Source organism: Glycine soja, chromosome 10, assembly GCF_004193775.1.
Source record: "Glycine soja cultivar W05 chromosome 10, ASM419377v2, whole genome shotgun sequence".
Classification (NCBI taxonomy): Eukaryota; Viridiplantae; Streptophyta; class Magnoliopsida; order Fabales; family Fabaceae; genus Glycine; species Glycine soja.
Window position 1 is genome coordinate 9721141 of NC_041011.1, and position 72089 is coordinate 9793229.

At 32.9% G+C, this 72089-nt stretch overlaps 5 protein-coding genes across 5 annotated transcripts; 4 read left to right on the forward strand and 1 right to left on the reverse strand.

The window, feature by feature from the left end:
- Positions 1-2116: 2116 nt before the first annotated feature.
- Positions 2117-4863, forward strand: LOC114369661 (ribosome biogenesis protein NSA2 homolog). The gene is made up of 9 exons (XM_028326901.1): positions 2117-2280; positions 2379-2498; positions 2595-2662; positions 3019-3127; positions 3206-3274; positions 3428-3485; positions 3845-4080; positions 4257-4308; positions 4398-4863. Exons 1-9 carry the CDS (start codon positions 2278-2280, stop codon positions 4463-4465), a joined length of 783 nt encoding a protein of 260 aa, XP_028182702.1. The 5' UTR covers positions 2117-2277; the 3' UTR covers positions 4466-4863.
- A 29228-nt stretch (positions 4864-34091) lies between these two features.
- LOC114371340 lies at positions 34092-36578 on the forward strand. Its single transcript, XM_028328806.1, has 2 exons — positions 34092-34578; positions 36532-36578. Exons 1-2 carry the CDS (start codon positions 34092-34094, stop codon positions 36576-36578), a joined length of 534 nt encoding a protein of 177 aa, XP_028184607.1.
- Positions 36579-38312: 1734 nt separating this feature from the next.
- LOC114372490 lies at positions 38313-41748 on the reverse strand. The gene is made up of 3 exons (XM_028330065.1): positions 41479-41748; positions 41263-41336; positions 38313-39162 (listed from the first exon to the last, which is right to left on the reverse strand). Exons 1-3 carry the CDS (start codon positions 41496-41498, stop codon positions 38477-38479), a joined length of 780 nt encoding a protein of 259 aa, XP_028185866.1. The 5' UTR covers positions 41499-41748; the 3' UTR covers positions 38313-38476.
- A 1681-nt stretch (positions 41749-43429) lies between these two features.
- On the forward strand, positions 43430-44360 carry LOC114371341 (protein MAIN-LIKE 1-like). Its single transcript, XM_028328807.1, has 3 exons — positions 43430-43636; positions 43890-44120; positions 44223-44360. The coding sequence occupies exons 1-3, from the start codon at positions 43430-43432 to the stop codon at positions 44358-44360; spliced, it is 576 nt and encodes a 191-aa protein (XP_028184608.1).
- Positions 43823-45062, forward strand: LOC114371342. The gene is made up of 2 exons (XM_028328808.1): positions 43823-44387; positions 44472-45062. Exon 2 carries the CDS (start codon positions 44577-44579, stop codon positions 45060-45062), a length of 486 nt encoding a protein of 161 aa, XP_028184609.1. The 5' UTR covers positions 43823-44387; positions 44472-44576.
- The last annotated feature ends 27027 nt before the right edge of the window (positions 45063-72089 follow it).

A 72089-nucleotide genomic window follows, 5' to 3' on the forward strand; every position in this document is an offset into this window, starting at 1 on the left:
GGCTAGGCTAGGTCAAATTAGACCATAAATTGGTGATCTAAAAAAAAAATTAGGCCAATTTATCCAATCCAACAAATTAAAACAAGTTAGGTCAAACTTGTGCATTCTTAGTTTGAACACCCATGACTATTTGGGCTGATATTATTTTATTATTTGTATTTTTTCTTTTTTTCCTTTTAATCTTAATATAATTCAAACAAAAATTAAAATGGATCAATTTAGATTGACTCAATTGGTCAAGAAAACATGATCCATGAAAAATTCAGATTAGGCCAGGTCGATCTATTTTCACAATTTGATCTGTCGAGTCATATCGAATTGAGTTAAATGGATTTATTTTAAAGTTAGTTGAAAAAATTATTATATGGTATTATTATCATCTGGTTATGATCCTCGACTAAAATTCTTAAACTCTAAACCTAACTAATAGGAGAACAACCAATAACACTTAATTATGTGTTATGTAAAGATTAATTGAGAACATAAACATAATAATGGTCTAAAACCACTTAATAAGTTCTCATAATAGTGTTCATAGGTAGTTTTCGAAGTTCATTTGTTGACCTCAGATCCGTAACAATATTAAAACAAATTCACAACATATATGATAAGATAAAATGCCCCTTTTTTTTATCAAAGCCAAATGACAAAGATCCGTGCATTTTATAACATAATAAAGGGATGAGATAACCCCAAACAAAATCAAATGGTACAAGTCTCGCGGAATATAAACATTGGGTCATGAGAACTGTGAAGTGAGGAGAGTAACATGCTAAGAGTCTTGTACATGTGACCACACATGACCATTATTTGAATAGACAAGTCTCGTACCTCCAGTTAATTATTCTCGGTATTACGTCTCTTTCATATGCCCAAAGAATTAATGACTTAGAGGCCAATGAAAACGTGAGATACCCTCTCTTGCAGTTCCGATCAACAAACAAAAACTAGATACTTTGATCCCTTTTTCTTGTGGGTTCGGTGGTCTTATATTATTATGAAAAACATGTTCTCATTCTCATCAATATACTAAAGGAAGGCCACTCTCTAGGCATATATCACAAACATTTGCACATGAACAAAACCAAAAACAATTATTTGGTTCATTTTTACCTTGTACGGACTTGGGGGATGGGAATTTACTTGGACTCTAGATTCTTATTATAACTTTTTTTTTACAAATGTGTAGCGAGTGGAATATGCTATTCACATCGGGTGAATGATTAGAACCGACAAGTTTTAGAATTTGGATATGTATGGACCTCTTCCGTGCAGTGGTTTTTTTTTTTTTTTTGAAAATAGCGTGCGTGCAATGGTTACATAGATAAGGAATCTTTTTATTTTATTAATACCTGTAGAAAGAGATTATTACGTGTCTGGTGGTCCATATTTTATTTTAAAATTTTCAAAATGTAAATTTGTTCTTTTTAATAATTTTTATCTTATAGCAGTTTGATATGATTAATTTGACATGAGAAATTGAAATAAAATAGTATATGGTTTAGAAAGTAATTAAAAAATAAATCAGTCTAATAAAATGTGGAGACAAAAAAATTTTCCTTTATTATCATTATACATTATAGATTATATAGATATTGTTGAGCAATAAAATATATTTTGTGGGTTAAAGTGAAGGAAAAGGGGAGATATGAGATAAATCGTGGGTTCAAATATCTACTAACAATAACAAACAACTAATTGATGAAATTAAAAAAAAACAAGAATAAATAACAAGTTAATTGGTTTTTTAAGATATTTAATTGAAATCTTAGTGCTAGGAAGATGTAATTTTGATCCCAATTCAACTAGCAAGGTAAGTTTTCCACCTTATTATTTTATTTTATTTTTGAAAATTTATATTTCTCTCACATAAATCCAAGTTATTCAAACCTTATTTTATAATTTATTTAATTTAACTGGGTAAATTATCTTATAATTTAATAAATTGATAATGATATTTTAGAAACTTATCCAAAATTCCAGAATCTATTTTCCTAGAGGCTAGTTTGGATAAACAAATTTAAAAGCAGAGCGCATTAGCAAAAAACGGGTACTGGAGATAGTAATTGCCTTTTTCTTCGCGACGAATGATGTTGCCCAATAAGAGAAATAGCCCAACTCAATTGGGCCCCACTCAAACCCATTGAGCTCATCGCTTATTCCTGCTCCAGCAGTGGCTTACCTCGTAAACCTTCACCGTCTCAGCTTAGGGTTTTACCGTTAAACGATTCTCTTCGTCTTTCTCTGTTCTGAAACCACTACCGTTTCGTCGTCACCATGGTTCGCTCTTCAACTTCGATTTCGCACTCTTTTGGTTCAACATTCTTAACATTTTTTTTTTGGTTCTTATGTTGTTGTCTTCTGTTGTGTAATTGCAGCCGCAAGGGGATTACATAGAGCGTCACAGAAGAGACTATGGCTACCGTCTTGATCACTTCGAGCGGAAGCGCAAGAAAGAGGCGCGTCAAGTTCACAAACGTTCTTCAATTGCCCAGAAGGTTTAAATCAAAGTTTTAGTTTTTAATTGCTTTTTTTTAACCTAGTTGTATTGTCTTAATTCTAATCATTGATTTTTGTTAATTTTAATGGAACAGGCTCTGGGTATTAAGGGCAAAATGATTGCCAAGAAAAATTATGCTGAAAAGGCACAGATGAAGAAGACGTGAGTTATTTTATTTTATTTATTTATTTCCCTTTTTTAATTTTTAGGTTTTTTTTTCTCCTTATATGTTGTGTGTTGATCGTTTTTTCTGTATTTATCATATTATGATATAGCTTAGTTAATGGGTGCTGAACTGCTGATGCAGGACGCATCATTTTTTCATTGTTGATATTTTGTATTTTTTATGCCAAAAAGTATTTGTGGTTGATTTCTTGAATCTGGATATTTTTGAATGATGTGTTTTGTTTAAATTATTGGTAATCAGCTAGTAGCTTTTCTTCTCTATGGATTTGAATTATCTATGCGATGTGAAATTTGAGATAGTTATAAGTTACGGCACTGTTCTGTGTGAACAGTTTGGCTATGCATGAAGAATCAACGTCTAGGCGCAAGACTGATGATAATGTTCAGGATGGAGCTGTTCCTGCTTATCTCCTTGATCGTGATAACACAACCAGAGCAAAGGCATGTTCATGTCTTGAAAGATGGTTGTGTGTGTGTTTTTGCAGACTTGTAAGTAATCTGATGGCTTTCTACTTTTAGGTTCTTAGCAACACAATTAAGCAAAAGAGGAAGGAGAAGGCGGGAAAATGGGATGTTCCTCTACCTAAGGTGAAATTACGTTCAATACTTTGTGCATTATGTTAAATGATATCTTTTGCAATGTGTATCTTATTGCTATTTCATGTTTGTTTTATGTTTCCCTGTGAATGGAAGGGAGCGAACTTGGTAATTAAATGAATGTATGCTTTCTCATTTCTTCAGGTACGTCCAGTGGCTGAAGATGAAATGTTCAAAGTGGTCCGTACTGGTAAAAGAAAGAGTAAGTAACTGAGTAATATATTTCATCTTCCTTGGTTATTCATAGATTTATCTGTCCAATGTTAATTATTGGCTTCAGTTTTTAAACTTATGGTTAGTGATGTTAATTGGTGCTACAAGATCAAAACGGTATAAAAAATGTTATTTTCAAGTACTAGCTACATTACACCCACCTTCCCTTCTTAGCTTGTTTATGGACAAATATCATCAATCTGTATTTCTTTGCTTGAATAGGTTGTGGTATTTGTATTATGGGTGTGTCTAATTCAAAACACCAACTCTTAAATCATGGTGGTCTTGTGATTTCATTACATTATTATCTGATGATTTTCTAATAGTATGTTGCTAACCATTTTTCAGCCAAGCAATGGAAGAGGATGGTTACAAAAGCTACATTTGTTGGGCCTGGTTTTACCAGAAAGCCTCCAAAGTATGAGCGATTCATTCGTCCTACAGGATTGCGATTCACTAAAGCTCATGTCACTCACCCAGAACTTAAATGCACATTCAATCTAGAATTAATTGGAGTGAAGAAAAACCCCAATGGCCCCATGTACACCTCTCTTGGTGTCATTACCAGGGGAACTATAATTGAGGTATTTCTGCTGTTTACTCTTCTAAATTCTAATTGATGGTTATTTCCACTCTCACAATTTAAGGCATTTGAGTTGATATGCACTGATTTATAATGTTGCTGATATGCACTGATGTATATGTAGCTGTAATATTATCAAAAATGTGTTGCTTATTTCTTTGCATACTGCAATTTCAGGTGAATGTCAGTGAACTTGGTCTTGTCACACCTGCTGGGAAAGTTGTGTGGGGTAAGATTATTTGTTCCATGTGTTTTACTTACCATTGACTGAAATTTTCTGAAATTGATGTGTTGGAATTTTGTTTGCCGTGAATGCAGGTAAATACGCTCAGGTCACAAATAACCCAGAAAATGATGGTTGTATAAATGCCGTTTTGCTTGTTTAAGGTCATAGCAAGCATCAGGGTTCCAGCTTGATTTCAAAGGCAGTGGTCAAGTCCCTCTCCTATGATTTTTGTGGTCTTCAATCCCAATCTTGTAGGGAAAATCTTACAAACTTTGTTGCTACCAGAGAGAAGATTGTCTGAGAAAATAGTGAAGCATTTTTGTTTCTTGTTTGGATAGTCAATACTCAATGCAATGATCTGATCTAGCACTTGACATTTAAGATAACTATTGTACAAGAGTTAAGACAAACAAGTCTCATAAATTTATGTAGTTCATTTGCAAGATAGCATTTTGAGTTGCTTTTTGTTTTTTTTTTTTTTTTTATGGTTGGGATATTATGTACTGCCAAATTTTAATGAAACCCCGGGTACATTTCTTAATACAGGTTTAAAAAAAATCATTATGAGCAATTTGGGCTTTTTATGAGTTTTCAAGTCGTAACAAACATTTGGACTCTACCAAAAATGAATTGATGTTTAGCTATATAGATTAAAGTAGTGTTTGGCCTAGCTTTTTTCTTGCTTATAAGCTACTTTTTAAGAAAAGCTGTAGAAAATGGTCGGGTGTTCATTTCATTGGATAATGGTGGCATATTTCATGGCCTTGTACACTACATTATTTTGTGGCAAAGAAGGTTAAAAGTGCTGTGCTAAACTTGTGAACGCATTGTGTCCTCGCTTACATTTATAGGTTCATGGTTTGGCTGACGGGCACCCATAACCATTTTTTTTTTTTTTTTTATCTTAGAAGATGGGTTTGTTTGATTTCGTTTGTTACTACCATTGTTATTAGTATAAATGTTTGTATTATTATTATTATTATTGTTATTGCTACAATTTCTTTGATTATTTATTGTCATCCTATCACTTTTTAATAATATAAAATTCTCTTTAAGACTTGTTCTTAAGATAATTTTTTCGGAAAATTATTTCAATGGGCGTGCCAATTTGTTAATCATGAAAATTGTATTTATTCTTCTAAAATAGTCTATTACTATAAGAGTAATTTTAACTAATGATTCTATTAACAAATAAATATTTAAAGATGAGACATAACATTCATTTTCGATTGTATATTCTTTTTAATCAAATAAACAATTTATACTTTTCAACTTATTTGAAAATTGTCTAATATTTAATACATATAATGATAGTGATTTCAATAAGGATACCTGTAAGTAATTATAGTTGTGCTATACAATGATTTGTAAAATAATCCCTAAGTAGATTTTTATAATAGTGTTTTCGATACTTGGTTTATAATAGGATTTTGATAATAATTATAAGAAAAAAAGATTGAAATATTAAAGGTTTTGAGAAGAAATGAAAAATGAAAAAAGTAAAAGATCTAGAAAGATGAAGTCAAATAAAGAAACAAGAATTATTAAAAGTGGGAATGAATACATACACAAACCAATAGCCAATTTTGATATGGGACGTTGTCAATGTTTAAGAATTTAAGTGATAATGGTTCAATACACAAAAAATGAAAATCAAATATCTTATTTATAAACTGCTAATACGAACGGTCGAATCCTATAATTTTGACATGTATACAACAATATTTTTGAATACACATATTTAATGTTATTTGATGACTTCATGTAACTTCTTCCATTAACTGCTCCAACTGATATTTCAAAATTCGAAATAATCCTGCTTTTGAGCGCTTTCAAATCCACACGTGATTTAATAGAGTCGTTGAAAACATCAATCTTTATCGAAATAAATTTCTTCAATGGCAAACACAACTTCTTGAATTTTAATCTATACGTTGATCACTCTTTAATGCACTCTTCTTTTTCCTTCAAAAAACAAGTTCCATCAAAATCTTATAAGGTTCATAACTTAGACAAATTTTATATAACAAAAGTAACAAATACTTCCCAAAAATAGTGTGTTCGAGTATTAACTCTCAAGAACATAGTATTTGTGTATCAAATATTTTTTAGGCTACTTGAGTCTTTTGTCTAATTAAAGCACCGCATGCCATTAAATGTCTTGGAGAACGCAATCCAATCATGGTTGCGATTTTCACGCTAACTAATATAGGCATGAATACCTCTATTACAACTATAATTGCCTATCCTTATTAATGTGTCAAATTAACATCATATCATTGGTTTAAAATATATTTGGTTATTCAATTTTTGAATTTTCTTTTACCTCAAAAATCTTATATATATAAACCAAATGTCTCAACTACACTCTTACTTCTTCTCTACATAATCCCTAACTCACAACTTTTGTTCTCTCTATGCTTGAGCAATCTTCTCCACACTCATCTTAGTTTCATCAATGACGGCCTCCTCTCAACACAATATATCAACAAAGCAAGACGCCTCTACTAACACTGAGAGAAGCATGTCATTGCCAACCCCAACAATGACGACAACGACCAAAAAGGCTTTGAACTGATTCTTATTTTAGGGCATGAAGAAAAATGCAAGAAGGTGTTTGAAACCCAGGTATTACTTCCAGCCTCCTTTAACTATCAAAACATTTGCTTTGCAGGTCCTTACTTCCATACTTTAGATTATGAAGCTATTAGTATTTGGTTTCCTACTTATGAGAATGAACACCCTATAATCCACAAAGAAACTATTAGAAATGATTTTTTGAAAGAAAAAGTGGAATCATTAGAGCCTCTCCCCCTAAAGATAGAAAGGCATTTTTTAGTTGGCTTGCTCGTGTAGAAGCTAAAAAATCTCAACATTGGAAGAACATAGGCATTTACAACTTGGTCCAACTGAGTAAGTATGACATTGTTAGTTTAGACATGCCCATGTTAATGGCTTTCTTTTTGTTCTGGAATCGAAGTGTACATGCTTTGTGTGACACCCTCTACCCCACACATATATGTACTAATAATAAAATAAATAATTAAAAAAAAATTAAACTTAATTCAAGTTTTTAAAACATATTTAAATACAAGCCTTTCAAGAGGGTAGCAGGCTCACATTCACCTTTCTAACATCATCATAAAACTTTTCTAAATAAATAATAAATTCACTTTGGCTCAAACAAGGCCGTCTATAAAATCCTATACCCCAATGTCACATCCTATCAGAGCGTTGTGTCCCGACGTCCTTCAGCACATGGTTCCTTAAAGTAATTCACCTAGTTATCTGCTCCCCCGAACACAAAGTTCAAGATCATCACAGGATCCAAACACAAACAACACACGGGGAGTGAGTTATCACATTCCTAACTAATAGAGAAACAAGACAACTAGATATAAATATCATATAAACCAAATAAAACTTAGTTACACATAATTCACGTAATTCCACCACTTTGTCATTCAAAGTTCACTTTTCAATCATCAATCACATTACACAAGAATCACACGCTCTGATCAAGACATAATAACACATCAATTTCATAATAAACAATTAGCAAGCGCATGAGACAGTTATGCTAAGACTCAAGCCTATATGCAATGTGGTACCATGTAAGTGAAAAACCACCCTGGGGCGCTTAGGAGTACATAACAAGACACACCACACAATGGGTTTGTCAGGTCACTCTCACTAAGTAAGATCATAGGGAGACCAGTCAGGGTCACGATGTTTTGCGAGAATGCTCCAACCATATGGGATCAGCATAGGTTTAAAGGAGCACTCAAACCCGGTGATCCCCAAGGCCTACACTCCGAAGAGTCTGTCAGGACCTCTCCCTCCTGATTCAGGTCCAACCCCTAAAATCATTTTAGCACACAGACACTACTCGTGAATTATACAATACCCATGACCTCACACTCGTGTGTTAAACACGTACAACATATTGCGCTACAATTTAACACTGGTTTCTAAATAGGAAACCTACACTTTCTCTTTAACACTGCGCATTTACACTTTTCTCAATATAACACTGGTCGGATTATTGTACAATTCACAGCTTACAACACAAATAATGTCACATCAAGAGTTAATCACACACTTATTTACAACCAAAACTCATTCACAATTTCACATCTCATAATGTCACAATCCACCATCACATGTTTTCACGTATCTCACAATTCAACACATGTTCTACTTTACACTTTTACTCAATCTGAATAACAATATTATAATCTCAAGGCAACATATTATTCCATAATTCATCACATATTTAATTTATAAATACTGCTCATGAATTATACAATACCACGACCTCACACTCATGTTTCAAACATGTTTAACACAATTACGCTACAATTTAACACTGGTTCCTAACTAGGAACTTACACTTTCTCTTTAACACTGCGCATAAACACTGGTTGGGTTATTGTATAATTCATAGCTCACAATATAATTAATGTAACATCAAGTGTTAAACACATCCACTTATTCACAATCGAATATCATGTCCACACTTTAACATCTCATAACATCACATCAACCATCTCATAACATTCCTAATGATATTCATAAGGTACAACACACACATGTTCATCAAATTTAACCATAATATTCTCAAACTCCAACACTTAATAATTTTTGGAATCATACTATAACACTCTACAATATTATTTACATAAATTATTAATATAAATAACTACCTCTATATATATAAGCTAGTATACATCATATTGAATCACAAATATCAAGGTAAGCTTTCAATGCACAAATTCTAAATAATTATATGAACATTTTGGTCAATTTCAATTATGATATTAATTTTTTAAAATTATATATAAAAACCTAAAAAAAAAACAAGAAAAAGAGAAAATACAAAATCAATATCTTTCTCTAATTTTTTCCTTACTTTATTTCATCAATTCATATTAATTAGAAAAATGCTCGATTTATAGGGTTCACGCTCAACACAATAGCATATCAATTTCACAACAATTGGTCTGTCAAACATATATAATTCACTGTAATAATTATAAGGATAAAATGAAAATTGCAAAAACACCCAAAAACTCATTCCAATTGATATCTCTAAGGATCCCTACACATGTTCTCACTAATCCCCAATTGTGAATAACTCATCCCTTACCTCTGAGCGGACTCACGTGTCTTCAGCCAGCGATATCAGCATCTCTAGTGGTTCCCTGAGATTCCTTCAGTTATTCCTCCGACTGCTCCGATAGAATTTCCAAACGTCAGAGAGACGGAGAAGAGATTGAAACCTCCACTTGTATTGTCTTCATGCGATTCCTTTTTCTCCCTCCATGAAAATTATCTCGCAAATCCCAGCGGTAGAAGTGTGCGCAATTGAATTTGAAACAACATATCCAAATTTCATAAAACTCCAACGGTTAACGAAACCAGGATCATAGTTTTACCGAGACGGTTTTGGGTTTCTGGGGAAAATTAAAAGGCTAAAATGAGAAGAGTTTTCCTATAAGCTCAGACATGATTTTGAAATTACCAACGGTGAGAATTCTCGGAATTGGGTTTTGAACCTGGTGTTTAAATTTCACGACGATCCAACGGTGAATGAGTCTGAGATCGTCGTTTTAATGAGATAGGTTTAGTGAGCTGCGGGAAAAAGAAAGGGTTTTGAGAGGAGAAGGGAAAAAACGAAAATGAGAGGCAGAGGAGGCTGAGGAGTCAGTCTGAAAAACCTAGCATGTTGCTATTTATAGCTAGGGGCATTTACGATCTATTATTTACTCTATTTATTTATTTTTATTATTTTTACTAAAAAACTTTTTAATTTTATTTATAAAAAAATGGGATGTTACACTTTGGAACTTCCCTTTGGTCCATTACTTTAACATGAATGGACATAGCTGCTATTATTGGCCTCAAACCATTGGGCAAAACCTATGCTTTGGGTTTAATTGAAGATCAAATTGAAAGGACCGAAGTAGATATAGGCTTTACTGCTAAGTCTTATGGAGCTTTTATAAAAAATAATGCAAAGGATACTCAAGAGGTTTCTGACGAAGAACACATAAATTTTTTAATGTATTTGGTGTCTTCACATGTTCTCTTCAAATTCCTATGTACAGATACAACTTGGCTTAAGCCTTTCACTTCAGGGAAGACATTTGTCTTAACAAATTTCTATTAGCTTCAGTCTATAAAGTAATTGGCGAGGCTGTCAAAATTATGGATACTCTTGGTAAGATGAAGCACATAGCAAGAACCTTATGGATTGTGCAACTATGGCTGAATGCCATTCTAGCCAATCACATAACTCCTGAAAAGGATATTCTTGATGATCTCAATTTGAAAATCGAAGGAGCACGATTGACATTCTTGACTCCGAGTAAAGAGTTCTGTACATATGAATGATACACTAAGTATATAAAGGCTTTTCTCAATTTCGATCATTTAAACAACAACTTAGCACCATTTTTTATTACAAACTCCCAGTCAACAGTCAAACTTAGTCGAAATTTGGAGTAATTTTTTTACTTGAGATATTATTTTTGCTAGAACCACTTCGAAAGACATAAGGTTTTACCCTTATTAACCTCAAATTTTTGTAGGAAATTTGGTCAATGTCAACATCCTCTAGTGCCACTATATCAGAAAAAGATTACACCTTCTCGAATTTCCGGAGATGAATCTTTGATTCCTAGTTATCAAAAATGGCATCCCTAAAGTGAAGTTACAATTCTAGTTATACCCTTTCGAGAATTGTCTCCTAAGGAAAAAAGATTTTGAATTATGATGGACAAAGTATTATTCTCATAGACCTATATTTGTCATGACTTGCTTAGAGAAATTAATCAAATCTCGTGGTTCTATGCATGACACAAGCAAAAGAAGTAAAGGTAAAGACAAATTATCTGTTGAAATTACTTGCTTCGAAAATTTCAATCATATTTGTTTTCAATAAATTCACTTTAGAGCCACTTTTCGAGAAGCAGTATTAGCCCTTAGAGAAAAAATAGAGAAAAACAAAGCCAATGATAGAGTCATTAACCCAAAAGGAAACACCACATTTTGTCGACATGACCCAAAAAACCTTATTCTCTTACCAAAAGCTTGTTTTGGTTTAAGTAAAAGTCTTCAAAATCCTCCTTGGGTGTTAGAACTATTACCATTTTCAGTCATGTATAAACTTGAAAACACTCATTTTTCTCGAAAAGCTACTTTTGCCAAAATTTACCTTGGAGACTACCCTCACTATCCAAAAGGAATAATCCCACAAGAATGTGTAGAAATAAAAACCAAAGAAATAAATGGTAAATTTCATTTTTGTCTTATTAAAGTTTTGAAAATAATCCTAACTGAATATTTTAATGTTTTCAATTTCAATTTCAGCTATCCTTTTCCAAATCCCCCACCAAGGAGAAAATGAAGATACGGAGGATCATGACCAATGGAGTTTGAAAAAAATCTAATCGAAAGAGAGAAGCTCATTCTTCTAGTAGCACAAGAAATATGGTATTTCAAATTTCTTAATTTTATTTTGTTGATATTGATTTTGCTATTAATACAATTAATTCTATAATAAGGATTGAAGAAAACCACTAGTACCAAGAATGATCATCAAGTCAAACTTCGACCAAAACCAATAAAATTCCAACAAACATCCAAGGTTTGACTTATTCGATTTTGATATATCTCATTTTTGAATTTGCATAATCTAACGAATTTTCTAATATTTAAGTTTATTGCCTCTCTGCCCAAAAAGAATAAAATTTCAAAGGGAGCAAATTGTAACATCCCAATTTTTCGTAAATAAATTTAAAAAGCTTTTTAGTAAAAATAAATAAATAAATAAATATAAAGCAAATAATAGGCTGAGTACCCTAGGTATAAATAGTTATGTTAAGTCAGCTGCCTCCTTTTTGGCCTCATTTTCGTTTTTCCCCTTCTTCTCTCAAAACCCTTTCTTTTTCCCGCATTCCATCAAACCAGTCTCAGAAAAATGACGATCTCGAAGCCGTTCACCGTTGGATCGTCGTGAAATTTGAGTATCATGTTCGCAACACAATTCCGAGCATTCTCACCGTTGGGAATTTCAATATCATGTCTGAACTGAGAGAAACACCCTTCGCATTGTAGCCTTTTTCTTTCCCGCAGAAACCCAGAGCTGTCTTGGTAAAACTACGATCCCGGTTTCGTTAACCGTTGGATTATTGTGACATTTGGATATGTTGTTCGAAATTTAATTACGAACGCTTCCACCGTTGGGATTTGCGAGACAATATTCGTGGAGGGAGAAAATGGAATCGCATGAAGACAGTACAAGTGGAGGTTTCAATCTCTTCTCCGTCTCTCTGACGTTTGGGAATTCTATCGGAGCAGTCGGATGAATAATTGAAAGAATTTCAGGGAACCGCTAGAGATGTTGCTATCGCTGGCTGAAGACACGTGAGTCCGCTCAAAGGTAAGGGATGAGTTATTCACAGTTGAGGATTAGTGAGAACATGTGTAGGGATCCTTAGAGGATTAAATTGGGGTTTTATTTTGAGATGTTTATTAAATTGCAATTTTTCCTTTATGATTATAAATAAAATATTGATGTCCTAATGAAAATTACTTGATAAATTGTGCTCTTGATATTTGTATATTTCGACCTATGATTTTGATATAATTGTGTAATATTAGTTAAGAGGTTTTAGTCCTAATGTTGTGATAGTGTTTTATATAAATTGTTATATTGAGGATATGAAATGATGATTCAAATTGTGAGTATGTGATGAATTGTAGAAGAATATGTTGCTTTGAGATTATAATATTGTTATTGAGATTGAGTATAAGTGTAAAGTTGAACATGTGTTAATTTGTGAGATACATGTAAACATGTGATGGTGGATTGTCACACTATGAGAAGTGAAATTGTGAATGAGTTCTAGTTGTGGATAAGTGTGTAGTTAACACTTGATGTGAAATTACTTGTGTTGTAAGCTATGAATTGTACAATAACCCGACCAGTGTTATCTTGAGAAAAGCGTTGATGCGCAGTGTTAAAAAGAAAATGTAGGTTTCCTATTTAGGAGCCAGTGTTAAATCATAATGCGATTGTGTTGAACGTGTTTAAAACACGAGTGTAAGGTCGTGGGTATTGTATAATTCATGAGCAGTGTCTGCATGCAAAAATTATTTTAGGGGTTGGACCTGAATCAGGAGGGAGAGGCCCTGACGGACTCTTCGGAGTGTAGGCCTTGGGGGTCACCGGGTTTGAGTGCTCCTTTAAGCCTATGCTGATCTCATATGGTTGGAGCATTCTCGCAAAACATCGTGACCCTGACTGGTCTCCCTATGATCTTACTTAGTGAGAGTGACCTGACAAACCCATTGTGTGGTGTGTCTTGTTATGTACTCCTAAGCGCCCCAGGGTGGTTTTTCACTGACATGGTACCACATTGCATATAGGATTGAGTCTTAACATAACTATTGCATATGCTTGCTAATTGATGTGTTATTATATCTTGATCGAAGTGTGGGATTCTTGTGTAATGTGATTGATAATTGAAAAGTGAATTTTGAATGACGAAGTGGTGAAGTTACGTGAGCTATGTTTAAGCAAGTGGTATCTCATTTATATAATATATATATTTAATTGTCTTGTTTCTCTATTAGCTAGGAATGTGATAACTCACTCCCTGTGTGTTGTTGTGTTTGGATCCTGTGATGATCTTGAACTTGTGTTCGGGGGAGCAGATGAATAGGTGGATGACTATGAAGAACCTCATGCTAGAGGACACGGGAACACCACGCTCTGATAGGATGTGACATTAGGATATAGGTTATATATTAATTGTATGAGACTTATATGACTTTCTTTGAGTCGAGATGACTTTATTATTTATTTGGACAAGTTTGAATATGATGTAGAAGAAAGTGAATGTGAGCCTTTTACCCATTTGAAAAGCTTGTATTTTAAAAATATTTTAAAAATACTTTTAATTAATATTTGAATTTTTATTCCTTTATTAATATATATGTGAGGGGTAGAGGGTGTCACACAAATGAGTCTGATGAAGACATGCCCATCAGTTCTTCATTTAAACCAACCCCTTCACAAAAGACCAAGAAAAAGGTATTTGGTTTTCGATCTCTTTATAACTTTCATTTTTCAGATAACAAGATTTTAAAACAATATAAGTTATTATTTTGAAAACCACAAACAATACTTTTCCAAGAATCTTTAAGGAAAACTTGTTTCGCATGTTCTAGATCTAGAAAACTTCTTAAGATACATCTTTCAAATAAAATTTTGAAGGATAAGTCTTCGCTCTCTTAATTGCTAGATGAGGATATAATGGATCTCTCTTCTTCTCAAGGTCCTTCTCATCTAGGTGATGACAAAGTTAGTTTCTAAAGATTTATAAATTCTCTTTTTTCTTACACTATTTTGATTTATAATCAATTGTTACATTTTGGTAGGGAGAAGAAACTCAAGACACTTATGCCGTTAGTTCTAACACAAAGAGGGTGAATAAAGAACCAATGAGTAAATATTTTGACATCTTGATCATTTTCACTATTTTAGTTTCATTATTAAGAATCAATTTTAAATAGATATTTTTTATTTCAACGAGCACATTCAAACATACCGATTTAGACAATGGATGTAAGGAATGTTGCAGTGGAAGATGACTTAGAGGAGAAGGAAGATGCTCAAAGTCATAGCGAAACATCTCCATCAAAACAACTATCACTTCTAGAACCAATGGTTGAAGAATATATTGTTTGGGTGGATTTAAATCTTGACATTCCTTTAAACCATGAAATTGCTCAACATACTTCTCCTGAAGAAGAACACCCATCTGTAGACCCTTCTGCTATTTTTATTCCTATTCTGACTGTCGAAACAAACAAGCCAATTGTTGATCAAGTTACGTAAATAAAACTATCACTCAATTATTCTTTGTTCGAATATCGAATCTAATTTTATTTTAATTTTTATTATAGTTGTCGTTGAAAATTCTCCAACTAAGAATGCCGAACATTTTCAAGGAGAAATAGATCCAATAAACGCTGACCCTTTCGCCTTCATTGATGTCTAGTCTTTTGATTTGATGCCATTGAAAGCTTTAGAATCCTGCCATAACAAACCATTTACACATTTTGATGAAGTTGTGGCAAAGTTTTGAAGACTTCCTTTCAATCAAAAGCTTGAAGACTCTTTCTTTAATCTAGACTACATACCTCAGCTTCAACAATCAATCAATGAGGTCTTCAAATTTAACAACTTAATGATTGATGAGCTTCAAAAGGAAATATAATCTTTCCTTAATATATTCAACAATGCTTTCAAACCTCATCAATTACATGGTTAACATAGTCCATACATTTTTGAAATAGAGTCTTCGATAAAGCAAGATTGAAACAAATTAATTTAGGATTGAGAGGGATTTCAAAAGGCCAAAAAGCACCTCATGATGATCCAAGGAGCAATAAAAAAACTAACAAATCTAAAGAAGCCTTGGTCAAGAAAGAAGAGGATCTCTTGGCGAAACTCAAGCCCATTCAAGATGAATTTCGCTCTGGTCGTCTCAAGCTTTTAGAACTTTGATCTAACAAAGAAGCAAATGAGAAGAATGAGGACCTTCTTTATTCTTCTACTTAAGAAATAGGCAGGAACTGAAAGGACTTTTTGAGAAGCAAAGACAACTAGAGTTTGCTCAAAAGGAGTCAATGAATGTTTTATCCACCAGGATTGAAGCCTTCAAGGAACAAAAAAGGAGTCACTTTATTTGATATGCCAAATCCTCATCACTTGTGGATTCTTGAACAATATTTTATAATTTTTTGATATTTTAATAATTCATATAATCTCCTTTCGAACAAATTGCACTTTAAATTTCTCTGTTATGAGAATATTTATTTTAGTTATTGTAGGTCTATATGTTTTTAAGTACTTTCCATATATTGAACCAATATATCTGTCAGTATTTACTTATCAAATCGCATAGGTATTCCGGGAAAAAACCTTTTTGATAACATATGGTCCATCCAAGTTAGCCGACCAGTAACTGAGAACTTTGGATTTTTTTTATCCATTGGTAATATAACCTTCCAAATTAAATCTCCTACTCAAAAAGATTTTATTCTAACCTGTATATTGTAATGTTTAGCGACTTTTTCTTTTTGACGTATAATGTTTTCTAAAGCAATTAAGCGTCCCTCGTCTAAGATATTTAACTCATCATACATCATATCCCAATAGTCTTGAACATGAATTTTGTTTTTTCTTTGAATTCAAATTGAATTTAGATTTAATTCAATAGGCAAAAATAGCTTTGTGTCCATAAACCAACTTAAAAGGAGTAATACCAGTGGCTCCTTTTGGTGAATTTCGATAAGCCCAAAGAACTTGATCTAAACTTTAATGTCAATTTCTAGGTTTCTGACCAACATGTTTCTTAATTAAACTTATCAAAATCTTATTTATGATTTTGAATTGGCCATTTGCTTGTTCATAATAAGGAGTAGAAGTTAATAACTGTATATTTCGAGAATTAGCATACTAAACTACTTTTCTACCAATGAAAATGATGCCTTGATCCATTGTAAGTCTTTCAGGAATACCAAATCAAAAAATAATATTTTGTTTTATGAAAATAATTATATCTCCTTGATCAACATTTTTCAAGGGAATGACTTCTATCCACATAGTAAAATAATCAACTGCAACCAAGATATACTTATGTTCTTTCAAGGAAGGTGGATGAATTTGGCATGTCAAGTCTAAAACTCATCCTTGAAAAGGCCAATGTTTCGTTATTGAATGTAACTCACTTGCTGAAAATTGTTGTATGGGACCATGTTTTTGGAATTCTTCACATGATTTGACATAGTTTACGCAATACTTCAAAATAGTTGACCAATAATAGCCTTGTCGAAATAACATTCACTTCATCTTTTTCCCAGCTTGGTGAGAGCCATAAATTCCTCCATGAGTTTCTGCTAAAGCAATATAAGCTTTTGATTCTCCCTAAAATTTTAATAGGACTTCATCTATATCTTTTTATACAACTCATCTCCAATAATAATATAATTTATAGCTGCATACTTTATCTTTTGATCCACATATAAATTAGGATTTTGAAGATAATAGACTAAAGGCTTTCTCCTATCAAGAGTTGTTAACACATTTATATTCAAAATTTCTACTTTCTCATGTAATTTTTCTTTAATAGTAATCAAGGATTCAAAATTCTGTTTACTTAACTTATAACCAGAAGCAATTTAAGCCAAATCATTAGCTTCTTTGTTTTGTTCTCGAAACACATGCTCAAACTCAACTTCATCAAATCTACTTAACAACTTGGATGCACATGAAAATTATTTTAGCAAATTATTTTTAATGCACTTAAATTTTAGAGTTAATTGATTGATAACTAATTCAGAATCTCCTCTAATTAATACATGTTTTGCACCTAGTATCAATAATGTTTCTAAAGTAATTGTTAAAGCCTCATATTTTGCTTCATTATTGGAACATAAAGGTTTGATTTCAAAAAAGATCTTCAAAAGTGTATTATTTGGAGAAATTAAAAAAAAACACTAATTTTAGAACCATCTACATGTTTCAAACCATCGAAATAAGGTACCCAAGGTCTAATCATTATATAACATTCCAATATTTCTATGTTTGAATGATTAGCCAAAAAATCCGCTATAATTTGGCCTTTAATAGCTTTCAAAGGTACAAAGGTAAGTGAAAATTTTGTCAATGCAAGGGTCCACTTCCTTATTCTATTAGGCAAAATAGACTTAGATATCATAAACTTGATAACATTATTGTGAGACAATACTTGAACATTGAAAGACTTCATATAATATTTAAGTTTAGTACACAAGTAATACAGACACAATTTTTCTACAGCACTATATCTAATTTTAGCATCATTGAGAATTTGACTAAGATAATAAATAACACATTCTATCCCATTATCATCTTCTTGCACCAGCATGCTTGCAATGGTCAAATTTGATGCTAAAATATACAACTTTAAGTTTCTTCTTTTCACAGGGGGCATTAGAATTGGCAAATTAGTAAGATATCTATTGATGTCATCGAATAATTCTTGGTGTTCCCTTTCCCATTGAAATTCAACTTCATCTTTCAATATGGGTAAAGGGAAAACACTTTAGTTTTTCCTGACAAATTAGAAATGAATATTCTAAGAAAATTGACTTTACCTAAAAATGACTGCAGTTGCTTCTTATTCTTTGGAGGGAAAGTCTCCAAAATGACTTTTGATTTATTCTTATCTATTTCAATTCCCTTATGGTTGATAATGAAACCCAAGAATTCACCGACAGAAATACCAAAAGCATATTTTATGGATTCATTTTCAATCTATGTTTTCTCATCTTTCAAATGATAACCTTAAATGTTCTAGATGATTATCTTTCGATTCAGATTTCACAACCACATCATCTATATACACTTGCATAAATCTCCTAATTAAGTCATGAAAAATAAGATTCATTTCTCTTTAATATGTTGCACCAACATTTTTTAAACCAAATGACATTACCAACCATTCATATGTTCCCAATGCCTCCAGGCATCAAAAAAAAGTTTTAGGTACATCATTTTCAGCAATATATATTTGATTATATCTTGAATAAACATCTGATAAACTTAAAATTCCATTGTTTGTTGTTGAATCGATTGACATATCAGCAACTGGCATGGGATATTCATCGTTAGGTGTTGATGCATTTAAGTCCCTAAAATCTATACATACATACATTTTTCCATTCTTTTTAATTATAGGAACTATGTTTGAAATTCATTCAACATAACTTGTAGTTCAAATGAAATTGACATTCAATAGCTTTTCTATCTTTGCTTTGATGGCCTCCATGGCATTATGAGCAAATCTCCATGGTGCTTGCTTCACTAGTTTTTTCCCTTCATAGATAACCAATCTATGCTCCATCAATTCTCTACTGATAGACATATCTTCATAGTCCCATGCGAAACAATCCTTGAACTCTTGCAAGAGAGAAACTATATTTTTTCAAAGCCTAGTGTCCAATAGTTTGCTAACATATGTAGCCTTTCAAATTTCTTTAGTTCTAAGGTTAATTTCTTCTAAAGGATCTTGTGATTCCATCTTTTTTAATTTTAAGGAGATTGGTTTCTCAAAGCCTAAAGGTGAATTGTCATAAATACAATCCAATCTTGATTCTTCACCTTTTTGCTCAAAAAATACTTTCTTTGATTTTTGTTTTCGAATCAATATGTTCTTTTCATTTTCGATGGTCTCAGTATCCATCTTTCTTTTTAACTCAACACTTCTTTTGATGGCTTTAGTATCCATCATTTTCCTTTCTTCAGCCACAGTAGTTGTTTTTTTTTCTTTTCTTCACATAATTCTTCGATTGCCATACTATCCATCTTTATCTTTCCTTTGGCCACAGTAGGCGTACCTTTGATTTCGACGATCGCAATAGCCATGTCTTAGATTGTGACGACATTTGTTGATGGATTGGCAAGTGTACTAATTTATCCCAAATAGTAAAGTTAAAATGCAAGTCCAAGTGTTGAATCCACATATACTTTGTTTGTACTTAGGTAGATAAATATTTTATTAATAAAAGAAGTTGAAGAAAATTGACTTGAAAAGGTTATGAGAAAAACAATAATTTAAATTGGCAGAAAATTAAATCAAACAAGAGAAAAAATTAAACAAGAATTTAAATTGATTAATTAAAGATGAAAAAATTAGAGAACCCAATAATATTGTAGAAGTAAATTCAGAAGATGAGAATTTTGGGAACTTTAGAACTTAGCCTACCTTAGCTACTAATTGATGTAATGTTAATGGTTTTTCTCTATTTATAATTATTCCAATTTACACTTGCATCTACTAGTATACTCTGACTTTGGTCCCTCACATGAAAGAGCCTAATTATCTATTTTCTCTCCCAAATCCCTTTGTAGAACTAAAATAGTAAATTATATTAAGAATAGAGATGTATAATAGGCTAAACACATACCAACTTATCCCTAGTGATGACTTTATTTAGATATTTTTCTCAGTTCTATTAGAAAATAACATCTCCCAACGTTACCCCTAAAACTTACCATGCAAATGGGTGATCAAGCCATAAGCAATAATATTAAGCACAAGAAAAGATAATGCAAATGTAATATTCATAAATAGAGAAATTACACAAAGAGTAGTTGGCTGTCAAGTTCCCAACAAAAGGGATTTAGCCTCTCATAGTCATAGGAGGGTTTACAATTGCAAGAGAGAAATATTTAGTGAAGGGGAATAAGATAAGAAAAGGGAATGGAAGGAAGGAATGACTCCTAATGATTACTTTTCATTCTTCTAGCCTTTGCCTTCTATAAGGAATTGTATTCTCTTAGACTTTCTAAGAGTTTTTTCCTTCTTCTCTCTTCTTCTTTTATAGGTGTAGATTAGCTTAGCTAAACAGACTTCTCACGCTAAACCTGCCTTTACTTTCCTGAATTAGTCTGTTTTCCTTAATTAATCATTATTTCCTTAATTATCCTTGCTTTCATTAATTATCCTTGCTTTCCTGAAATATCCCGCTTTTTTGGGCTTTATTTCACTCACTAAGCATAATAAATTAATCACTTTTAATATTTTCTGCACAAAAAACTTAATGATGTTAATTTAACAATTATTTGGTCAAAAAGGAGGAATTATGAGAGAAAATTATAAATTCCTATATAATTTAACTCCAAAATATACTCATAATTAGCAATTATCAACCATAATAGTTGTCTTTTTTTTTTTATTTCAGTGACCACAATAGCCGCTTGATTCATATTATTAGCTATGTAAGCCGAAACTCGAGCCATAAAGCTCGAATACGCTTTTGAGGAAGTCATAACTCTTCAACAGTGGTCTTTTTTTTTACAACCATAGTTGAATCCAACAAAAGAACTTGTCTTTATCTTCACCTGGCTTATTGTTTACATAAAATGAATCATCAATGTTGAAAGGAGCAGTAGCAGCCAATGCTTGGTTGCTTTCTTCTGCAAATGCAGTGTAGATTCCATATGATGATTGGTTTGCTTCCACCATTTCATGTTTTCCATATTCATTTCAAAAGAAAAGCTTCTAATGAACCGTTGATGGAACTGCTCCTATCCCATGTATCCATTCTCTCCCTAACAGCATGTTAAAGGTGGCTTGTGATGAAACCACTAAGAACATTGTAGGTCTTCTCTTGTTACCCACAGAGATGTCTAAACAAATAACTCCTTTAGAATCTGAAGGCTTTCCACAGAAATCATATACCATTATATTGTTAGGTATCAAATCTTCTAAACTCTTATCAAACCGTTGCGACATGGATTTTGGTAAGATGTTGAATGCAACTACTCCATCTACCAATATCTTATTAATGATTTGGTCTTCCACCATAGCTGTTAAATAGTATGGCTTCATGTGATTCTCATGGAATCAATAGAAGGATCAAAGACTACAACATTCTAATGAGGAGTAAAGCAAAAAACTTGAGTGACCCCATACTACTTTTGGACTTAAAGAAAGATCTTCGATGTAGTCTTCATTTGCATTGTTTCTTTTGCATTGCTTCTAAAGAATCCTTGAAACTAGACTCAAAGAAGTTTGTTATCACTTCCTTATCCTCTTGTTCCTTGCTTAACACTTTCTTGTCGAAACCTGGGGGTGGACCTTTGGTTATTCTGTCAAAAAATGAAGGTCTAACATCATTCCCTTGTTGCATCTCTAGTATTGCATCCCTTTTCATCCTCTAATGCCTTATCCACTAGGTTTTTGACTTGTTCTTATTCACCCATGGAGGATTTTGATTCTTGTAGTATCTTTCTTGGAACTTTCAATAGTTCCTCCTTTTGATTCCCTTATGAGTGGGAAAGTTGATTCCTCTTCTTTTTTAAATTCTTCTAAAGACTGGTTAACCTCCTTTTCAAATAAGGAGGTATTCACCTTTGGTGACCCTGTGACACCCTCTACCCCTCACATATATATTAATAAAGGAATAAAAATTCAAATATTAATTAAAAGTATTTTTAAAACATTTTTAAATACAAGCTTTTCAAATGGATAAAAGGCTCACATTCACTTTCTTCTACATCATATTCAAACTTGTCCAAATAAATAATAAAGTCATCTCGACTCAAAGAAAATCATATAAGTCTCATACAATTAATATAGAACCTATATCCTAATGTCACATCCTATCAGAGCGTGGTGTTCCCGTGTCCTCTAGCATGAGGTTCTTCATAGTCATCCACCTATTCATCTGCTCCCCCGAACACAAGTTCAAGATCATCACAGGATCCAAACATAACAACACACAGGGAGTGAGTTATCACATTCCTAGCTAATAGAGAAACAAGACAATCAAATATACATATTATATAAATGAGATACCACTTGCTTAAACATAGCTCACGTAACTTCACCACTTCATCATTCAAAATTCACTTTTTAATTATCAATCACATTACACAAGAATCCCACACTTCGATCAAAATATAATAACACATCAATTAGCAAGCATATGCAATAGTTATGCTAAGACTCAATTCTATATGCAATGTGGTACCATGTCAGTGAAAAACCACCCTGGGGCGCTTAGGAGTACATAACAAGACACACCACACAATGGGTTTGTCAGGTCACTCTCACTAAGTAAGATCATAGGGAGACCAGTCAGGGTCACGATGTTTTGCGAGAATGCTCCAACCATATGAGATCAGCATAGGCTTAAAGGAGCACTCAAACCCGGTGACCCCCAAGGCCTACACTCCGAAGAGTCCGTCAGGGCCTCTCCCTCCTGATTCAGGTCCAACCCCTAAAATAATTTTTGCATGCAGACACTGCTCATGAATTATACAATATCCACGACCTTACACTCGTGTTTTAAACACGTTCAACACAATCGCACTATGATTTAACACTGGCTCCTAAATAGGAAACCTACATTTTCTCTTTAACACTGCGCATCAACGCTTTTCTCAAGATAACACTGGTCGGGTTATTGTACAATTCATAGCTTACAACACAAGTAATTTCACATCAAGTGTTAACTACACACTTATCCACAACTAGAACTCATTCACAATTTCACTTCTCATAGTGTGATAATCCACCATCACATGTTTACACGTATCTCACAAATTAACACATGTTCAACTTTACACTTATACTCAATCTCAATAACAATATTATAATCTCAAAGCAACATATTCATCTACAATTCATCACATACTCACAATTTGAACCATCATTTCATATCCTCAATATAACAATTTATATAAAACACTATCACAACATTAGGACTAAAACCCCTTAACTAATATTACACAATTATATCAAAATCATAGGTCGAAATATACAAATATCAAGAGCACAATTTATCAAGCAATTTTCATTAGGACATCAATATTTTATTTATAATCATAAAGGAAAAATTGCAATTTAATAAACATCTCAAAATAAAACCCCAATTTAATCCTCTAAGGATCCCTACACATGTTCTCACTAATCCCCAACTGTGAATAACTCATCCCTTACCTCTAAGCGGGCTCACGTGTCTTCAGCCAGCGATAGCAACATCTCTAGCGGTTCCCGGAAATTCTTTCAATTATTCATCCGACTGCTCCGATAGAATTCCCAAACGTCAGAGAGACGGAGAAGAGATTGAAACCTCCACTTGTGCTGTCTTCATGCGATTCCTTTTTCTCCCTCCACGAATATTATCTCGCAAATCCCAACGGTGGAAGCGTGCGGAATTGAATTTCGAACAACATATCCAAATTTCACAATAATCCAACGGTTAACGAAACCGGGATCGTAGTTTTACCAAGACAGCTCTGGGTTTCTGCGGGAAAGAAAAAAGCTACAATGCGAAGGGTGTTTCTCTCAGGTCAGACATGATATCAAAATTCCCAACGGTGAGAATGCTCGGAATTGTGTTGCGAACATGATACTCAAATTTCACTACGATCCAACGGTGAACGGGTTCGAGATCGTCGTTTTTCTGAGACTGGTTTGATGGGCTGCGGGAAAAAGAAAGGGTTTTGAGAGGAGAAGGGGAAAAACGAAAATGAGGCCAAAAGAAGCTAGCTGACTTAACATAACTATTTATACCTAGGGTACTCAGCCTATTATTTGCTCTATATTTATTTATTTATTTATTTTTTTCTAAAAAGCTTTTTAAATTTATTTACGAAAAATTGGGATGTTACAGACCCTATCAAGGCTCCCATCAACATGATATGCTTAGGTTCAATATAATTAGCCTAGATCTAGAATGGATCATTATCCACTTTCATTGGTTTCTCTTCGAATTCTAGTCTTCCTTCGTCTATTGCCTTTAGAACCATATATCTGAAATGCAAACAAATTTTAGTCCAATGTCCAAAACATTGTGAACTTTATAACATCTTTTCCCTTTTATTTGCTAAAAAGAAGGAATTTTATGATCATCACTAAAGGTCATTTGTTTATCTTTCAAGAGTAGATTAAATATTTTATCTGCCTTAGTAACATTTAAACTATATTTTGAATTAGAAAATTTATGTTTTCCCTCTAATTTTAACATTTGACAAGTATAGAGAGGTCCTGGTTGTAATTCTGCCATACATATTTCATCTTTTTCTTTATTGAAATCTAAATCTTGATACTTTATAGCATTATCATTATCTTTGTATGTTTCTACATATGCTATTTTGTCCCTTTTATTCTTATCAAATTTCCTATTTCTTTCTTTCTTATATTTTATTTGCTCAATTCTTCTTACTCTATCTACTAACAGTGTCATATCCTAACTTGTTGTTTCACCAATTTCTTGCGAATAGAAAAACATCAAAGCAAACAATCGCCATTCTCACTAAATCATGTTTAGGAATTTGAGTATAGCAACAAGACTTCATTTTTCAAAACCTATTTAAATATTCTTCAATTGTTTCACTATTGAAACGCCTCATAGTTGTCAAACCTATGAGACTAACCTTAGTTTTTTCTCTAAAGAAATGTTCATGAAAACGTCTTTCAAGTTATGCCCAAGTATATATTGAATTTGGTGGTATAATAGTGAACCAAGTAAAAACATTTTTTGTTAAAGAACTAGGAAAATATTTCATTTTGAGAAATTTGTCAATGGCCAAATCACCACATTCTATTTGAAAACATGTCACATGTTCTATAGTAGATTCTTTTAATTCTCCTGCAAATTTTGAGAATTTAGGAACCTTATAACCCTTGGTAGTTCAAATTGTAAAACATAGTCAGAGAATGCATAAACAAAATAAGGTAGTCAAGGAATGCATAAACAAAATACGGTGATTGTGTGTTTCCTGTTTCGAAACCATGTCTATTCAAAGCTTGTTTGATCATCTGATTAATCTCGAGATTTTGAATTGCATCGAGGCCTAAACCTCTATTTTGGCCATTTGGCCTTCAAAGAATCTGATTTTGTTGCATGTTAATCATGACTTCATCTGCATTTTGATTTATATTTATGAAAACAGGGTTTGGTTGTTCCCTCTCATTTATTAACCTTATTGGGACATTGGCCTCATTTTCGCGATTATTATTATTATTATTATTATTATTACTATTATTATTATTATCATCATCATTAATTGGTCATTCTTGCATTGGTATTTCCTGAATTACAGGTCTAACCTCAGGTTGGTTTCTGGGAATAACCAAAGCATCCCCTATTTGATTTAGGATCCCATTCATTTGTTGATAAATTTCATTGGTAGTTCTCAATAAAGGATTTAAAATTGAAGCCATGTGATTTGTCAAAGTATTAACCATTTCATGATTACTATGATCTATTTGTTGCCCAAAAACTTCTAATGTTTCGTTAGAAACTCCTATTGAGACCATGCTACTATCTTCCATAATAGGGACTCCCATATTTCTTAATTGGACAACACCATAAGAATGGTTGGTGCCCCAAGTTCTAGATGCCTATTGGTTTTCCTACTAACTACAATAGGCAGTACAATATTTTGATTTTGAGGCATGGGTAAACTTAATTGTGGCATGTTCATTTCATTAGATAATGGTGGCATACCCCATGACCTTGTAGTAGAAAGTGGCGGGGTGTTTGTAGTTGACACTATATTATTTTGTGTCAAATAAGTTTCAACAATAGTTGTCTAAACTTGTGAACCCATCACCTTCTCACTACGTACATTTATAGGCTTGTTGTTTGGCCAACTAGCACCCATAACCATTTTGTTATTTATCCCAATAGATGGATTTGTATGATTTTGTCCATCACTACCATTGTTATTAGTAGAAGTGTTTGTAACATTATTTTTGTTGTTGTTGTTGTTATTGCTACAATTCCTTTGACTATTTGTTGTCATCCTACCACTTCTTAATAACATAGAATTCTCCTTAAAATTTGTTCTTACGGTCAAGTTTTTCTGGTAAACTATCCACCGAGAATGGCAATTTGGTAATCATGAAAATTGTATTTATTCTTTTAAAATAGTCTATTATTGTAAAAGAGTAATTTTCACTAAATGATTATATTAACAAATAAATAATTAAAAATGAGATATAGAATTCATTCTTGATTGTAAGTTTTTTATTATTATAAAACAAGCAATTCATAGTTTTCAATTTATCAAAGAATTGTCTAATATTTAATACATACAGTGATAGTGATTTCAATAGGGATATCCGTAAGTAATTATAGTTGTGTTATACGATGATTTGTAAAATAATCCCTAAGTAAATTTTTATAATAGTGTTTTTGATATGAAAATTGATTTTGATACTTGGTTTATAATTAGATTTGGATAATAATTATAAGAAACAAAGATTGGAATAGTAACGATTTCGAGAAGAAATCAAGATTAAAAAAAATAAAGGGTTTAAAAAGATGCAGTAAAATAAAGAAACAAGAATCCATTAAAAGTGAGGATGAATACATACACGATAACCTCTTGAATAAGTAGCCAATTTCAATGTGTGATGTTGTTGGTGTTCAAGGATTTAAGTGATAATGATTCAATCCATTAAAAAATGATAGTCAAAAGTCTTATTTATAAACTTCTAATACTAACAGTCGAATCCTAAGATTTCGTCACTATACAACAGTATTCCTAAATATATATATCTAATGTTATTTGATGACTTCATGTAACTTCTTTCATGAATTGCTTCAATTGATATTTCGAAATCCTAAATGGTACTACTTCTGAGTGCTTTCAAACTCACGCGTGCTTGAATAGAGTCGTTGTAACAGCCGTAATTGTTAATAAATAAATAATACAGTAATAAGTTAATAAATAAATAAAATATAATTAGGTCATAAATCTCCACTATATAAACCAAATGTTAACCTAGAGCAGCTTTTACAAAACACTTCTGTCCCTTTTTCTTTTCTGACCCACAAGAACCCTAATAGAGCAACCAGAGGAGGAGCTCTAGAGAGCACCAGAGACACCACCATTGCTAACAGAGAACATTTAAGCGACTACCTCGAGGTAAGGGATGAGTTACTCACGCTTGGGAATTAGAATGAACATGTGTAGGGATCCCTAGAGGGTCAATTTTTGGGTTATTTTGGGGTGTTTATGAATTTAATTATGTTTTCATGTTTAATCGCGGATTGAGTGTGTTTGATGAACCAATTGATGTTCTGTTGCGAGTTTGTTGTAAGATTGATGTGTTCGTGTGTTAGGTGTGTATCTTAGGAATTAGAATTCTTTATAATTAGCATAAAAATTGTGTGGTTGTGATTTTGTTTATACTAGATATGTTGGCCTTTCAATCTTGTTCTTTTTATTTTTTTTAATTTATTTTTTTCACACCGTAGTGTATACGTGTACATATATATCGATACTGTTTTCTTTTTACAAACTTTATATTTTATTTCACGTGGGTGATTTCTCGTCATGAAATTCATATGTGTAGGGATTGTTGGGTAATTGAATTGGCTAAAATCATTTAAAGAAATTAACTAAAGTTGTATTCACATTGTAATTAGGCATTTTCTTGATGTTGGTAACTTAGTTGAAATATATTTAGAATATATGTATACATGTTGTTCATAGAAATCAATATGAGTATATATATTTTATTGTTATATATAATTTGTATTTACTTAATGATATATTTGATATTATTGTGACTATTTTATATTAATATATATTTAATATTTTTTATATGTTATATATATATATATATATATATATATATATATATATATATTGAATATAATATACTTATATATATATTTTATGTGTATTTTATAGTTATTTGTTTATAAGCCTTGAAGTTAAATATTGTATGTTATTATTATTATGATACATTGTTATTTAATTGTTGAGTATATTTTGTAATTAGTTAAAGTGTGAAATGTTAAACTTTAGACATGAAATATGGTTGTGAATGAGTGTATGATTGATATTTGTAGTGATATTACTTGTCATGTGAGTTATGAGTTATACACTAACCCGACCAGTGTTTACCTTGAGAGAACTTTTATGCGCAGTGTTAAAGGAAATTGTAGGATTCCTAGTTAGCATCCTGAAGGGTTAAACTATAGCGCAATTTGTTAAATATGTTTGAAATATAAGAGTGAGGTCGTGGGTATTATATAACTCATAAACGGTGTCTGCGTGTAAAAAAAAATATTTTAGGGGTTGGACCTGAATCAGGAAGGTGAGGCCCAAACGGATTCTTCGGAGTCTAGGCCTTGGGGGTAAAGATACTCGGTTTGAGTGCTCCTTTAAGCCCATGTTGATCCCATGTGATTGGGGCATTCTCACAAAATAGAGTAACCCTGACTGGTCACCTTATGATGTTACTTAGTGAGAGTGACCGAGTATACCCATTGTGTGGTGTGCTTTGTCATGTACTCCTAAGCGCCCCAATGTTGTTTTTCACTGACATGGTACCACATTGCATATAGGCTTGAGTCTTAGTATAATTGTTGCATAACGCTTGTGTTTGAATTTCATTGAGTTAACAATTGTGGTTGATGTTATTTTATGGAGTGTATAAACTTGAATGAGTGTGAATAATGTGTGCGATTTTGTGCAGTAATGTTATATATATACATTTAGCTTTAAGTATTATATGTTTCACATGCTCTAATGTTTTATTATATACGAATGTGATAACTCACTCCCGGTGTGTGTTTGTGTTTGGGCTGATTGCCACTTTGTTTTAGGTGAGGCTTCATATGATGAGTCACATGCTAGAGATGGAGAGACTTAGTCTGTGATAGGGATATGCTCTGATAAGTGTGACATTGGGGCATAGGATTTTACTTCGCATATTATGATTTTCACATGTTATGATTTACTGAATGATATAATTGTGTTATACTTTTCTACTTTAGTTTCTTTCTATTATTTATTTAGAGTGAACGACCTTGTTTTGAGCCGGGATAATCTTACCTTTTATTAAAAAAATAAATTCTATTATGTTTTCACTAAGTGGATGTGAACCTTTATCCTTTTGAATTGATTTAAATTAAATGTGTTTAAAAAGAAAAAATATTAATTAATTTTGCATGTTTTTTTCCTTCTTTTATTATTATGTGTTTATAATCTTTTAATTAAATTTTGTATGATTTATTTAATTAGTTAGTTATAATTGTAAGGGTAGAGGGTGTCACATTTAGTAGTATCAGAGTCAGGTTGAACCTTTCGGCCATGTGTGTTATGAGCTTTCTATGTTTCCTTGTGTACTCTGATGTGTTGTATTTGTTTTGTTTGATTAGAGGTGTACTCTATTGTGTTGGTATATTTTTTTTTTCAAAGTTTTGTTTCTTGCGTGACATAGGAAGTAATGGCTGCGAGAAATGAGAGAGAACGACTTCTTACCGAGGCCTTGAACAACTTGGCGCAAGTTATGGCCAATCAGGGAGGCGGTGGAGGAGCAACTATGTACCATGGATTAGATCGCTTTCAGAGTAACAACCCACCTACTTTCAAAGGGGGTTATGATCCTGAGGGTGCTGAGGCTTGGCTGAGGGAGATTGAGAATATCTTTCGGGTGATGGAGTGTCAGGACCATCAGAAGGTGTTGTTTGCTACTCACATGCTAGCAGATGAGGCAGAGTACTGGTGGGAGAACACTCGCCCACGTTTAGAGGGAGCAGGTGGTGTTGTTGTCCAATGGGAGACTTTCAGACAAACTTTTCTGGAGAAGTATTTTCCAGAAGATGTGAAGAATAGGAAGGAGATGGAGTTCCTCGAGCTGAAACAGGAAAGTATGACGGTGGCAGAGTATGCAGCGAGGTTTGAGAACCTTGTAAGGTATTTTCCTCATTATCAGGGGGAAGCAGGGGAGAGGTCCAAATGCGTGAAATTTTTCAATGGCCTTCGACCAAAAGTAAAGATGATGGTAAATTATCAAGGTATTCATAACTTTGCACAGTTGACCAATATGTGTAGAATCTTTGATGAAGATCAGCGGGAGAAGACTACTTTTTACAGGAATGCCAATGCTAGTCATGGGAAAGAGAAGAAGCCTGTGACTCACATTCGTGCTAAGCCATATTCTGCCCCTCCCGGGAAATATGGAAACAATTCTGGAGGACAGAGGACCAGTGGAGGACTTCAACCAGTTGGTGGGAGTTCTCAGCCAATTAACAGGGTGTCTCAGTCTATAGGTAGAGGTAGTGGTGGTAGTGGTGCTCCTGCTATTGTTACTACACCACTCAAGTGTGGGAAGTGTGGTCGGCTTGGGCATATTGCTCGTGAGTGCACAGATAGAGAGGTGACTTGCTTTAACTGCCAAGGTAAGGGCCACCTCAGTACCAGTTGCCCATATCCGAGGAGGGAGAAAAGGAGTGGAAGTCTAAATAATCAGAGTGGACGACCAAGGACCACAGGGAGAGTGTTTGCTCTTAGTGGTGCTGATGCCGCACAGTCTAATGAACTCATCCAAGGTATGTGTTTCATAAGTCAAGTTCCCTTGGTTGTATTGTATGATTCAGGTGCGACCCATTCATTTATTTCTCGTGTCTGTGTTGAAAAACTTGCCTTGCCTGTGTCTTCCTTGAAATTTGACTTGATTGTGAATACACCTACTAGTGGGTCTGTTTTAACTTCTGATGTGTGCTTGCAATGTCCTGTCTTAATTTCTGATAGACAGTTTCAAATTGATTTAGTTGTCTTACCTTTGAGTCAGATTGATGTTATTCTTGGTATGGACTGGTTATCTTCCAATCATGTCGTATTAAATTGTTTTGAGAAATCTGTTGTCTTTCCTGAGTCTGGTGTGAGTGAAGGTGATATGTTTTTGTCTGCTAACCAAGTTGAGGCATCTTTGAGGGAGGATGCACGGATATACATAATCTTAGCTAGTATGAGTGTCGAGACTACAAACCCTGTGAGTGATATACCATTGGTGAGAAAGTTTCCAGAGGTGTTTGAGGAGGTGTCAGAATTACCACCAAAGAGAGAGGTTGAGTTCTCTATAGACCTAGTGCCCGATACTGGACCCATATCCATAGCACCTTATAGGATGTCCCCTGTGGAGTTGAGTGAGCTTAAGAAACAGTTAGAGGAACTTTTAGAGAAACAATTTGTGAGGCCTAGTATGTCACCCTGGGGAGCACCGATGTTGTTAGTTAAGAAGAAGGATGGGGCTATAAGGCTATGTGTAGATTATCGTCAGTTAAATAAGGTAACGATTAAGAATAGGTACCCTTTGCCTAGGATAGATGACCTGATGGACCAATTAGTAGGGGCTTGTGTGTTCAGTAAGATAGATCTTAGGTCAGGTTACCACCAGATTAGAGTAAAGCCTGAAGATGTTCTGAAGACTGCTTTTAGGACCCGTTACGGTCATTATGAGTACTTGGTTATGCCTTTTGGTGTGACCAACGCCCCTGGTGTGTTCATGGATTATATGAATAGGATCTTTCACCCCTACCTAGATAGTTTTGTAGTGGTCTTCGTAGATGATATCTTGGTGTATTCTAAGACTAGAGAGGAACATGAGGAGTATCTGAGAGTTGTGTTGCAAACCCTCAAAGACAATAGACTGTATGCTAAGTTGTCCAAGTGTGATTTTTGTCTAGAGGAGGTGAGCTTCTTAGGGCACGTTATATCTAAGGGAGGGATAGCAGTAGATCCTTCCAAGGTAGAGGCGGTGATGAGTTGGGAGAGTCCTAAGTCAGTGTTTGAGATTAAGAGCTTTCTTGGCTTAGCAGGATACTACTGTAGATTCATAGAGGGTTTTTCTAAGCTAGCCTTACCTTTGAATAAGCTTACTCGTAAGGGTCAAGTTTTTGTGTGGGATGCCCAATGTGAAAGTAGTTTCCGTACCCTTAAGGAAAGGTTGACCGCTGCACCAATTTTAGTGTTACCTAACCTGAGTGAATCTTTTGTGGTGTATTGTGATGCATCCAAGATGGGTTTGGGTGGAGTGCTTATGCAACGGGGACAGGTAGTGGCCTATGCTTCTCGATAGCTTAAGATACATGAAAGGAATTATCCCACACACGATCTTGAGTTAGCAGCCGTAGTTTTTGCTCTTAAGCTTTGGAGGCATTACCTTTATGGATCTAAATTTGAGGTGTTTAGTGATCATAAGAGCCTTAGATATTTGTTTGATCAAAAAGAGCTTAACATGAGGCAAAGGAGATGGTTAGAGTTCCTTAAGGATTACGATTTTGAACTTAGCTATCACCCAGGTAAAGCCAATGTAGTAGTTGATGCCTTAAGTAGAAAATCCCTTCAAATGTCTGCTTTGATGGTTAGAGAGTTGGATCTCTTAGAGCAGTTTAGAGACATGAGTTTGGCATGTGAGATCACCTCTAGTAGCATTAAGTTGGGTATGTTGAAAGTCACCAGCGAACTCTTAAGCGAGATTCGTGAGGGTCAGAAGTCTGACCCATTCTTGTCAGCTCAGTTAGAGTCCATAGTCGCATGGAGAAAGAGTAGTTTTAGAGTGGGAACTGATGGAGTCTTGAGGTTTCAGGATAGGGTGTGTGTGCCTAGTGTACCCAAGCTTAGGAGAACGATCTTGGAAGAGGGCCATAGAAGTAGTCTGAGTATCCACCCGGGAGCGACTAAGATGTACCAGGACCTTAGGCAGATGTTTTGGTGGCCGAGTATGAAGAAAGAAGTTTATGAGTTTGTCCTTGCATGCCTAGTGTGTCAGAAAGCTAAAATAGAACATCAGAAGCCTTCAGGGAAGTTGCAACCTTTAGAGATACCTAAGTGTAAGTGGGATAGCATCTCCATGGATTTCATGATAGGGTTACCTAGAACCCCCAAAGGTTTAGATTCCATTTGGGTTATTGTAGACAGGTTGACCAAATCTGCTCACTTCATCCCAATAAACATCAGATATTCTTTAGAGAGGTTGACTAGCTTGTATGTCAGTGAGATAGTTAGACTACACGGTGTTCCTTCTAGCATAGTTTCTGATAGAGATCCCAGATTTACCTCTAGATTTTGGGAGAGTCTTCATAAAGCCTTGGGGACCAAGCTTAGGTTGAAATCTGCTTACCACCCACAGACTGACGGTCAAACCGAGCGCACCATCCAATCCTTAGAGGACCTCTTGAGAGCCTGTGTGTTAGAGCAGAGGGGTAGTTGGGATAGTTTCTTACCCTTGATAGAGTTTACCTACAACAATAGTTTTCACTCCAGTATAGGTATGGCGCCTTACAAGGCATTGTATGGTAGAAGATGTAGGACACCTCTATGTTGGGTAGATTCCAGTGAGAGCATTGCCTTAGGACCTGAGGTAGTTCAGTAGACCACAGAAAAGGTCAAGTTGATCCAAGAAAGGATGAGAGCAACCCAAAATAGGCAGAAGAGCTACTATGATAAGAGAAGAAAGGATCTTGAATTTGCTATAGGTGATCATGTATTTCTAAGAGTCACTCCGTGGACTGGGGTTGGTAGGGCGTTGAAGTCCCGTAAGCTCACACCTAGATTCATTGGTCCCTTTGAAATTCTAAAGCGTGTCGGCCCAGTTGCGTATCAGGTGGCTTTGCCATCATCTCTCTCAAATCTCCATAGTGTCTTCCATATCTCTCAACTCAGAAAATATGTCCATGATCCGTCGCACGTGATCGAGTTGGACAATGTCCAAGTGAAAGAGAATTTGACATATGAAACACAACCACTGAGGATCGACGATCGTATGGTTAAGCAGCTAAAGGGGAAAGAGATTCCCTTGGTCAAAGTAGTATGGGAAAGTGCTTCGGGCGAGGATGCCACCTGGAAACTAGAGGGTCAGATGCGTGATGCATATCCTACCTTATTCGATACTAGTAAGTTTCGGGGACGAAACTTTTTTTTTAGGGGGGTGGAATTGTAACAGCCGTAATTGTTAATAAATAAATAATACAATAATAAGTTAATAAGTAAATAAATAAATAAATAAAATATAATTAGGTCATAAATCTCCACTATATAAACCAAATGTTAACCTAGAGCAGCTTTTACAAAACAGAGCAACCAGAGGAGGAGCTCTAGAGAGCACCAGAGACGCCACCATTACTAACAGAGAACATTTAAGCGACTACCTCGAGGTAAGGGATGAGTTACTCACGCTTGGGAATTAGAATGAACATGTGTAGGGATCCCTAGAGGGTCAATTTTTGGGTTATTTTGGGGTGTTTATGAATTTAATTATGTTTTCATGTTTAATCACGGATTAAGTGTGTTTGATGAACCAATTGGTGTTCTGTTGCGAGTTTGTTGTAGGATTGATGTGTTCCTGTGTTAGGTGTGTACCTTAGGAATTAGAATTCTTTATAACTAGCATAAAAATTGTGTGGTGGTGATTTTGTTTATACTAGATATGTTGGCCTTTCAATCTTGTTCTTTTTATTTATTTTTTTCACACCGCAGTGTATACGTGTACATATATATTGATACTGTTTTCTTTTTACAAACTTTATATTTTATTTCACGTGGGTGATTTCTTGTCATGAAATTCATATGTGTAGGGATTGTTGGATAATTGAATTGGCTAAAATCATTTAAAGAAATTAACTAAAGTTGTATTCACATTGTAATTAGGCATTTTCTTGATGTTGGTAACTTAGTTGAAATATATTTAGAATATAGGTATACATGTTGTTCATAGAAATCAATATGAGTATATATATTTTATTGTTATATATAATTTGTATTTACTTAATGATATATTTGATATTATTGTGATTATTTTATATTAATATATATTTAATACTTTTTATATGCTATATATATATATATATATATATATATATATATATATATATATATATATATATTGAATATAATATACTTATATCTATATTTTATGTGTATTTTATAGTTATTTGTTTATAAGCCTTGAAGTTAAATATTGTATGTTATTATTATTATGATACATTGTTATTTAATTGTTGAGTATATTTTGTAATTAGTTAAAGTGTGAAATGTTAAACTTTAGACATGAAATATGGTTGTGAATGAGTGTGTGATTGATATTTGTAGTGATATTACTTGTCATGTGAGTTATGAGTTATACAATAACCCGACCAGTGTTTACCTTAAGAGAACTTTTATGCGCAGTGTTAAAGGAAATTGTAGGATTCCTAGTTAGGATCCTGAAGGGTTAAACTATAGCGCAATTTGTTAAATATGTTTGAAATATAAGAGTGAGGTCGTGAGTATTATATAACTCATAAACAGTGTCTGCGTGTAAAAAAAAATATTTTAGGGGTTGGACCTGAATCAGGAAGGTGAGGCCCAAACGGATTCTTCGGAGTCTAGGCCTTGGAGTAAAGATACTCGGTTTGAGTGCTCCTTTAAGCCCATGTTGATCCCATGTGGTTGGGGCATTCTCACAAAATAGAGTAACCCTGACTGATCACCTTATGATGTTACTTAGTGAGAGTGACCGAGTATACCCATTGTGTGGTGTGCTTTGTCATGTACTCCTAAGCGCCCCAGTGTTATTTTTCACTGACATGGTACCACATTGCATATAGGCTTGAGTCTTAGTATAATTGTTGCATAACGCTTGTGTTTGAATTTCATTGAGTTAACAATTATGGTTGATGTTATTTTATGGAGTGTATAAACTTGAATGAGTGTGAATAATGTGTGCGATTTTGTGCAGTAATGTTATTTATATACATTCAGCTTTAAGTATTATATGTTTCACATGCTCTAATGTTTTATTATATGCGAATGTGATATCTCACTCCCGGTGTGTGTTTGTGTTTGGACTGATTGCCACTTTGTTTCAGATGAGGCTTCATATGATGAGTCACATGCTAGAGATGGAGAGACTTAGTCTGTGATAGGGATATGCTCTGATAAGTGTGACATTGGGGCATAGGATTTTACTTCGCATATTATGATTTTCACATGTTATGATTTACTGAATGATATAATTGTGTTATACTTTTCTACTTTAGTTTCTTTCTATTATTTATTTGGAGTGAACGACCTTGTTTTGTGCCGAGATAATTTTACCTTTTATTAAAAAAATAAATTCTATTATTTTTTCACTAAGTGGATGTGAACCTTTATCCTTTTGAATTGATTTAAATTAAATGTGTTTAAAAAGAAAAATTATTAATTAATTTTGCATGTTTTTTTTCCTTCTTTTATTCTTATGTGTTTATAATCTTTTAATTAAATTTTGTATGATTTATTTAATTAGTTAGTTATAATTGTAAGGGTAGAGGGTGTCACAGTCGTCGAAAATATCAATCTCTATCAAAATGAATTCCTTTGATGTCGAATACAACTTCTCAATGATCACTCTTTAATATAATCTTCTTTTTCCTTTGAAAAACAAGTTCCATCAAAATCATATAAGATACATAACTTAGACAAATTTATATAATAGAGGTAACAAGAATACTTTAACATTTTGGAAGGGCTTCATTGCCAATAAAATGCATGTTTAGATTGTTGTCCAAATTTCTACAACACACATTCCAATGAACTTTTAACACAAATAAGGCATGAGTTCCTTTCACAATCGTAATTGAGGCCACATACTAGAATCAGTAGAAACAAATCTAAGTTAATGTAGATGGAGATGCTATTAATATAGGCTGAGTACTAGAAGCCACAAGAACTAACATGTATGGCCTCCACTTGATGGAGATGCGAAGATGCACTCACTACAAAATGAGCAATTTACTAATGACTGTTAATGTTGTCCACTTTCATTTTTCTCGGTAGTATATGGATAAACTTTTATCATTGCTGAACCTGGAATTTCTTGTTACAAATAATGTCTATTTTGGATCAAATTGTAATTTGAAGTGATTTATGATTTTAGTTTTATAAAAACAATGTGCTGAACGGGAAAGTATTAGCCATATAATACACTTTTCATTATAAGAACTAAATTCACAGGTTTTGATAACTTGTGTACGGCTAAGGGCTGAATTAAACAATTTTATAAGTAGAGGAATTGAATTGAAATTTCTTAAACATATCAGCATTCAAGACCAATACATATTTTAGTCTTTAATATATATATATATATATATATATATATATATATATAATATATATATATATAATATATATATATATTAGCCAATATATAAGTGTGTCATGCCAAAATTTCGGACAAACGAAATTCAAACTTCTGTTACATCGCCAAAGAAAAAAAATTCTGTAATATAGGTTTTGAAATTTGACATAATACAAACTTTAAGCGATTAGCCATAGTTTCAGCTTACTCGAAGAGGTCCTCTGATTTTTTACTATTCTAGTTACCATGTCCATTTACCCGTGCAATATTGAACAATAATCAGGTTATGGTTTTCGTGCATTCCAAATTCCCCATGATATGAGTGATTGGAACTCAATTCAATTCTTAATTAGATAAACTTTTATAAAAAGAAGGAAATAAGAAAGTAAAATAAATTAGACTTGTTTAGTAAGTTAAAATAAATTAAAATTGGTTTGAATCTATGCATAACTAATTTTAAACTATAAGAGAAGCTTAGTTTCATTTTGCCTTTTTATTTTCTTCTATAAAAAGTACTATTGAGAAAGTTTATCCAACCAGGACTTTGAATCACAAAAGACAAGTTCAAACAACAAAATAAATTATGCAAATCCATTGTACCATTCATATAGATTTTATATCTCTTACACACCCAGATTAAAAAAAAAAAAAAAGAGCATGGGACTCACATATGTTTGAACAAAGACAATTCTTATTCATTGAGTAACAAGCTGAGGAGATTGACGAGCAATATTGGTTGGAATTTGGGGTTCAACCACTTGCAGCAAGCCAGTGGCCAACCTTGAGGTTAACTCTTCAACCGGTACCTTCACCGCATTAGGCCTCATTCCAATGTCTGCCATATACCTACTAGCACAGTAGACTCCAACAGCCGTCGCTGCCATTCCGTAGACGTTAGTAGTAACCATACGGAGGGGCGAGGATAGAGCAGCAGCAAGAGGTCCCCCTATGATGGAAACTGCTTGGCCACTTTGTCCAATTTCTAGGAGCCCGGTTTTGCAATAGATAGCAAAGTCTTCACAGTTTTTCTTGAAAACATTGTAGCACCCAAAGCCATTTTCGAGCAGATATTTTGCCCGATGGACGACAATATCATCGTCATCAGAGACAGCAAGAGTACACGTTCCACCGCGGGCTTTCGCAAGGAAAAGGGCTGGGGTAACGGCATACTCGAACCGATACAGAACGCCACCAGCTAGGAAGCAGTTCATGCATGAGGAGATAACCCCGTGTTCCTCTTGGGGTGCTGTACAAGTTGGGCAACTTTCTCGAGGCTTGGCTGGTCCTGAACTGATGAGGAGAAGATCTAGTGCAGTACCGGTTCCTACTTCTTGCCCATGTCTAGTGAAGTGAATGACTTTGTCATCGCCGACATAAATGCCTATTATTATTCAGACACAATAGACAATGATCTATAATTGAAGCATAATTCAATCTCGATAGATATAATGTAGTGAGATACTCTAAGGAAAACCAGAGCAAAAGAAGGGAAAGGGAGGGGATGTGATAACTGGAAACTGGAAAGTATGAAATAAGGAAGATTAGTTAATAAACAATGTCAAGAACTCCAATAATAAATCATATAGAAATCTTCAAATAGAGAGATTCCTAGCAACACTGGGTGTAGACAAAACTCTTGCATAACACCATTGACTGTGATACTGCATTTGATAGGAATCACTGTTCTAAAGATCAAGAAGTACAAAAATTCAATGTAATAGTATTATTTAATAGAAAGCGATAACCCCAAAGGCTATTACACTACTCGTGGAAGACTACCAGAGTCAGTGACTCCTAGCCCAGGGAATGTTCTCCTCTCCTAACCTCATTCTTCCCTCCTATCCTCCTTATCTAATCACTCTTAACAGAATTTGTTAGAATCTCCACTGCCACGTCATGTAACTAACTCCCACCCCCTGATCCTATTTTCTTTCTCCTAGTATAAACCTTCCATACAGTGGCCTGACATGGCTCCTTACTATTTTGAAATTCACCACAGGACACCAGTGCACTATCAGCATTAATTACATGGCTCACCATTGTCTTCCACTAAATTTAACGTTTTTGTGCTAATTGTTAAAAAAAGACAATGGTGGCAAACATAGTTGCATGGCATATGCTTCAATAGTACACTGAAAAGAATTGTTCAAAATCTCTTCTCCATTAGTAACCTTGGCTCTATCTAAAGCTACAATCTTCACCACTTGTTCCCTCCTATGGTTTTCAATTTCCATGATCCGTAAAGCAAAGTGAATAGTTTTGTCCACTATTTAATCTCACTATATATCATGCTAAACCATCATTTCATCATGAAATTTTGTGCTAGAACTTAAATAAGACCTCAAAGAAGTGCAAAATGATGATCAAGAAAATGAGGATGCAAGGAAATTTTGAAATTTGAAATGAAGACAATATTTAAATTATGTATTTCTAGAGTTCTCTTCCCTATTTTGTCTTTATTTTCTTTTCAACCACACAAGAGAAAATTTCAAACTACAAAATCTTCTTTCACCCCAATTTCTCTCTTCCTCTCAATCCAAACATAGGATTAGAGATTCAACACACACATATACGCATGCACATACATATATTTCTCATGACACAGAAGCCAACTATCTATCTCCTTGCAGGTAAGGCCGTTCAAGACAAGTATTATATTATCTCCCAAGATGAAACTTCTCTTTTGTTTTCAAATGGAAAAGCAAAGTCACACTCTAACGCCAAAATACAATATTATATCCAAAGACAAAGCACAAGCCCTGAAGATGGAACTCCTTCTTCTGATACAGTCAGCACCAATGTGTAGCTTTCCCATGTTCAAGGATACAAAAACGAAGGCACCAATAGGGCCAAGTTTCCATTATTTTCTAAAGCTTAAAATCCAATCCAGAGTTGAATGTGAAATCCCTTTTCATGGTTGCGATTGATCAAAGAAACAACCACACAGGTATCTCAAGGGCCATATCAAAACTTCACTATAAGCCTAAAATCTTACAAAATAAGATGGGATAATTTTTTTTCAGTCCCTATACTTTCGGTGTAACTTGTTTGTAATCCCAAACTTCAAGTTTATAGTCCTGAACTTAACAAAATTAGTGGTTTCGGTCCCTCTTCACGCTATGTGGAGGGACGAAAACCATTGTTTTTTCTAAAGTTCAGGAACCAAATTGATCAAAGCTCAAGTACAATGACTAATAACAATTTTTATCGAAAGTACGTAGGCTAAAAACATATTTTTCCAAATAAAATTATAACATATTTTACTCTATGAATCTCCTGGTGTTAAGACAAGTACAGAATCTATAATTCTAAATCATTAACTGTTTTCGCAACTCCTACTTCATTTTCCTTTGAACCACAAACAAATTCCACAAGAGAACCCGAAAAAACAATATATATATATATATATATATATATATATATATATATATATATAAAGGAAATTAAAATAGAAAAGTGAAGAGAGAGAGAGAGAGAGAACCGTGATGAGCGTATATGTAAGCAGTCCTCCAAGAGTAGATGTGATCCCCTGGTTTCAGGCTCTCTCTAGTTACTCTGCGCATCCATTGTTTCAATTCAGCAATGTTTTTTTTTCAGACAACAACAAACGCAGAATCAAAAAAACCTTAAAAATACCAAAAGGGTGTTTTTAGTTTTTAGTTTTCACCAACGTTGGAGGAAGGAAAGTTAAGCGTACCTGTTAGACAGAAGCCCCATATCTCCGTTACCGTTATTCCCTTTCTGATCAGAACGGAACAGACTTCGATTCCTCTCTTTGTTATTGGGATGGGGAGAGTGGAGGATAGAAGAAACGGTTTGGAGTGGGAATGACGGTTGTGCCCTTCGGCGATAGCTTCGCCGTTAAGGAAAAGTGACGGTGGGAAACTGGAAACTGGAATGAGATTGAGACTTGAGGATGGGTTAAAAGGAGACAACACGTTGATACGACAACGATGCTTTCATTTATTGGAACTTGCACACGTAGAGTGATGGAGAAAAAAATATTAAGATTAGAGGTGCAGCAGCAACATGCGCCAACTTGGGGATATGCTAGGTGCACCCAGCAATATTGCTGGTGCACCCAGAAATTTATTGAAAGGTCAATTTTGCCCTTCATTTAAAAACTTAAAAAACTTTTTCCCTCTTTCGGAAGCATTCTCTCTTCTTCATTTCTCTCTTCCGCGAAAGCTTCCTTTCTCTTCTCTCTTCCGTGACGAGCTCGGTGGTGGTCTTCTTCTCCGCGAGGCTTCTCCGCCAGCCCTTAGACCCATTTGCATTCGAGGTAGGTGGCCTTCTTCTTAGCTTTGGTTTTGTTATGCACTATATTTGTAGCATTTAGGGTAGGTTAGTTGAACCTTAGGTTAGTTTAACCTTAGGGTAGAAGACGCCGGAAAAAATGGTGAAAGCTTGGTGACGGTGGCGCCTTCCGAAAGACCCGTTTGGGGTTCTTCCGGAACTTCCAGAAGAAGGTCTTTCGGAAGATTTCCGGAAGAAGGGTTCTTCCGGAAGTAATGAAACGTCTTCCCCATTTTACTAATTTACTAATTTTAAATTACTTATGTATTTTTTATAAATGAAGTAGTTTATTTTTATAAATAAAGTTGTGTATGTTTGGAAATTTTTTTCCCCATTTTTGTTTTATTTTTATATATAATTTTAGTTGTGTATGTTTACTAATTATATATTTTGAAATTAGTTGTGTTTTTTTTGTTTATAAATAAACTTTTTTATTTTATTATAAATAAAGTTGTTTATTTTATTATAAATGAAGTATTTTTTTTTTATAAATGAAGTTGTTTAATTTTTTTTAAAATTAAGTTGTGGATGTTTAATAATTAATTATTTGTATATTAGTTGTGGTTTTTTATAAATGAAGTTTTTTTTAAAAAAAAAAAGTTGTGGATGTTTAGTAATTAATTATTTTTATATTAGTTGTGTTTTTTTTATAAATGAAGTTGTTTATTTTTTTTTAAATTAAGTTGTGGATGTTTATTAAATAATTGAGTTGTGTTTTTTTTATAAATGAATTTTTTTAAATTTTTTTAAAATTAAGTTGTGGATGTTTACTAATTAATTTTTTTTACATTAGTTGTGGTTTTTTATAAATGAAGTTGTGGATGTTTAGTAATTAATTATTTTTATATTTGTTGTGTTTTTTTTTTTTTATAAATGAAGTTGTTTATTTTTTAAAAAAATTAAGTTGTGGATGTTTACTAAATAATTTAGTTGCGTTTTTTTTATAAATGAAGTTTTTTAATTTTTTTTTAAATTAAGTTGTGGATGTTTACTAATTAATTTTTTTTACATTAGTTGTGTTTTTTTTATAAATGAAGTTGTTTAATTTTATTTTTTAAAATTATGTTGTGTATGTTTTCAAATAATTTGATTTAAATTAGTTTTATTTGTTTATAAATAAACTTGTTTTATTTTTATAAAGAAAGTTGTGTATATTTTGACCGAAAAAAATACGTGTTCGACATGATTTGCAGATCATGGCTAGAACACGAGGTTTAGGTCGTGCCATAGGTAGACTTGTAAGCAGAGATAGACATGATGACCATGATGCAGCTGATGTTCCCGAGAGGCGTAGGCCTACTGCCTCAGCCCGTAGGCAACGAGTTCATCAGATGACTACGGAGGGACGTGATATGGCTGAGGACGTTGCTGACATGACTGACGATGTCCCTGATCTGGCTGCGGAGGCACCTGAGATGCGTGGGGACATACAGGGTGTTGATGATGCTCAAGGGTCAGATGCTGATGATGCTACTGAGGGATTCCCTGGTGGGCCACGTGACCCGTCAGTACTGACATCATTTGTGGACCATGTTGCACATGCTGTTTGGAGTGGACAGGTATTTTAATTTGTTAATTATTTATCATTGTTGATTTATTTGTTTGTCATTAATTTTTTTTAATAATTGTATAATTTGTACTTCAAATCAGGAACGTCCTGATTTGAAGTTAGTGTCACATGGGAGGAAGGTGACACTGATTGGGAGGCCAGTGCCTGAGATTGAAGGCCTGGTGGCTGCCATAAGATTAAGTCCACTGATCGATTGTTCAGTTATTACTGGCGATCCTGGACTGATATCCGCATTCGTGGAGAGGTGGCACGGTGAGACCAGCACCTTCCACCTTCCGGTAGGAGAGTTGACGATCACATTGGATGATGTGTCGTCACTCCTTCATTTGCCCATCACTGGCGCGTTGCACAGTTTCCATGCTCTTTCTACGGAGGAGGCCAGATTTTTGCTGACAGAGTTGCTCGAGGTGTCTGCCGAGGAGGCTAGAGCCGAGACAGCACTGACTCGTGGGGCATATGTACGACTAGGATGGGTTCGTGACATTTATGAGACGAGATGTTAGGCCTGGCGGTGGATTGTCGCAGCTCGCGCTTATCTGTTGCACCTGATCGGTTGCACTCTTTTTGCTAATAAGAGTGCAACATACGTGCATGTGGTTCACCTTGACGCTTTCCGGGACCTCGCTCAGAGTGGTGGTTATGCTTGGGGAGTTGCTGCGTTGGTTCATATGTATGACCAGTTAGATGAAGCTTGTAGGACCACCACACGATAGCTTGCGGGGTACTTGACGCTACTACAGGTAAATTTTGTGTTTTTTAATATGTTACGTTCGATTATGATTTAAACATGTTTTTATGTTATGCTAACCTCATTTATTATGTAGTGCTGGATCTATGAGCACTTCCCTAGTGTGCACCAGTGCGTGACAGATGATACATACCAGGAGACATCCCCACGTGCTTCCTAGTGGTTGACGTCGAAGGCGCACATGAAGGGAATCACAGGAGCACCTTACGGGGCACGTTGTGATGGTTTGACCGTCACAGATGTGTCCTGGTTGCCGTACACAGAGCATCAGGGGGTTAGGGCCTTTCAGGAGATTTCATCATTCCAGGGTCAGCTGAGATGGGGTCCTATGGTGGTCATAGCTCGACCGGAGAGGGTGGTACGACAGTTTGGTTACATCCAAAGCATTCCTCCGCCGCCTGTTAGTGCTCGATTGTCACACGATGATATAGATGACAGGTGGATGCATTTTGAGGAGCACTTATTACCTGCGGGTGAGCTTTGTCTAGTGCCTGGGCAAGTATCTGCGGATTACATGGAGTGGTTTTTCCGCATATCTCACCCATTCATGATATCGACCCAGGCAGGTGACCAGCCGAGTGATGCACCAGCTGCAGACCCTGAGGAGTATATACAGCCGCCCAGCCCCCAGGTCCCAGTGGCATTTGACCCCCTCCACATGTGGTAAGATTTTTTGCGCCTTTAATATTTGATGAGTTGTTATTTATTTTAAATTTTATAATAAATGTTTTTAATGACTGTGACAAGATGATTACGACGAATATGAGGCGATTGCACAGAGGTTGGAGCGTGTGCTCAACCTTAGGATGGTCAGCACAGAGTTATATGAGATTATGCAGGACTGCCTGATGATCGCCAGAGGGGGAGCCAGTGCTGATGGAAGTGTCAGGGCTCGTCAGAGACGCCGCACGGAGCATTGATTATTGTATTTATTTTTTGTCTTGTAGTTGACATGAATATTTGTAATTATTACAGTTTTTTGTTTGATATAGTTGACTTGTTTTGCATAGTTTATTAGTTTATAATATAGTTTATTATTCCGATTGTGGTCCTTAAGCGAAGTTTGCGAGTGTTTTAAATTAATTTTTAAAAAAGTGAACCTAAAATCATGAGTTTTGTTTGTAAGAATTACATTAAAAATAAGTGTTTTTAAAATCATTCATAATTCATAATTCATAATTATGTGTTAGTAAGATTTTTAAAGTAATTATCATATATAATAAATTATGATTCGATCATAATTTACACTATTAATATATAATTTTTTTTATATAAAAAATAATAAGCTCGTACCAAAAACAAAATATTTTAAAAAAAATTACATGAAAATGAAATCGCCATATAAGATACTACAAAGATCACTTTAAAAAAAATCATGTTTAAGTACCCATTTTTTGGGTTTTTTTCCGTGGGTGTGTCAGTGCCGTGAGACAATGGAGGGCCGCTATTTCTCATGTTTGGACGTCAAAGAACCCAAAAAAATTATTCCCGTTCCCCGGTTCCATCAAATAACACCTAAAAACAAAGCCAGAAAATTCAAAAAAATAGGAATCCGACCCTTTTTCATGTTCAAGTACCCATGTTTGGGATTTTTTTTCCGTGGGTGTGCCAGTGCCGTGAGACAATGGAGGGCCGCTATTTCTCATGTTTGGACGTCAAAGAACCCAAAAAAATTATTCCCGTTCCCCGGTTCCGTCAAATAACACCTAAAAAAAAGCCAGAAAATCCTAAAAATAGGAATCTGGCCCTTTTTCATGTTCAAGTACCCATGTTTGGGATTTTTTTTCCGTGGGTGTGCCAGTGCCGTGAGACAATGGAGGACTGCTATTTCTCATGTTTGGACGTCAAAGAACCCAAAAAAATTATTCCCGTTCCCCGGTTCCGTCAAATAACACCTAAAAACAAAGACAGAAAATCCAAAAAAATAGGAATCCGACCCTTTTTCATGTTCAAGTACCCATGTTTGGGATTTTTTTTCGTGGGTGTGCCCGTGCCGTGAGACAATGGAGGGCCGCTATTTCTCATGTTTGGATGTCAAAAAACCCAAAAAAGTTATTCCTGTTCCCCGGTTTCGTCAAATAACACCTAAAAACAAAGACAGAAAATCCAAAAAAATAGGAATCCGACCCTTCTAACAATTAATTTTTTGGACCATTGAAACAACACATTCAACTTTATTATGGGAATTAAACACGCCGTAAACAGATAAAGGTTACATCAACGAAAAAGCAAAAAAATAAACATCACATTCAGTTGTTTAGCGATGTCCCAGTGACCTCGTCTTCGATTTTCACTTCATATTTAGTAAAGACAGTTAAAATTTCTATTGGTCCATATTTTTTCCAGTAGTTAGATTGTACTAGCACCTTCAGCAGTTCTTCGTTGGTCCTCAGCTCATTTATTTCATATTTTATAAGCGTATCTGAATACTCAAAGTGAGCTGGTTGGCGGAAAAACAATCGTCTTATCGTTTGTGATTTGTGAATTCCAAGAGGGGGAATCCCTTTAGGTGCAACTTGCTTTATTAAATTATTCAGTTCACCGATGGTACATGTTGAAGGAATTTGAAATTTCTTAGGATTTTTTCCTGTGAACGCGCATCTAACAAATTTGTTCTGCGATGGTGGCATGTTCCATTTCCCGTTGTAATACAGGATCGCGTCATGAGTACTGGGCATAGTGCGTTCAAGTAAGTTTATTATTCCATCTGGTGTTCTTCCAACAGTGCATAATAACTCAATCGGACCAACACAAGAAAATTGATCATTACACATTAACATTGTGTTGACATCGTCATCATTTATCAATTTCATACACTGAAAGCGAATTTGGTTACATATATTGGTGAATGGCTTCCGGTAGTGAATTTCATCCAAAAATTGTTTGTTGGATAGCTAAAGGGTATTGTGTATTCTGGTTTTTAGGCTTGCAAAATCACAGCTATTTGGTACTCGAATGGGCACCGGAGTTGAAGTTTGGAAGTAAACGCCAGTATCATTGTGAATAATTGATCCATTTGGAAAAATGAAAGCCAACCTTGAGTTGACAATCGTCTGACTGCTAGTTTCTCCTAAAAATGTCATACTTTGTGTATCAATTGGGAGACTATTTGAAAGCAAGATAATGTGTGATTTATTAGTCGTTTCTGCTATATATATAGATGGTTGTGATCGAGCGATTGCTTAACTTTGTTTACAAAAAAATATGCACACGTGAACATGTTTCGTGTTTATGTTTCCTTCAGAATGTGTAGTCAAGTCAGTCAATGTGTTGTCGCGCTCAAACTTTAATACGCATGCATGTCATTATGTGTTGTCAATTATGACAATGATGTATGCTGCACGCGTAAATGATTTTTGTTGGACCAACAATTTTCTTGCTTAACCAAACGAGTACTTAATAATATTAATTGGTTAGTAATGGGTTACAACAAATTATATCGCATAATGAATACAATTACATAAACAATGCATGTTTAGTCTTCATTTAGGTCGACATAGTGTCTTTTGAATGACATCAAGCTTGTGTATTGCTGCATTATACTAATATATGGAATTGTCAACTGCTTTGCTTGAGAATAACAATTGCTTGACCACAACAACGCTGGAGGCGGTAAGGGACAATGGTCTTTCAAATAAACCTGTTGTACATGAACAAAGATTATATCATGCGATGATCGTGTCAAACGAACCAGCGAAGTCATTGCATAATTGTTATACTAACTATATTCAATGTACCTGAACAAAATGATTTCCAAACATGTGACCGACGCATATCATGCGGTGCCCAGAAGAATCAGGTGGTGGTTGACTTCTAAGAGGAAAAAATGTTATGCTTTATTGTCGGGACAACGATACAAGGATTACGTTATACCGTGATGCAATCACATATCCCATCTCCGTTACATCCATCCACTTGTCCACACTAACCTGAATCAACCAAATATACACATGTAAGTAATTTAAAGATTGTTATTAAAAAAATTAACCTAAAAACTTACCTTCGAAAACCCATCAACAAGTAGGGACAACTTTAATTGTTCAAATATCTCTGTGCCACCGAAGAGGTTCATGTACTCATGCGACCACCTGCCAAGTTCTTTAATCAATTCATTACGCACTAACGGCCACGAATCTTCCCCCATACCTAATAAAGCGGCAATGGACCGATATCCACAATTACCGTCCGCTTTCACATCCACAACATCACGAATGAAACCTTGAATGAATGGCACAAATTGATCCAACATCGGGATAATCCTTGTTGGCTGAGGCAGTTCAGAACATGATGCACTTTGTTTGACTGGAGAGTTGCTGCTTTGGACAGAATGAAAAGCATCAACATACTCCCAGTAAGATGGATCACGCTTTGTGGATCTTTGACTTCTTTTCATCGGTTTCTTCGGTGCACCTTTAGTGTTGACCTTTGACGGAGGAAGGCACATAGAGTTATGATCAGGGTATGCAATTTCTCGAAGTTTACTCTTCAGAGTTACTTTGCCAGACACATCAAGTTCATCAAACCTTTTAGATATGATCTCTATCTCTTCCTTGATGTAGATTTTCGTCTCACATAACCCTTGGTCTGAAAAGCAAAGTCTCCTCCAGAAAACATGGACTGACTCCAATGGGATATTGCCTGCAGTATACCTAGAAAGCTCACATGCACAAGGAAGACCATGCGTGCTTCTCATCACACAACCACAAGAAGAGAGATTGTTGTCGAGATAACGTAGACGGTCAACCTCAGAAGCAATCTGATTTAAAGTGTCCCTTGAAACCATCCCAAGAAGCCTCTTGTATAAGGTTTTTTTATATACATGCCCAACCACATGCATACTGGTTTCAAAGGATGCTTTAATTTTGACGTGTTGCAGCGTGATCATGTTGTTCATGGCATCTCAAACACTACATAGGTCTCCAATGCTATTTTGTAGTACTCTTTTGAGAGCCCAATGAGCTGATTCAACCTTACATTTAACATACACAACAAACATGAAAATATACAACAATTAAATACCATTTATTACTAATCCTTACTAACAAATAAAATCAGTTCTTAATACCTGTTTGTTGTTGTGTTGCCTAGGTGCATGACCTTATTCGTCCATGTTGTAATAAATTTTTCCTTGTGGGGGATAATCCATGTGTCGTTAACATAGTCAATGAACATCGGCCAAGGCAAACAAGCAACTTGAAACTTCTGAAGTGACTCATGGAACTGGTGTTCGGACGGACAATCAACCAAAGTACCCCAGTTATCCATTACATAGTCCCACGCATTTTTTTCACCGATTAAAGATTTGCACTTCGCCTTCACATTCTTATCGATATGAAACCTGCACAACAAATTAGTACACTCTGGGAACACAGTTTTCACTACATTCATCAGTGCTAGGTCTCTGTCAGTGACAATAACAACAGGGAGGCGATCGTTTCTTAAAAATAGGCCTCGAAATCGTTCCAAAGCCCATACAATATTATTAACACGCTCAGCCTCCAGATATGCAAACCCAACAGAGAATGTCATCGTCGTTGGTGTCACTCCAACAAAGTCAAGTAATAGGAGTCTGTACCTGTTTGTTTTGTAGGTACTGTCTATAAAAAAATACCAGATGACATGCATTGCATAACTTTACTGCATCTGGGTGACACCAAAACAGATCACGCACCAAAACTTCATCCTTCAATCTATGCCAATGAATGTATTGATCACGTTCGAGAAGCTTCATCTGATGTTGTATTTCGGTATCAGCTCCTTTTATTGAAGAACAATATGCACTTCTTGCATTGTAAAATTGCTTTATCGTGGTGCAACTGTTGGCATTGTGTTCCTTCAACGTTAGCAAGATGTTTTTTGGTTTCACCATCGACTTTGTCATATCAGCAATAATTTTCTTTTCATCCTTAGTCAATCGCCCAGCGTATGGATGTCTAACTAAGGACTTGGCTAATTCATGATTGTGAATCCCACAGATCAACTTCACCATCCAACCTTCCCCTCCATGCACTGGTTTCCCACGAAGCCTGAAGGGACAACCACATTTCCTACTCCTAGTGTCTTTTCTAACGAATTCTTTATTCCTACTCTTGTACGTACCACTCCTTTCACACCCAATTAAGATAAATAAACTTCTTCCTCTGCTACCGGTCTCTGTGTCAGACCTCATAATCACTGCAACAAATCCATTTTCATGGGCAACTGTTCGAGCCCATTGCAAAACATCATCTCGAGTACCGAATACCTACAACGCAACCCAAACATATTAATTTTTATACAAAACATCAATTCAACCAAATGACTTAAATTATCTATGATTACCTGAGACGTATTAAAAGCATTTGAACAATCCACATGTGGTTCATTCATCTCACATTCTTCTTCATTATCATAATCATAATCCATATGAACTTCTTGTGACATCGCATAGTCATACCTCTATTGATCTTCGTCCATCTTAAGGACATATGCATCATACACAAGTACATTCAAATTATCATATAACCACATCCAAAAATTTACTACACATTAAATAACAAACATATTAACAGGACATATGCATCATACAGAAGTATATTCAAATTATCATATAACCACATCCACAAATTGACTACATATTAACTAACAAACATACTAACAACTAATACAAATATATTCTAAATTTATAACTACATTATTTACTTAAACTAAACTTATCACTATAATAAACAACTAATAAAACATTTTTCTACTACAACAAAATACAATTATGTTACCTAAATCATTTAATATTATACCAAATCATTATACCTAATTAAACCAATAATCCACAATTGAATATATATATATATATATATATATATATATATATATTAAAACAAAAATAAAAAAAATTTGTTAATAATGTAACATTCCGGAAGAAGTGCTTCCGGAAGTTACTAAGGCTCATTCCGGAAAAAGTTCTTTCGGAAGACACTTCCGAAACTACTTCTTCCGGAATGGGCCTTAGTAACTTCCAGAAGAAGTTCTTCCGGAAATACAACATTCTCATTCCGGAACTTCTTTCTCCTGTACTTAAAATTTCTTTCGGAAACAGCTTTTTACTATTTTTCTTCTCTAAAAACTAGCCAGAAAACGCAAAAAATACCCATAAATGCGTACCTCCGACGAAACAGGAAGAACAACGACTAACAAAACTTCAAATACGGAACACCTGCTTCACGGGGGACCACCAAATCTTCAAATACAGAACACCTACTTCACGGGACCACCAAATCTTCAAAGCTACACAGCGTGGAAAGCAACAACAAGAAAAGGAAAGAAAGCAACGAAGGATGAAGCGCAGTAAGAAATGGAAGCGTGAAATGGAAGCGTGAAGCACAGTAAATTTAAAGAAAATTACACAGGGGTAAAATCGTCATTACATATGCATTAAATATTATTTCATTTTTACTTATTATTATAAAATGAAAATTATTTTTTCTTGACATTGTTATAAAATAATAATCATTTTTTATTATATATTAACTATTGTAATACAAATTAAATGTTATCATAATAAATATTTTATATTTTTAATAAAATATACGAATTAATTAATTTTTAGTCTTCCGGAAATTTTCCGGAAAAAGTGTCTTCCGGAATGATTCCGGAATAAGGTTCTTCTGGAAATGGTCTTCGCGGAAGGGAATTTTCGCTCATTCACTGTTTGCTGGGTGCCCCAACAATATTGCTGGGTGCACGTAGCAATTCCCGCCAACTTGCATTGCATTTTGCGTAAAGGCTCAATATTGGTGGGCTAAGGACAAGGTATCTTGGAAGCCCAGTCGATACAAATCAAGGTTGACAACATAGGAAGGGCAATTGAATTTTGCACCTTTCTAAATGTATCCTGCACCTCCCACTTTTTGAAAAACCCAAACCTACCATTTTTATCTTTTTCTCTCTTTCCCTTCTTCCTCTTCTTTCTCCCGCAATCGCAGCTCATTTCTATTCTTCTCTTCTTCTTGCAACACAAGTTTGGACCCATTTTCTAGTTTTTTTCTTCTTCTCCAACTCACCTCTTCTTCTTGCAATCATTGAAGGTATAAAGCAAGTCCAACTCGACGCTACAAAAGTCTTTCTCCTTCTCCAACTCCTCACTCCGCAGGTACATTTTAATCCATTCACGTTCACGTTGTGAACTTGTTTCTAGAATAGGTGTTATGTAAGGATATAAATACTCATGTGTAATGACCCTTCTGAAAGGATAATTGTTATGAAACACCTTTTTCATAAGTAAAAAGAAAAAGTGTTATTTAGAATGAACATTTGGGAAGGCACAAATTGTACTTCCAGAAAGGATATTTTGGATTGCTATTTTTCCTTCCAAAATGATCTTTCCATAAGTCAAAATAGTACTTTCTGGAATGGTCTTTTCTGAAAGTGCCAAAATACACTTTCGAAAAGGTTACTTCAGAATGGGCTTTTTGTAAGCCTAATACTAATTTTTGGAACCTCTTTTTTGGAATATAGAAAGTATACTTCTGGAAAGGTTGTTCTAGATTTTTAAAAAGTCTTCTAAAATCGTCTTTCCATTAGCAAAAATACTTTTGGAACAACCTTTTGCTTACAAAATTGTCATTTTGAAAGCTATTTTACAGTTAATTTAATTTTATTAGAGAAACCACTTACTTTCTCGGGAGGAGGAACGAGAATGAGGGAGCGAGAAAGAGAGAGAGAGAGAGATGTCATTGCAGGTGGTGGCCGTCGAGGGAGGGAGATTGTGACACCCTCTATCCCATACATATATGTATTAATAATAAAAGAAAAAGAAATTATAATTAATTAAAAGTTCTTAAAACACATTTAAATAAAATCCTTTCAAAAGGGTAAAAAGCTCACATTCACTTTTTTTGCATCATAATAAAACTTGTCTAAATAAATAATAAAATCATCTCGGCTCAAACAAGGTCATCCAAGACTTCATGCAATTAATATAGAAACCTATACTCCAATGTCACATCCTATCAGAGCATCATGTTTCCGCGTCCTCTAGCATGAGTTTCTCGATAGCCATTCACCTAGCCATCTTCTCCCGTGAACATAAAGTTCAAGATCATCACATGATGCAAACACAAATAGCACACGGGGAATGAGTTATCACATTCCTAACTAATAGAGAGAAACGAGACAACTAGATATATATATCATGTAAATGAGATACAACTTACTTAAACATAGCTAATGTAATTTCACCACTTTGTCGCATAACATCACATCACAACACAACATGTCTCATTCATTTTCACATCATTCACGTACTCAAAGATCAAAACACAATATCACTAAATCAATCAATATTAATAAATACACAAGTGTTATGCAACAGATACACTAAGACTCAAGCCTATATGCAATGTGGTACTGTGTTAGTGACAAACCATCCTGGGCGCTTATGAGTACATAACAAGACACACTACACTATGGGTATGTCAGGTCACTATCACTAAGTAAAATCATAAGGTGACCAGTTAGGGTCACTCCGTTTTACGAGAATGCTCCAACCATATGGAATTAACATAAGCTTAAAGGAGCACTCAAACCGAGTGTCTTTACTCCCAAGGCCTAGACTCTGAAAAATCCGTTAGGGCCTCATCTTTCTGATTCAGGTCCGACCCCTAAAACAATTTTTGCACGCAGACACTGCTCATGAATTATACAATACCCATGACCCCACACTCGTGTTTCAAACACGTCTAACACATTGCGCTACAATTTGACATTGGTTCCTAACAAGGAAACCTACACTTTCCCTTTAACATTGCGCATAAACATTTTTCTCAAGGTAAACACTGGTCGAGTTATTGTATAATTTACAACTCACAACACAAGTATTTTCACATCAAGTGTTAACAACACACTTATTCACAACTAAATTTGATGTTCACAATTTCACATCTCATAACGTTACAATCTACCATCACATATTTACGTGTATCTCACAACTTAACACATGTTCAACTTTGCACTTATACTCAATCTCAATAACAATATTATAATTTCAAAGCAACATGTTATCCCACAATTCATCACCTATTTAATTTATCACTTATACACAATTTTAATCATAATTTCATGATCCCAATATAACTATTTATCATGTTAATCCTATCATAAACACAAACAAATTATACAAAAATATTTCTTAATCCACGGGGAGTAAAACCCCTCAAACAGTTTCACATAATCATACAAAAAGAATTTCAATACAATAAACATCCCAAAATAAACCCCAATTTGATCCCCCTAAGATTCCTCAAGTTAGGATCACGTGTGTATTGCGATAACGACATCTCTAGAAATTTCCTGAGATTCCTCAAGTTTTTCCTCTGATTTTCTCTGGTAGGGTTTTCAAGCGTTAGAGAAAAGGATAAGAGATTAAAACCTTCATTTTGTATTGTATTCGTGCGATTCACTTTTCTCTCTCCCTGACTATTATTTCGCAAATCCCAACGGTAAAGGTGTGAGGAATTGAATTGCAGACCAAGTATCTAAATTTCACGATGATCTAACGGTTAACGAGTCTGAGATCGTAGTTTTACTAGACAGATTTTGAGTCTCTAGGGGAAAAGAGAAAGCTACGATGCGAAGGACATTTCTCATAGCTCCAATATTTTTTTGCAATTTCTAACAATGAGAATGCTCGGAAATGAGTTGCAAACCTGGTGCTGAAATATCACGACGATCCAACGGTTAACGTGTCCGAGATCATCATTTTACTAAGATAGGTTTGAGTGTATGCAGAAAAAAGATAGGGTTATGAGAGAAGAAGAGTGAAAAACGAATTTGAGAGAAAGAGAAAGTGCAGATACATTAGTCTAAACACTCACCTAACATATCTCTATTTATAGGTAAGTATTATCAGCCTATTATTTACTTTATTTTTCTTTATTTTTATTATCTTATAAAAAAAATCTCTATTTTATTTCCTATCAAATGAATAAATAAAATATCTTTTTTTCCTTCAAATCATTATTTTAATTAATAACATTATTTTTTCTTATTTATTTAATTATAAAAGAATCTCAACATTTTTCTAAAATTACATTTATTTTTAAATAAAAACTTTTTTAACTTATTTATGAAAAATGAAATATTACAAAAATACTTTCATGGAGATGATCATGGAAGAAGAAGTCGTCACAAGGATTTTAGAATTAAGAGAAGAAAAAAGGTGTTAGGATTAAAAGATGAGAGGTGAAAATTTCAGGTCTTTTCACTAAATAAAGGGGAGCGCAGGATTCAAAGAAGGAAAGTGCAGGATTCAAGAACCCCTGGTAAGATAATACTACTAACTAGAGAAATTGGCATGTGCTTTGCACAGCCAGTAAAAGCAAAACATTAATGGTGGGCTGTATTTTAAAATGCAAAAGAAAAATAAAAATAAAAGATGAGATGGTAGCATATCAGGACATGTGGTTGAGTGCAATTACGGTTGGACAGATTTATAATAACTATTGATATAATAAGGAATGAAATTGAAAAATTCATGTAAGAAAATGTAACATTAAGTTAATGTTGATGTTCGAGAGAAAAAGAGGATGATTTTTACATAGAATGTAGATATGTTAATATGGTAATGAATCCTCTCAAGTGAAAAAAGAAAACAAGTCACGGTAACACTTTCTGAAGTTTTATGTAATTACATAAAATATAGGTATGTTAATATTGGAATTGAGTGTTTTATATATTCTCACATTCTCTTTTGTTCCCTCGTCACAAAATTTGAATTTATTATAAAGTGTGTTTCAAATTTTAGATTTACCAAACCGAGGTAGTCAAAACTGAAAATTCTAGTTTGGTTTATTAATGTCATGTACGACACTGCAACGCCTGTAGTGTTTTCTGAAAACACTATTGCTACTATAATGTCCCACGTGACATTAAAAAAAATCAAAATTTATTTTTCTAAAGAAAAAAAGCTAATGTGGCACTAAAAACTTTAGTCAGAATAGAGTTTTCTGGCGTTGATTGTCCCAATTAAGTAAAATGTTTCAAAAGATCACTTTTAGTAATTTGTTTGTAAAACTAATCCTCTTTAGTCAATCAGCCTTTCTTCGCTGTAGCTGATCCATGAAGACTACATTTTTAAGACTAGTTTTCGCTTTTTTGTCTTTCTTTTACTCCCCGTGTACCAAAATGGACAATTTCCACTAAGAAAAGCCTAATAGCTTATATATCTGAAAGGCTTTGGCAATTGGGCATCTAGGCTTCTGTAATTAAAGGTTGTGATGCAGACCCCAAAAAAACAAAAAACAAAGATATGATCAGCAAAATATTTGTGTTTGGAAGATATGATCAGCAAATTATTTGTGTTTGGAAGGATTTATTTATAAGTTGTTTAAAATTATTTTATGACAACTATTTGTTTAAGTATTTGAATAACTTACATCAAAAGAACTTTCTTATTTAATACGCGATTCTCTCTCTTACAAAATATATGCTAAGAGATTTAATATATTTTTTTAAAATTAGATTATAATTTAATATATAAATAAACATATTAGACTTGTTAGTATTACGTCAATAGGGGATTTTCAAGAAAAAATATAATAATTTTCCTTGTTTTAGGTTATCATAATAATTGAAAAATTATTTATTATATTTTAATTTCGAACATCTAATATCTTAGGGCATTACTTAAATGAATATTGGATACAATATAGAATTAATGATTAATCAAGAAAGAATTAATCAACTCTTGATAATGAGTTTGAGCTCTACAATATAATTAAGACCTTGACTAGTAAATTAAGATCACACAACCTACAATATAATTAATGATTAATTTACTACCGAGTTAGTATTGAATCTACGAGATCACACAACCGACTATTTCAATCTTTGCAAAAAAATAATAATTTATTTGATAATTAAATTAGACAATTTAATTTAATCAAATAAATATTTTAGTGAAATATTATTATATTTTTATCTAGCACCAAGAATATAATTAATATAAACAAAAAGTATTATTTTATAAATATGGAAACTGTTCACAAAATAAGAATAAGATTTCATAACTACATATCAAGGTTAGATCATTTGATTAGTTATCGTAATTAATCATGTGATTATTTAAAAATTATATTTGTCTTATATCAAGAAAATTTTTAAGATAAAAAGATATGAGATAATTTTTATTTTCAAATATAAAAAAAGATACGAAATTATTTTAAATAAAATCTTTTATTTCTTTTGAGAAGACCCAAATTCATATCAAAGAGCATCAGTCATAAATTAGGAAAAAATCAAGTCTAATTTTTAGTAGAGAGAGAATTTGTTCTTAAATGATAATTGAGATTGATCTTATTTACAAACTATCGAAAAAAAAAATTGATGTAAGAATGGACATCTTGGTACACAATTTTAATTTTCTTTGTTTATTATTATATATGTTGAATGAAAAATAAATCCTAACTTTGATGCAAGTATTAGAAACACTTTTTAACAATCAACCACTGTTCTTGATGTGTATGTGGGAATCTCATCATTGACCAACAACAACACAAACAATCGTTTAAGAACAAGAGCAATAGAGGGCTCATTTCCCTTCTAAATTATTGTTTCAGAATTGAGCAAGTTGATTCATGGGCCAACCACTTTAAGAACTGTTTCCGTTTCTTGCTCGCTGTCCATCACACACATTTCGGAATTTATATAGTGCTTCTATACCAAACCCTAATTCCATCCTTCAAGTGAAAAAGCAAATAAATAAAAGTGCACCATCAAAAGGAGATCGAAGAAAGAATATCATTTATCCCACAACAATTCAATCCTCCAATTTAATTGTGATGTATGACTTATAAAAAAAATTAATCTATTAATCAAGACATTACTAATTAAGTAGCTTGAATTAATATAATTAGAAGAGGACACAAAAATGATGTACTAGAAATCTTCATAGACTAGCGTAAAACGGCTTGCTCCCTTTCAAATATAAAAGAAATGGCCATTTACATTATCTTGATAGTGAAGTTGCAAGGAAATAGAATAATTAATCAAACTATATTATGTTCGTGGGACTTGGATTTGTCTATACTTTCCAAGGCACTAACCCTCACAACATTAGTTTATTTTATATACAAGAAAGATGCTTCAAACCCATGTATAAAATAAAACACAAAAAGCAAAACACCAAGTTCAATTTTAATATTGGGATTTTTGTCAATTCTCCACCAAAATTCTCCAACAAAGGGTAGCGCATGAACCCTGTCATATATAGCTTCAGCGTGATTCAAAAACCCTTTTTTTGTTATTTATTGGTTTCATTATGCTTTGAGATTTGTTTACCATAACCCAATGGCATAAAGTATGTTACTCAAGTATCTTTCATGGAACGCTTACCACCCTATCATCTTCAATCGTAATATAGTTTTATAATGCACTTAATAAAATATGAATTGATGTTAGTGTTGTTGTCCATCTTTACATTAAGAAAGCATTTTAATCCCATTCCCTAACTCTTCCTTAGGATAGATAACATCTTCAATATTGTCACTATCTAACCCCTTTATAAAATGGAAAATCTATGACACTTGCCTTTGTCTCTAGTAACGATTAAATATTTGGAGAATGTGGAAATTAACGGACATATACTATAAAGTAGTTCGCATCTTGAATAGTTAGGCAAGTCCTTCTCTCTCCCTCTCCCTCTCCCTCTCCCTCTTTTTTCTTTCACTCTTGGTGGTGATCACTTTTATTAGTGAAGTCCAACTTTCTAAAAGATCCAAACAAGCTTATAGGGTAGCCTCCCAGCATATGATGGGGTGGTGGGGTTCCATGAAAAATGTCAGTATTAACTGTTAAGCCTAGAATTAGAAAACACATGTCCTTATCTTATCTCACAAAGGGGGAATAAATAGAAAAAATAATATAAATACATAGAAAAAAAAGAGGTCAAACAGAAACTGCCAAAGTGACATAGGGGAGAACCTAACTCGAGACCAGTTGTTGAAACCAAGAAAAAGAGTACTAGTGTGTTTCAATTAAACGTATTAACTGTTAAATTGTACCGTACAATATGTCTATTACTACGATAGTTTTTACTTTTTACTCATTAAACAATAGCTTGCTTGTTTTTCCGTTAGATGAGCTCCAAAAGTCCGTTTTATTAGAAGTACTAATTTTTTACTTTTTAATAGTGATGAAAATAAGTTGTGTCCAATAAGACAAGTATGACCTTTCAAAAAACCAAGGCCCAAATCTGTTGTTACTTATTATAGTTATTTTTATATAAAAATAGACAGTTTAGTGCTTATATATGTAGTGTAGATTTTCAATTTAATTATTATTTGTAAAAATTTATTTAATAAACATTTATTAATCGGTTTTCATATTGTAAATATTATTAATTTGATCATTGTCAGAATTAATCTTCTTATGTTTTCTTAATTTGATCCTTATATGTGTAGTATATTCTTAATTTAGGAGACTAAATTAATAATTTGTTTCACATATAAGGAACATATTAACAATGTGTTACATGTATATGAGCTAAATTAAGAATGTATGAAGAAGTTAATGATCAACATATAAGGATTGGAACCAAATTGATAATGTTTGCATATATAACAATCAGTTTAATAAATTTTTATGTATAAGGATCAAATTGAGAATCTACTATATATATATAGCGACTAAATTATATGTTTAATTTTTAAAAAAAACGGGTCTAACTTTTTATAATTCAACTTAACTTGTTTGTTAGTTTAAATATTTATTTTATACTATAAATTCTAGATAGGTATAAGGTATTTCTAGATAGGCTAATTGTTAATAGGTTAATAGAAAATGTCTATATAAAAGAAACAGTAAATTATGAAAATGAAATTACTACTCCTGAAGGTATAATATTAGGTAAAAAAAAAAGGTCGGTTAAACATTACAAGAGTTAAGTCTAATTTCTTCATATTATACAACTTTTTTATTATTGTATTGGTATGAAGTATTTATCGACTTTGTTAATGATTCATTTCTATTGAGAAACTAGGGTGGTCACCTTTGATGGAGTTTGTCATTCCAATTATATTTTCTTCATCCAAAAGAATTAAATTTAAAACCTTGCTTAAGAGAACCGAACCTAGTACCGCTCCAACAACGACTTATTAGTATGATATAAGCTTAATTTTAAGAACTAACTTGACATTCATGATAAGTTATTTAAAAATCTATTTTGCAACATATCACTAAAGGATCAATTTCCAACAAATAGGCTCACTTGCAAGGGTAAAGACATACCTTGTTGTATCTTGTTATCCAAACCACCAATATAGTTGGAATCCATATATCCCATAAGATACTATGACTTGTTGTGTCCTTTAGGTTCCTGAAGATCCACTTAATTGCATCCCTAGCATTGACAAAAACTTACAAACTTGACTTATAACATGTTCCAAATGTGGTCTAGTGCAAATCATATCATACATCAAGCAACCAACTACATTGGCATATGGAACCTTTGGCATGTATTAAACCTTTGCATCTATCTCCGAGCATTGTTTTACATAAAGTTTGAAGTTGTTTCTCAGTGGAATATTCACTGACTTAGCATAACTCATGCCAAACCTGTCCAACACCTTCTCGATGTAGCCTTGTTGTGAGAGTCATAATCTTTTGGACCTCTTGTTCTCGTGAATCTCCATCCAATAATCTTTTTGGCAAGACCCAAATCATTTATGTTTAACAAATGAGTACCAACAATCAACATATCATCCACATAAAGTAACATAAAAGTAAAAGAATAATCATCAAGACTCATTCCATAAACACAAGATTCATACTCATATCTCTGATGCCAATTGTTGACGATAGCAATCAGAATTCAAAATAACAAAGTAAACATGCACACATATAGACACAATGATTTAACAAGGTTCTATAAGTGTGCTTATGTTCTCAAGACCATAATGACTATTTGTGTTATTAACAAAAAATAAAGTTACATCAAGTATTTATAAACTATAATACAAATTAGAATATCGCTCATGTACGATATCACAAGGAGCTTTATCCCTACCGTGAACCCACTTAATTTGTAACACAACAAACAGAAGGGTCAAGTCCAATTTGTTCACTCAAATTATGAGTCATACACAACAACTTGACAATCATGTTCTCTAGGAAAATTAAATATATATTCACAAAATTGATAAATATTTTACACCTATAACATAATGACCAAAATATCATTATTGAAACCTCTAACATGTAAAATAAATAAAATTTTAATTTAAAAACCTAACTATTTCTACTAATAAGGCAGAATTTTCTTTGACACATGGCCCCGCTGTTTGGTAGCAACAGCTAACAAAGAGGGCTATGCAGAAAGGAACACAAGGTGGAAATAGCATCTCTCAACAACTGTTCTAGTGTGAAGCTAACATAATTGTCCAATTAGAAGCTATAATGATGTGTCTGTTGACAGAATTGGAAATTTCAACAACCGAATTATGGATTTAATATTATAAATAATTACTTCATTATATAACTTGTTTGAAATTCTCCATTCTCTTGATAATTACCTTACCCTATATTATGTTCCGAAAGCATAAGCTAGTAAGTTGCATGTATTCATTTCGACGGTCAAATTTTTATGCATGAACATTCCTTTTAAAAATGATTAATTTAACAATCGTTGAAGATATCATTGCATTAAAGTAATGAATGTGATTATTTTTATATAAATATAAATGTTGTTGGTTATATAAATAATTATTTTTAAAAGCTTATAAGAATTATGAATTATATAATCTATATTTAAGTTTAAAGTTACTAATGATTACATCGTTAGGAAGAAAACTATGAAAATTTAACTCAGATTGAGCAATAAGTAAATTGTTATCATGTATCTAAAACAAATTTTAGCCATTTACTAATTTCTAATAAATATGAGAAGAATTATTTAATAAGTGAATCAAGTGATATAAAGTCATTCCAATTCAAACAATAATATTAAATTTGAGTCTAGAATTATACTTCTTTTTGTCTTTATTATTATGCCCAAATTAAAAGTATAATTTGATTCTTATTATAATGTTCAACCTAAAATGTCATTTACATTAATTATATTTTTACAAAAATATTCTCAATTAATTAAAATTAGTTCTAGAATGAGATGACAATGAAAAAAAATATCCATTATTGTTTATAAATTTTGTTCGTAGGAGTAATTTGGAAAAAATTAATTTAAGATAATATAGTAAACTTAATGTTTTAAACTTAAGCTAATCAATTTTTTAATGTCAATGAATTAATTTATTACTTTTTAACTAACTTAATGCCCTTTACACTTAGAGATCTTTTATAGTAATTTTAAGTGATTTTTTATACCAGTGGAAATCAAAATCAGGATGATAAGAAGATTTATAATAATTTATATTTTTTAATCAATTAAGTTATACTTTTTTGGAGAGAAAAAAATCTAATGTAAAAAGAAAAAATCAGAATGCAGGCTGAACCATCTCAATGCAATACTAGTAAAAAATAAAAAAAGAAGAAAAGAAAAAGAAAGGAGGGGCAGTTACTCACGAGGAGCAGAAGACAGACACGTGTTTAATAATGGAAACGGACAGGGAGAAGTTTGTGGATAACCCACCCGCATTTATTTATTATTTTTATTCCAAAAGAAAAAAATTAAAAAAAGAAAAGAAAAGAAAAGAAAAAAGGCAGTTACCCATAGACCTATCTTTCTTTCCCATTGGCTCCTCTGTTGACTTTTGTGTTGCACGTGGGACCCTTCTTTTGACACGCCTCTCCTCGATTGGACTGTGGGCCCCGCCGAGGAGAAAAAAACTAAAAGGCCACACGAATCTTCCTCAGGACGCAGGGGTCTCTTGGGTTGACGCGTGTACAGTGTAAGTGGGTCCAGTGGGACCCACTTTCATCAACAAACTACTGTCCAAATTAACATTAACATAAATAAATACTAGTAAAACAATTTATTTATTTTAGTTTCATTCGTAGGAGAAGGGGTTGGCACGTGGGGTCCAAGTATGTAGGACCCATTCCCCTTATCTCTGCCTAACATGGCTCGTTATTGGGTCCCAATGCTTTATATGACCTGGGACTTCCTCTGTTTTGAATCAAACTCAATTTAAAATGGTAAAATTATACTTTATTTATTTGAAAAATGTTTAACTTATTATAGTATTCCCTTTCATTTAATTCTAAAATTATTTATTATTCTCTTAATATATGTGTTATATTTTAATTTGAATTAATGTAAATAAATCTTTGAGAAATAGAGAGTATTAGAGTAACAATAATCATCGCGTAGAGATATTTTTATTTTCTCTATAATTTTTAACACCTTGCTATAAATAGTATCTTAGAAAATGAACTAAAGTTTCACAATTTTTTAGTTTACAATTTTATCCAAAATTTATTTTTTAAATACAACGTAGTTAATATAGGGTTGATAATTAACTGCTAATAACGCAAAGAATTACATAGAAAAAAATTGTTTATGTTAAATTTGATTAAAGTGTAACGCATTTATTTTATTAAAAGAAATGTAATTTTAAGTTAAAAAGGAAAATATTTTAACCGACACTTCTCTCAGAAATAGGTAATTTGTCCCATTAAAAGAGTGCATACTTGGGATTTTTGTTGTTGTTTTGATTAGTACAAAAGATTTTATTATCAAGATAACTTTATAATTGAACATTCATATGTAGTGAGGAATTTTTTCACAAGTATTATTAGAAATGATGTAGCACCTGTAAGGTATGAAAGAAAAGTAAAATAGAGTTTAAATATTTGTTTAGTATTTATAATTTAGATGTTTTTTGCTTTTTTTCTCATAAAATTATTTTTTTGAAGTTCTTGTAAATTATTTTTGTTTTACTTTTCGTTCTTATAAATGCTTTAAAAAGGGAAAAAATGCTATAAGGACAAAAAATAAAAATAAATAATTTACAATTATTAAAAATTAAAAAAAATTGCAAGAACAAAAAATAAAAATAATAATAAATTGTAACAACTAAAAATATATTTAAGTTGTAAAATAATTAAGACAAAAAATGGAATAACCGAAGAAAACATATTTTTCAACAATTTGAAAAAATCATTTTGCAACATTTTACATTTCCTTTTTAAAATTATAAGACGAAATAGAACCCATTGGTCATTGCTTGAAGGTCTTTTAGTTGGTGGTTTCTGAGATTTATAAATTACTACTTTTGAGATTTTGTTATGCAATATTGAATCGATCAAGATAATTTTGCTATGGTTGGTGTAGTTGTAAGAAACTTCTTAATTTGGATAATAGTAGATACAAATTTGTATAATGAGTTATGTTTATGTGCTTGTCAACTAAATGCAACTTCTAGGTACCATGAAATCCAAAAACAATCAAAAACAAAGTAAAGAAAGGTATATAATAAAAGATTATGATCGTTATCATATTCAAGAAGAGAGAATGACATATTCAACACTCAAAGTAATTTATTTTAAATATATGTGTGTGCTCGTGTGTGTGAGAAAAAAATAAAAGCATAAAACCATAAAATTTTAAAATATCTAATCAATTAAATTACATATTTTATAATTAAAAATTTTAAAAATAGAGACAACAAGTTCAAATACATAAAATTAGAGGACGAAAAGACATTTTTTTTATCAAAGTAAAATGGTTTATTTGTACACCCTCAAACATACATAAGACTTTCCTTGAGTAGAGAGATGATAATTTGAGTCATGAAGATTAGTGGTTTAAAATTTATATGTGTTAATTTGAGTTATTGGTCGGTTGTGAAAATCTAGAGGTTGACTGGTCTAGCAAGTGATTGATTGTGTTAGCGAAAATCTTATCTTAAAGTGTAAGAACTATATGTATCCCAAGGTTAGAATGAATCAGTATAAGAACCCTTTGTACACTTTCTTCTCCCCCTTTCCTCTTTATTGGTTTTGTGCATCTTCATCTCATAACTTGTTTATTCACAACAAGGCTTCATGGTACTATTTTTAAAGGAACTTGCAACTAAGTGTTTTTTGCCTAAATCTTTTTCACTAAACAGGGTATGAGCTCATATAATATTTTTCCACAAACTGTTAAGCTTTTGTTCCGAGCTCAGAATAATTTTTCATTTTGAACCTATACTTTCTAAACCAACTTCAGAACAATCAAATTTTACAAAAAGAAATTGAAGTTTGTGAAAACACAATTCAACCCCCTTCTTATATTTTTTTGTCAATACATGATATACAGATAGTGAAGTTATTCAAAAGCACTACAAGAAACATTTTGCAGAGGAATAATCTTTTGAAGCAACATTCCTAATAGATTTTAAAATTTGCCGAAGAATATACTCCTAGAAATCTAGCCCATAACAATTGTCAAAATGTAAATTCAAAAGACAACATAGTATTTTGAGAATAAAAGGAAAATTCTCATTGAATAAAGATTCCAAAAGCACAAAGAAGACAAAATAACCAATAAAATGACAACAATATGAAAATGATAATTCATATAGTTCTTCGATTGAGTTTGAACCGTCTTCAACAAACATAAATGAATATTTTGAGGATTGGGACTCTATAAAACACCTTCATTCAAAGAGCTCATTATAAGGAATGGATATAACAAGTCCAAGGGTCAAAATTTATAATTTTTACTTTTAAAAGGAAAAAAATGTAGCTTCTAATGAGTCTTCTTAGCCAAACACTCAGTGTCAATAACTTTTTATATCTAAAATAATGCCTATAAACCTATTTGTATTATTGTAAATCCACTTACTGAGTGATTAGAAAAAGATCAAAATGGTTCGCCCAAAAAAATATATAAAAAGAAAATTAAAGCCATTTAAAACAATTAATTAAAACAATTAAAAACAAAGAATAAACAAGAGATAATTAAGTGTAAGAAGTAATTAAAAGTTTAATCTAATGCCTTAATGTTTCGACAATTTCAAAATCTTGTTGCTACTATTAATTTGCAGGTCTTGTGAAGGTTAAGATTTGACAATGAAAGTATGGACAATGGATAGGAATACATATGAAAAATGGATTGTCATTATCTTATATATTTCAACAAGTGTACCGGTTCACAAATAATAAAGTAATAAGTAGTTGTTCAATAAAGATCAAAATGAACATTATATACTTATAGTCAACAAGATTCCACCAAGTCGACACAAAAAACATAAGCCAAAAAGACATTATACAAAGATTAAGTAACTTATGCTTTGCCATTACTAGCTCCAAATTTACTCTATCAAACCTCTCATACATAACTATTCAACATTTAACACTCATTAGAACCTCGTCCCAATGCCTTTGCAATGTGTCCTAGTTGTCTAAGTAAACATCCTAAATTTGTAGGATCACTCATGATTAGAGTTATTAACAAATGGTCACAATTACATGGACATCCCCATTCCTAGATCACATGCACATTGCATGTCTTAGTTTTTAGGTCTCTTAGAATCTCTTTCCTAAGTTAACCTTAAGTTAGGTTCAATTGAATTGCTTCTTCCTTACCAAAGGCATTAAGCATAGAAAACATGAAATTGATTCAAAAAGCATGTAAAATGATATTCAATTTAGCAAAATAGAAGTTAAAAAAGATGTCACAATTGTTACATAAAAAATAGAATAAAAAGACAACACTCAACGAAAGAACAAAACTAAGAAGCCAAATTTGTTGGCATTTTATTCCATAAATTGGTTAGTAAATCTTCATGAGTTGAAGATCCATCAATAATAATTAAAGAAAGTTTATTTATTCCTATGTAAATTTGATCCTCTCAAATTTAACATTCAAATTTTCCTACTGCTTTTGTTCATATACTATATCTTAATTCTAATTAGGATTGGGTTAGGGCTAGGAGATGATTGGAAATTGATTGGGATATGGACTACTATTTTGTAAGTTAAGTGTTCAACTAAGGGTTTGTGACTACAATATATGTCCTTCTGATGCTAAGTTTTTATTTAAAGTGTAAAAATGACATCCCTCTCTCACTTCCCTCTTTTTTTTTTTCTTGATTTGAACTAGCCTTTTCTCTTTATATTTCATTTGAGTGTAAATAAAATCCTTACCTCCTTTCTTTTTCATACATTGGTATTTTTCTAATTCTCTATTGCTCTTGGTTACATGTTCTAGAGACACCAAGGTGGGATGTTTTTTACACCAATTTCGTGGTGGATGGTGCAGGTTTAGTTGTGGTTTCGATGACGACAGGGAAGCTTGGTGGTATTTGAAGCTATGAAAGAGAGTTATATAAGCATTGATAACACCACCACCAGGCAACAATTGTAGTGGCCTTGCCTTTTCTTCCTTGTCATTTTTTTCTTTATTTTATTTTTCTGTAACTATTGTTTTCTCTTTGTTATGGCTTATATGAGTTTTATAATGGTTGACAAGAAATGAAATGCTTGCGTGAGTGTTTGGGCTGTGAGTGAAGCTCACTTGTTTTGCTTCAATGAAGACATTCTCGATAACAATATTTTTTTTGTCTTCTATTATTAGCAGCAACTTGACTAAGGTCAATATGCAACTATTAGAATAAAAAGGAGAAAATAGCAAAACTACTTATTTATTAAATTACTGAACGTTGGCTTATATAGTCTTACAAGATAAGAATGAAATGGTGCAGCCCACGTCTGAAAACGTGGTAACAATTACAAGTAAATCAAATCCTATCCTACTTAATGGATCCTAACAAATAAGAACTTATTAACTGAACACAACTAAGTCAAATAATAAATCCTAATAATTCCTAACAGCAACAACCTTTTTCATGTAAGTGCAAACACAATAGTGACAACTTTTATTGTTACAAACTCAAGGTTGTCATTTAGCCAACTTTAAAATAACCATTGAAGTCGACTTTTAATGATTAACATTGATTTTTCACTTATGTTAATTTTCATTTTTCTTGTAGTGCGTAATATAAAATGTAAATGCTACTTCCTCCTTCTCTAAACTACCGTGGTTTAGTTTTGTTCCAAAGAGTAATGTTAGGAACACATTCTGTGATGTAATCTTTTTTAACACAAACTCTCCTCTTGTTACTGTTTATTGAAAACTATTCTCTCTATTTTTAATTATAAGATTTTTTTTCAAAGATTTATTTATCTCTTTTTATAAGATTCTTTTCTAATTTCTAGATGTATTAATTATTATTTTTTTATATATTTTTACTTAATTAATCTTTCTCCAAACATTGATGAGAATTAATTAAATGAATAGAGGGATGATAAAATGATATAAATAATAAGTTAAATTAACTACTTTTCTTAAAGGTCATGAATTAGTTGAAATTATCTTATAATTAGAGATAAAGGGAATACAAATTTAGAGATTGATTGATAAAGGTGTCAGACCTATCAAATTTTGTGATTTCTAATAAATTTTAACTAATAAGAGAAAAAATGTTCCTATAATTTTCTTTTTGTTACAAAATATTTATGTTTGAAAAATCCAACATTAAATTCATAATTTTTTTCCAACTATACCTTTATTTACAATTACTGATGCATTGAATTAATATTGCTATTCAAATTAGACACTATTGCTTAAACTAATAGCTAATCATCCATCAATGAGAATATCCACTATTATAGTTTATAGACTCTTCACTATTCAAATATTGATAGCCAATGATGGTTTCATATATGATTAATTAAATAGGAATATTTTAGTATAAAAACATACTAATATTTAATAGTTTCTAAAGTGACTAACCTTAAATATCTATTATTTTGGAACGGAGAAAGTATTGAATAATTGTGAAGTCCTTCTCGCAGTCTCTTTAACATTCAATACATAATTCTTTTAGTTATTTCTCTGTACTTATAAATTAATATTTTTGAAAGACCTTCTTTAAGTTATCCTGTACTTCATTAATTCTCAAACACCATAGAAATAGCGTAAGAATTTTTTTCTTTCTTCTTCTTTGATTCTGGATAATTAGTTAATCCTAATTAATATAGTTTGAAAAATGAATACCAGCAGCAATTAATATTTTTAATCCAAAGACACTAGTGAAAAAAATATTTGGGAAGTGAGAATTAAATCTTTGTCCTATCTAGTGAGTGAATTTTTTTGTCAAGGACTGAATGTAATTCATGTAATATAAGGGTGAGAAAAAGATAAATTTCGTATGTCTTCCTTTTATTGTTTAACTTTACATATCATCTGAACAAAAAAAAAAACTTGTTTTGCGAATAAGCTTTAAAAGTTTTAAAAAATCCAATTTATGCTTCCAGCTTATGTTTCTTTCTACCCTTTTCTATATTAAGTGTTAAATAAGTGTTAAATAATTATTAAATTTAATTATAATTCAACTACAGCTTAAATCAAAATTAAATGAAAAAAATTCCCAAAAACAAAGAAGCTAGGGTTAGTCGAGAATGGTGAAAATGAAGAGGACGATGCATCCATACTTTTCGTTAATTATTTTTCCTTTTAAAATGTATGCACGTAAATATGCGTGCCTCATTCAAAGGCTTTTGTTTGAACAACATTTCTTTTATCTACCAAAAGAAAATAGACCGACCAAATTTATTAGCGAAATAGACTAACCATGCCTCCATTTGTTTTTGTTTTTTGATTTTTTGCTAAAAGTTTTTATGTGTAAACACTAACCTTTATATCAATTAAGCAATCTCATGCTACTGCAACTTGCGAATTGGTACATGGGGGCGATTGAATATTTATTATTGTCAACATATATGCCATATGCAAGCATATGTCATTTTTATTCCAAGTCCAAATTAAAGAACATATCACATGCTCTGAGCGCGAAAGGCTAGATAAGCGGAAGCTGTCCAGTACTTGCCTTCTTCCAAGCTTTGATCCATCAAGGTCTCCAGCCTTTAGTTTAAATCTTGGTTGCAAAATCATTGTGCTGGTAAGTGGTAACAGTTGACATGCCGTAGTATACAATTATCCAGAAACGATTCTTCTAGCTTTTGAAACTGTGTCATAAAGTTTCTTGTTTGAATCAAATACGATATTAGGATCTTACAATTCTCATGCACCCTCTTATTTAGTTGTGCAATAGCCAATTAATAATTAATAGACATCTATTTCACAATTTCTATATAGTAAAGGTGGAAAAAATAGCAATTGATATATGAGATTAATTTTTATATATATTATCATTATAAAAAACTTTTATATTATTAACCAATCAAAATTTTTTACAGATATTTTTTTTTGAAAGACAAATGTTAGTTGTTGTTTTTTGTTAATAAAATGGACCAAACCCACTTTTTTCCTCCTTTAATCATCTAACCAACTTTATAATTCCCTATTAGGTATGATTTTTAGTGTAATTGTTGTTCAAGTTAACAAATTTACCATAGAAAATGACTTCTGATTAAATGATGATGTAAAAATATTTACACTATTATTTATTTATTTACTCTATTATTGCTTGAACTATTTACCCTCTCTCTGGAGAGAGAGAGAATAGCATGGGGTTGTTTGTGAAAAAGTTTAAAAAATATTTTAAATTTTTAATTATGTTCTAATTTCTTGTAAATATTAGAAAAGGAAATTATTATAGGTATGTAAGTTGAAAGGAATATTGATTTAAAACATTACTCAAAATGTTTGTCTAAGAACTTTAGAGTTGAAAATCATAGACATTTGTAGGGGTGTTTATAGGTCGGATTAGGTTGAGTTTGACTAAACTTGCTATCAAACCCGATTAAAATTTCATGAGTTGGGCTAGGTTGGATTTGTTCAATTTTTTTTACATATCTTACTCAACTGAATCTGTTCATAAATTGGTTAAATAACTTTGAGTTAATCCGATTTGAGTTTTTGAAAATTACTTTTTATTTTATAAAAATTAAGATATTTTTAGAATGATATTTTTTTTACCTAAAGCTTTGTAAGTATATAGTGACTAAATATATTTAAAAGAGACCAAATCGTGACAATATTTTACTAATAGAATTAATGATTTTAATGTTAATATGATATTTTTATTTTAGATAGAAATAAAGTATTGTTGTAGCATGATAAAATATAAATAAAATCAAGATAGAGATAAAAACAACTTTAAAAAGAAAAAAAATCATGAGTGATTTAATTTAATAAATTATGTGAGCTAAAAATTAATGTGTTTTGTATTTACTAATTAATTTATATATAATAATAAATTAAATTATAAGATATGAGTTGAGTTGAGTTGGGCCGAGTTGAATAAAATAAAACCTGTTACCCAACTCTTATTTGATTGGGTCTTAATTGTGTTGGGTCATGTTTGACCTGAAGAACACTTAAAAAACTTAATCCAATATAATTAGATCGAGTTGAGTCATAGGTTGATCCAAACCTGTGAACCCCTCTATGTATTTGTTTTAGGATTGGTTCTTTGAGTAAGCTCAATTCTATGAACTTGACCCTAGAACATGATCATAAAGTGATATTAGCTCTTGCTTTAGTCATTAGGTCTTTCATTCATTGTTAAGGAACTTTAAAGTTATTAGATCTATCAAGATTTTTATCATTAAGTTTGTGATATGATGTTCCCTTAGGTTGACTTGGCAGCCATGTTTCCTATCCTAAACACACCTTGACTCATCAAGGACATAAGAACTTGCCCTAGCTTCTTCCAACCAAGGTTGATACCTGTTTCTCAACCTCATATTACTTATTGGATCACATGTGAACACATACCCAAGGAACATTATATTCCATCATGCTTAAAAGGAA

Excerpts from the sequence above, each read along its gene's own strand:
- LOC114372490 (XM_028330065.1), bottom strand. The coding sequence starts at position 41,498 with ATGGGGCTTCTGTCTAACAG. Across the intron at positions 41,337-41,478 it reads ATGGGGCTTCTGTCTAACAG|AGTAACTAGAGAGAGCCTGA; the intron begins GTACGCTTAACT and ends ATGGATGCGCAG. Across the intron at positions 39,163-41,262 it reads TTACATATACGCTCATCACG|GCATTTATGTCGGCGATGAC; the intron begins GTTCTCTCTCTC and ends GAATAATAATAG.
- LOC114371342 (XM_028328808.1), top strand. The coding sequence starts at position 44,577 with ATGAAGGGAATCACAGGAGCACCTTACGGGGCACGTTGTGATGGTTTG.
- LOC114371340 (XM_028328806.1), top strand. The coding sequence starts at position 34,092 with ATGAGAGCAACCCAAAATAGGCAGAAGAGCTACTATGATAAGAGAAGA. Across the intron at positions 34,579-36,531 it reads TCCTACCTTATTCGATACTA|ATGAGGCTTCATATGATGAG; the intron begins GTAAGTTTCGGG and ends ACTTTGTTTCAG.
- LOC114369661 (XM_028326901.1), top strand. Across the intron at positions 2,499-2,594 it reads GTTCTTCAATTGCCCAGAAG|GCTCTGGGTATTAAGGGCAA; the intron begins GTTTAAATCAAA and ends TTAATGGAACAG. Across the intron at positions 2,663-3,018 it reads AAGGCACAGATGAAGAAGAC|TTTGGCTATGCATGAAGAAT; the intron begins GTGAGTTATTTT and ends CTGTGTGAACAG.
- LOC114371341 (XM_028328807.1), top strand. The coding sequence starts at position 43,430 with ATGGCTGAGGACGTTGCTGACATGACTGACGATGTCCCTGATCTGGCT. Across the intron at positions 43,637-43,889 it reads ATGCTGTTTGGAGTGGACAG|AGGTGGCACGGTGAGACCAG; the intron begins GTATTTTAATTT and ends GCATTCGTGGAG. Across the intron at positions 44,121-44,222 it reads CATATGTACGACTAGGATGG|AGTGCAACATACGTGCATGT; the intron begins GTTCGTGACATT and ends TTTGCTAATAAG.